The 71,266-nt window shown below is 48.9% G+C and overlaps 1 protein-coding gene and 1 long non-coding RNA gene across 4 annotated transcripts; one reads left to right on the forward strand and one right to left on the reverse strand.

Annotated features, from left to right (window-relative positions):
- Positions 1–20,238: 20,238 nt before the first annotated feature.
- Positions 20,239–39,100, reverse strand: PTGS1 (prostaglandin-endoperoxide synthase 1). Of its 2 annotated transcripts, none has more exons than XM_016155972.2 (11): positions 38,977–39,100; positions 38,795–38,884; positions 32,583–32,699; positions 32,026–32,166; positions 31,681–31,824; positions 29,434–29,615; positions 29,240–29,323; positions 28,312–28,558; positions 25,949–26,235; positions 22,563–22,710; positions 20,239–21,377 (listed from the first exon to the last, which is right to left on the reverse strand). In XM_016155972.2, the coding sequence occupies exons 1-11, from the start codon at positions 38,981–38,983 to the stop codon at positions 21,022–21,024; spliced, it is 1,803 nt and encodes a 600-aa protein (XP_016011458.2). In that variant the 5' UTR covers positions 38,984–39,100; the 3' UTR covers positions 20,239–21,021. The 2 variants fall into 2 exon arrangements, with proteins under 2 accessions (XP_016011458.2, XP_036094959.1); XM_036239066.1 differs by lacking the exon at positions 38,977–39,100 and adding an exon at positions 38,037–38,114 and having other exon boundaries at positions 38,795–38,857.
- LOC118615034 lies at positions 37,487–46,170 on the forward strand. Of its 2 annotated transcripts, XR_004956289.1 has the most exons (6): positions 37,487–39,605; positions 41,335–41,438; positions 42,216–42,270; positions 42,800–44,053; positions 44,524–44,644; positions 45,523–46,170. It is a non-coding gene; the product is annotated as an uncharacterized LOC118615034 (long non-coding RNA). The 2 variants fall into 2 exon arrangements; XR_004956288.1 differs by lacking the exon at positions 37,487–39,605 and having other exon boundaries at positions 41,228–41,438.
- The last annotated feature ends 25,096 nt before the right edge of the window (positions 46,171–71,266 follow it).

Here is a 71,266-nt window from a genome sequence, read left to right on the forward strand (position 1 = left end):
CTGGAAGACGTCTCAGGACACAGACATCCTCAGGTTGGTGACTCTGGATTACTTTGTCTTCTAAAATGAGGAGTCAGGATAGGGGACGGGACCAGAGTGGGCCATTGAGAAAGGAATTTGAAACAGTGTTGGGGACCTGTGACCCCACTGAGTATGCGCGCTGCCTTCCTCGTTCTCCTCGGTTTCCTCCGTCACCGAGAGACTGCAGTGGAGAGAAACCATCTGGAGGTAGGACGTAACTGGGACTAAATATTCCACGTTCACCGTCCACACCTCTCAGGTCTGCCTTCCTTCCTGCTCGCTGACTGAGAACAGGGAGTTCCAAAGCGTCCATGAATCAAACCTTTTCAAGAATCTCTGTGAGTGTTTTGATAAGATAGCGGTGAATCAGGAAAGTGTTGCCCACATGTGATTGTCAAAATTAACCCAGTGAAGTCGGGGGCTATTTATGTGTACAGAAAGGAATGGGTGGCCATTATGACTAAGCCTCCGGTCTTCGCATGTTTGGTTAACCTAAGTGCAGACCAGGCAGACATCCAAGATTTAACCATGACTGGCTACTTACTTCATCAAAATGTTTTTCTCTGTTTCATAGCATAAAGAGCTAACTTTGGGGGGAGGGGCCCTCCCCACCTGCCAGGTGTTGTGTTTTTACCTGCTTTAGTTCACTGAGTCTTCCCAACAAATCTGCAGGAGAGGTGCTCCCATAATACCCACTTCGTGGATGGAGAAACCGCCTCATGGAGGTTTAGTAGCTTGCCCTAGACCACTCGCCGGATAAGAACAGGACCCCTTACCTAGGAAGTGGGCCGGAAACCATTTTCTTAGGCTTCCTGCAGCATCGCCTCCCTAATAGGCAGAGTATTTTCTCTCTTTAGGGAGAAGCTGAGAGGCCTGGGTTCCAGTCCTTGTTCTCACAATAAAAAACTTCTTTCTATAAGGCCTCGATTTCCCCCCTCTTTAAAATGAGGAGGTTGGACTACATGATTTCTGAGATTTCTCCAGTTCAGAGCTCCTATGAGTCATTTTAAAGTTGAAGCACTATTATTCACAGTGGCCAGGACATGGAAGCAACCGAAGTGTCCTACGATAGATGATTGGCTAAAAAAGCTGTGGTACATATATACAATGGAATATTACTCAGCCATAAGAAGAGATAAAATACTGCCATTTGCAACATGGATGGACCTTGAGATGATCATGTTAAGCAAAATAAGCCAGACAGAAAAAGTTGAAAATCACATGATATCACTGATATGTGAGATATAAACCTAAAAGCAACAAATGAATAAGACAAACAAACAGAGACTCAGGGATATGGACAATGGACTAGTGGTTACCAAAGGATAGGGAGTGGGGCAAAAGAGAGAGGTAGACGGGGTAAATGGAGTCAAATATAGGGGGGAAGGAGGAGGGCGAAGTGGGTAAAGGGGATCAAATATATAGTTGCTGAAGGAAACAATAGAATATATAGATGTCAAATGATAATGTACACCTGAAAATTATATAATCATATTAATCAATGTTACCCCAATAAACTTGATAAAAGATTTTTTTTAAATAAAATATAAAATAAAAGTTGAAGCACTAAGAAACCAAGAGGCATCTTCCAGGAGAGAAGGCCCCTGCCATTCCCGGCGGGTCTTAAATGGAGTGTTGCTCTTTAGACAGTAACTTGAGGTTCGCTGTATTTCTTCCTTACATCTGTTCAGACTCTGAAGTGACCATCAGGCATTCTTTCATTCTACAAATATTTATCAACGGGTTGATATGTTCTAGGCATGGCTCCAGAGGGGAAGGGGTTGTGTAACAAAGAACCAGACACAGTCCTCATACTTGGGCAGCTGACAGTCTCATGGGAAAGACAGTGTTGTAAGTACTGAGATTCAGTGCCATATTGTGCGTATGAGAGGGGAGCCTGATCCAGAATTGGTGGAAGAATGGCGAGCCAGGCTTCCGGAAGGATGTGATACTTAATCTGAGCCTGAAGGGTAAGAATTTATCACCGGGGCTGACAGAAGCGAGAATGGGCATTTCAGGCAGTTGGAATTCTAGTCCCTAAGGCAAAAAGAAGCAAAAAAAAAAAAAAAAAAAAGTCTTATAGTTGGAACATGGGATGCAAGAGAGAAACAGAGAGAGACAAGAGATGAGGTCACAGAGCTCAGAGGGAGCCCTGTCACGGGAAGCTCAGTACTCCACAGATAGAGCTGACCTGCAGTCTGTGAGTAACGGAGAGCCTTATGAAGCAGGAAAGTAACTGCTGTGGGTTGAACTGTGTCCCCTCAAAAAGATGTATTGGAGCCCTAACCCCTAAGTCACCTTATTTGAAGAGAAGGTCTTTACAGAGATCATCAACTTAAAATAAGGTCATCAGGGTGCGTTTTAATCCCGCGTGGGTGGTGTCCTCATAAAAAGGGGAAATTTGGACACAGAAACATGCATGAATAATGGAAGAGGATGTGAAGAGACACAGGGAGAATGCCACCACCTCCACACCAAGGACAGAGGCACAGAGCAGACCCTCACCTCACAGTTCGCTGAAGGAATCAACCTTGACTGTGGGCTTCTAACCTTCAGAACTGTGAGATAACACATTTTCATTGTTTGTGCCTCTCAGTTTGTGGCAGTTTCTTACTGAAACCCTAGCAAACTAATATCATGACTTATTTGAATTTGCATTTTTAAAAATTAATCTGCCTACAATGTAAAAAATAACCTGGAAGGGGACAAGAATGGGTGTAAGAAGGCTATTATTGAGGCGGCAGGTGATAAAGTGTTCTGTGATGGCAGAGACAGAGAGAGTTGGGAAGGCTGAGAGATTTTGTAGAGGCAAAATCTTGAGAATTTGGCCATGGATTGGATTGTGGGAAATGAGAGAAAACCAAGGGCAGTACCTGGTCCATGTTTGTAGCTCAGGTAAACATGCGACCAGAGCAAAGTCTAGTCAACCACTCCATCGGGAACCACGGGCACAAGTTCTGTAAGACAGGGAACCCTGCAGAGTCACCACCTTCAGCTGACCACCCAGTTCTGACTTTTATTTTCAGGCGCCCCCAGCTGTATGCTATGTGTGACTTCATTTTCTCCACAAATATGTATGGACCACTTGCGTTGTGCCAGATGCTTGACTAAGCTCTAGCGATACAATGGTGGAGTAAAGAAAACAGGATTTCTGTGTGTGATGTGAAGAAGAACAGATATTAATCACGCAAATAAATGAATCATTACAGACTATTAAAGGAAGGGAAAATAGTTCTATGAGAGCCTAAACAGGGTGACTTGACCCTGAAAAGGACTGACTGAGCTGAAATCCAAAGGAAAATAGACAGAGAGGAAAAGCACACAGGACCAGGACCATCATATGCTGGCTTGCATCATGTCCCCCCAAAATCCATATTCACCTAGAACCCAAGAATGTGACCTTGCTTAGCAATAAGGCCTTTGCAGACGTGATCACGTTAAGAAGCAGTCACAGTGGATTCGAGTGGGTTCTAATACAATGACTGGTATATTTATAAGATGAGGGGAATTTGAACACATACACAGAGAGGAGAATGTCATGTGAAGACAAGAGGGAAGAGAGAGGAAAGATGGTCGGGTGAAGACAGAGGCAGAGGTTGAAATGATATGTCTACAAGCCAAGGAGCACCAAGGATTAACCACAACCACCAAAGCTATGACCGAAGCCTGGAACAGATGCTCCCTCAGTGCCTCCCGAAGGGACCAACCTTGCCAACACCTCGATTTTGGACTTACAACTTCCAGAACTGCCAAAAAAAAAATCTCTATTGTTTTATGCCACCAGGTGTGTGGTACTTTGTTACAGCCACCCTAGGAAATGAACATAGACTTTAACCTAATGAGTTTGGTCATCAAACTTTTATTGTTAAAAGATCGCTGTGGCTGCGGTAAAGAGAATGGCTGAGGGAGGAGGTGTCAAAAAAGGTGGGAACACCAAATGTGTCGTTGGGACGATACTGAAATAATCTAGGTGGGAAATGATGGCTTTCTCCAGAGTACTGCTGGGAGGGGGTGATGAAAAGAGATTATTAGGAGGGAAAGTCATCAAAATCCCTGAAGAAACAAAATCCATGCTGACAGGTGCTAGATAGAATGGGAAAAAATGAAAAAATCATTCTGACTCCAGGAACACCTGCCCTTCGTGCTTCTAGCCCTGGACCCTCTGTTTTCATAGCCAAAGTCCTTTTTCTTCTCCTCTGCACTTAGCCTGCCTCAGCCTCTCCTTCCCCTCCTGCTAGCTTTTTCTTTATCAGACATTTCCCAGTCATCCCTCTGATGTATATTATGCTCGTGGTTTACAAACTGCTTTCACATACATGTTCCTCACTTTTCTCTTGCGAACCGGTTTTATTTTGTCTTCTGTATGAGGACAGTAAAACTCACAGTGGTGAAGAGATTTTGCTAAAGACACATTGTGAGTACACAGTGGAGCCAAGATTGAACCCACATCTTCTGTTTCTAGACCCTGAAGGTTTTCCCCTACACTACCACTGGAACACAGCCTCTGGTCAACACGAGGCTTGGGAGAGGTCCTGCCTCTGAGAATGAACATGAGGGACCACATGCAACGTTGATTTTGGAGGCCGGTCAGTCACTGAAATAAAGATGTTAAGACGTGGAAAATTTCCACAGTGAGAAGTACCATCCCTGTGCCTTTGTTTTTGGCAGAAACTTTTGAGACTTTACTAAAGTGTCAGGAAGCATTGTTCTGTGTTCAACACCATCTTGGTTGGGATCCAGGCTCCGGCCCTTCCAGGCTGCAGGATCCTGAGAAAAGCACTTAACACCTTTAACCTCACTTTTCTTATCAACACACGTGCACACGCATGTGTTGGTTGTCTTCCCCATAGTGGACATCTCCAGGTTTTAATGAAAATGTTGGCTCTGAAATGGTGACCATAAACACTATGTGCCCATGTCAGCATTCATTTTATTTATCTGATCTACTTAGTTGTTTGTTTGTTATTGTTGCCAACTCAAAATAGACTCATCGATATGCAATTAACGATAAACATCAGCCATAACTGAGGCACCAACCAGGGAAAATTTAGAGCTCAATGACACTTAGTGTTTATCAAAAGTTTCAACTAAAGGAAAAATTATTTAGAGAAACTTGCCCAAAGGACATGCAGCCCATCCGTACTTCCTTAAAAATGTAAAATCCAATACATAGTCAACCTAGATCGCTGGTGACCTGAATGCCTAGACACCACTGTTTTTGCCTACAATCTAAATTGCTTATATGAATTTTTATGCACCGATGTGATTGCTAAAAGCCTATCTTGAGGCTAATTAAAAGAAAGCCCATGCAATGCACCTCTTCTTAGAACACAGATGTTGATATTTCACTTAAACAACCCTTTTGTTTTCAGCTTTGTTCCCTGAGAACTCTCTGGCTGATCAGAAAGCTTGGAGCCAAATCTGAAGCCGACTCATAACACAGGTCATTACTATCTGCATTTTCAGAGTCATTCCTGGCTCAGTTTTATGTCCTCGCCCTTGTTTATCCTCACTTTTTTTTTCCTGTTTAATGTTTTCAGTTCATTTTATCTTGTATTTTACATGTTATTTCAAGCTTCCTTAAACTCTCCAGAAATAAGACTTAATATAAATATAAATAATTTCAAGTCACCAAAATGTAGAAACAAGGATTACTTCAAATTTGCTGCTTCATGAAGAGTCCCAACTCTCTGACCATAAGCACTATTTCTTTTATAAATACGAAAGAATATTTTAAAATTATAGGTGAACTGTAAAATTCTATTTAATGCTTTTTGTTTTGAATTTTGGTAAAAGTGTATTCTATCAGTGGGGGTTGAAGGTGAAGATAGAGATATTTGTGAGGAGAGGGACCATGATAGTTTATTTTATGTGTCAACTTGTCTGGGCCACAGTGCTCAGGTGTTTAGTCAAACATTGCTCTAGATGTGTCTGAAGATATTATTATTATTATTATTATTATTATTTTAGTTGAGATTCATATCTAAATCAATGGACTTTTGAGTAAAGCAGACTACCCTCCATAATGTGATTGGGCCCTATTCAATCAGTCGAACATTTTAACAGAATAAAGACCGACCTCCCAAGAGCAAGAAGAAATTCTGTCAGCTGATTGCCTTTGAACTAGAACTGAGGACTCTTTACTCAGTATCCAACCTGCCTGCCTACCATGCAGACTTTGGACTTACCAAGCTTCTACAGTCACGTGAGCCAATTCCCTAAAATGGAGTTGTGACATCTCTTATGTATACATATACACACACACACACACATATATATAGTCCTGTTGGTTTTGTTTCTCAGGAGAACTCTAATACCATGTTAGTGGATCCGAAGACTCAGTATTGTTAAGATTTGAATTATTCTATAGTTGATCCATTGCAGGAGTCAGCAGTGTTTTGTTTGTTTGTTTGTTTGTTTGTTTGCTTTATATAAATAGTTTAGGCCTTATAGGTCATATGGTTTCTGTTACAACTACTCAATTCTGACATTGTAGTGCAAAGCAGCCATAGACAATACATAAAAAAATAACCATGACTTTATAGAAACGGAAATTTGAATTTAATTAAATGTTCATGTGTTACAAAATATTATTCTCCTTTTGATTTTTATCAACCTTTTAAAAATGTAAAACCATTCTTAGTTTGCAGACTGTACAAAAATAGATGGGTGATATTTAGTCCATAGGTCATAGTTTGCCAACCCCTAATCTATAGGTTCGATGCAATTTTAATCACAAGTCTATCACATTAGAATTTTAAAGATATACATCTTAAATGTATGTCATTTTTATTTGTCAAAAATAAATAAAAATATCAAAAGCCAAAAAATTTATTTTAAATTCTACCTGGCCTTTGTATAGAAATTGAAAACTTACTCTAAAATTTACATGGAAATGCCAAAGAATCTAGAAAAACCAAACTAAATTTTTTTAAAAGAGGACTTACACTACCCAATTTCAAGACTTACTAACTATAATAATCGAAACAGTTTGCTATTGGTTTTATAGATCAATAAAACAGAAGAGTTCGGAAATAGATTCACACATATTTGGTCAATTGAGTTTTGACAAAACTGCCAAGGCAATTGGAGATGGTGTAGTTTTTTCAACAGCTTGTGCCAGAACAAGTGGTTATTCACATGTTAAAAAAAAAAAAAGACTTCAATCTTTTACTCACATTGTCTTCAAAAATTAATTCAAAATGGATCATAGACTTAAGTTTAAAAGCTAAATCTAAAAAGTTCTAGGGAAAAAAGGCAGAGAAAAAATTACCTAACTTTGGATTAAACAAAGATTTTTTCAATGATAAACAGAAAGTACAAACCATAATAGAAAAAAAATGATAAATTTGGCTTCATCAAAGTTAAAAACTTCTGCTATTTGAAAAACACTGTTTAGAAATTGCAGACAGCCACAGACTGGGAGAAAATGTTTGTGAAAATAAATATCTGATAAGGACTTGTATCCAGAATAAAGAACTTTCAAAATTGATAAGACTAACAACCCAATTAGACATTGGGCAGAATATCCAAATAGACATTTAGCCAAAAAAAGTCATACAGATGACAAATGAGCACATAAAAATATGTTCGACATCATCAGTTATTAGAGAAATCCAAATTAAAACCACAAGATATCACTATACATCCACTAAAATGACTAAAATTTAAAAATCTGATAATACCATGCCCTGATGAAGGGAGCATCTGGAAATCTTATCTACTACAAAATGGAAAAGCCAGTTTCCATTTTAGAAGTTGCTTACAATGGAAATTTCTTAAAACATTTAACATACACCTACTATACAACCCAATTATGCCACTTCTAGGTATTTACCCAAGAGAAATGAAAACATATGTCTACACAAAGGACTATGTGTCAATGCTGATAACAGTTTTATTCATAGTAGCCAAAAATTAGAATGATCTAGCAACCGACAAATGAATTAACAAATTATTGTATTTTTATACATGAAATATTACCTAGCAATAAAAAGGAATAAACTACTGATACATGCAACAACTTAGATGAATCTCAAAAGCAAATGTAGAAGAAGCTAAACAAAACAACACAAAAGACTATATACTATATTATTATATTTATATGATATTCGGGAAAAGGAAACAGGAAATCAAATCAATGTTTGCTTGGAGCTGGGAGTGCAAGAAAGGTAGTGACTACAAAGGGACAGGAGAGAAATTTCCAGCAAAATGAAAATATCTATATCTTGACTGTGATTATTACTTAATAACATACATTTGTCAAAACTCATCAAATAGAATTTTTAACATGGATAAATTTTATTGTACATAAATTATCTTTTTATGTACAATAAAACCTGACTTAAAGAAACAAAATACTTTGTAAGAAATAAAGGTAGTTATATTTCAGACCTTAGGGCTAGGAAAATATTTCTGAAATAAGATCAAAATGCATTGACAAGAAAATATTGATAAGCTGGCACAGTATTAAAGCAAAAATCTTTGCAATGTTCTGTAAGGTTTCACATGAACTGGCCCTCTGACCTCTCTGGCCTCATCTGCTGCCTCTCTCTGTTAATTAAGTCCAGTCAATTCGCCCTCACATATACCAGGCACGCTTCTGCCTCAGAGCTTTCACCAATCCCATCTTTTACTTGTACACCTCTATCAACACAAAAGAAATTACTAGGGGTGACTATGGCCATGCAAGGCTCTCCAACTTGGTGCCTCAGTTCCAGGTGTCGTTCCAGACCAGATTCTAGTAGGCCCTGCTTGCCTGATTGGGAAGTGGGACTAATGAGCTTGAGAAAGAGTCTCTGTTCTTGCAGTACTTGGAGCTGGTGATTGCCAAAGGCTATATTCCCAAGGGACAGACTGATCCACTGAGAGACTGTGCTTCATTCACCGCTCACCTGGGAGAAGCCAAACTTTTAACCAGAGATGTCACTTCATTACACCACAAAGAACTTCCCCACTTGGCTAATTAGTGCCACAGCAGGGCAGCCAGGAGATTTTCAAATGGTGTATCCCTGGAGCCTCATAAATAAGATCATAGACTAGAACTGGCTCCACAGAGGCAGCTCCAAGAGTTCTGAAACTTTCCTGATATTTCACATTCGATGCCTCCTGGTGTCCTCAAGAGACTATAGTCACTGATGCCATCATCAAAAGCATCTTCCAAGTCTGGGTCCCGCCTAACTCCCCAGCCTCACGTCTCTTCATGACTTATTATTCTCCCATTCCCAGAATAGCAAATAGGTTTCATCTCTTATGCCACCACGACTTAATTAAGTGCCTGGAGTGGTCATTTGAGAATAATTCAAAGACTCTGCTCACTCCCAGTGAGAAATAATGTTCTGTGATAGATTAGCAATGTCTGCCATGGATGTGGAATGGGGGAGATTGTAGCATGCTGGCTGTGTATTCACCATCTATGCTGTATACAAAATCCTGAGCATGCTGCGGTCCCAAACACTTAACATGCTTCACACCTCCATGTCTTCATATGTGATTGCAATACCTTTACTTCTCTTCTTCACTTAGTTAATGCCTAATTGTCATCCTTAAAGCCCTAACTTCTCTATAGCTTTCTCTGAGCATTCTTCCTTATCCTTAGGTCCAAATGCTATTGATAACTCCACTGTGCTTTTAACATCAGCTTATCACTGCAAATATGGCACCGAACTGGGTAGTTGGGATGCTGCACAAGAATAACTTCTAGAAGGACGTTCTTGATGGGTGGGCTGAGAAGACAGGTCACAAACAAGACAAGTGCTGACCCTCTAGTGAGAAAAAGGAAACAAAAAGAGGAGAGATGTTTGTAGGAAGAAAAGGAAGACAAAACATAGAACCTATATGAATTGCCAAAACAAAAAACTGAAAAAAAAAAACCTTCCTTAAAGATACCCGTGAGGGTTTCACTACATAACCGCCCAGGATGTTGAGAGCAGAGTGAGTAATCAGTGAAGAGAAGAGCATAATCATATGTCCTGCACTAAAAAGAAACACTAAAGGAAGCAGAAAAATTATCCCAGATGAAAGTGCAAAATGCAGGAAGAAATGACCTGCAGTTATGGGTAAATCCGAATGAATACTGCCTAATTAAATTGATAGTAAGGGTGTCTTATGAGATGTAAAATATGTACTAAATTAAAATACATTAAAACTATAGCTCAAAATGCAAGAAGGAAGGAAATGGAGTTCTGATGTTCTAGGGTTCTTGCATTTATCAGAATATGGTAAAAAAAAATATGAATATATATTGGACTTTAATATGTAAATGACATATATTATAATGTCTAAGGTAAACTCTAAGAAGATACTTCAAAATCTATATAACTAACAAACGAATAGAACGGTAAAATTTTAAGACTAAAAATAATTAATCTAAAAGAAGACAGGGAAAGAGAAAAAATGAACAAAAAATGACAGAACAAATAGAAAATATATAGCAAGATGGTCAAATTCTGATTCTAGTCATGGCAAAGCAGCTTGTCTTAGACTAACCCTCTTATATTAATAATTATAAATTATTGGGAAGGAGACTCTGGAAAAAAATATTAAGGTTCTAGAGTGTAAGCAAAAGCGAGTAGAAAATCAAGAGAAATTAACCTTACAAGCAGAGATCACACTGAATGAGATTCATATTTAATTGGCTTTTCTCCTGAAAGTACTTTCTAGATTGCAGAAGGTAGGCTAGCCAAAACTCAAGCAAAAAGCCAATTCATCAATATCCAGAATGATGGGGGTGGGGGGAACCTCACTACATGTCCTACAAACATGAAGAGTCTAATAAAGGAATAATATGAACAAATTTATGCTGATAAATTCAACAACCTATGGACAAATTCCTTGAAAAATGCATATTACAAAAACAAACTAAAAAAAACTACATACTCAAGAAAAAATGGAAACATCTAAATAATTTTATATCTCTTTTAAAAATTAAATTTGTAACTTAAAACCTTCCCAAAGCAAAACCTCCAAGTCTAGATGACTTCATCGATAAATTCTACCACATATTTAAAGAAGCAATAACACCAACCTTACATAAACTCTCAGAAAATAGAGATGTGACAGGTTCCCAATCCCTTTTATGAGACCAGTATTACCTTTATTTAAAAAAAATATATATATATATATATATATATATATATATATAGTAGGTAAAGAAATCTGCAGGCCAATGTCTGCCATGAATATAAACAAAAATCTATTTAAAATATTATCAAATTGAATCTAACACTATATAAAAAAGATAAGAGACCTCATGACCACAGGTGATTAGGAATGCAGAATTGGTTCAGCATTCAAAAATCAACCAAGTAATTCACCATATCAACAGGTTAAAAAGAAAAACATAATTATCTCAATAGATACAGAAAAAGAATTTGACCCCAAAAATTCAACAACAAAATACTCTTCGTGAACTCAGAATCGAAGGGAACTTTCTCAAAATGAGGAAGGCCATTCCGTAGAATACTTATGACTAACATCACACTTAACGGGCAAAGACTAAATACAGTCACCCTAAGATGGGGACAAGGAAGGATGTGATCCTTTACCAATTGTCTTAAATATTGTATTAGAAGTCCTAGCCATACAGCATAACAAGAAAAAGAAGTAAAAGGCAAATGAAAAGGAAGAAGTAAAATTGTTTTGATTTAAAGATAAAACTATTAGCTACATAGAAAAGCTTAAGGAATCTGCAAAAAGATCTATTAAAACCAATATGTGAATTTAGCAAGATTATAGGATCCAAAAATCATTTCTATTTCTACGTACTAGCGAAAAAAAAAAAAAAAGACAAGACAAGAAAAAGAAAAAGAAAATCAAGCCATTCCGTTTTTCTCTTAATGGTGTCACTTGGTGGACAGAAATTCTTAATTTTAATGCAGCTCAATTAATCAATCTTTGTTCTGTGGTTAATGTTTTTGATATTCTAGAATAGCATTTCTTATTTACAACTGTATTGATTCATCTTTCCTGTTTAGATCTACAATCTATCTGGACTTACTATTTGTATAGGGTGTAAGGTAGGGAAAATGTTTCATTTTTTTCCCTATGAATATATAACTGTATATTTGGCCCAGTATCATTTATTAAAAATACCGTGTGGTTACAACCTCTCTGTAGTGTACCACCTTTGTCATGAATAAAGCATATATGCATGGGAAAAAATCCAACTCGAATTAAATTTTAAAAACAATTCCATTTAAAATATCATCCAAAACTTTTAAATACTTCTGGATACATTTAACAAAATTGTGCAAGACTGTACACTAAACACTACAAAATAACGTTGAGAGAAATTTAAAAAGACCTAAATAAATAAAGAGATACACCAGCTCCTGAATTGGAAGGCTCAATACTAAGACATTAGTTCTTCTCAACCTGATCTATAGATTCAACAGTGTCCCTGGCAAAATCTCAGCAGATGTTTTTATAGAAACTAACAAGGTGACCTCAGATTTAAATGGAAATGCACCTAGAAAAGCACAAATGATCTTAAAAAGAAAAACAACTTGGAGAGATTGTGCTAAACAATTTCAAGACTTATGAAAAACTACTTATAAAGCTACAAGCCAATGTGGTATTGTCATAGGGATAAATAAAGCAGTGAAACATAACAGAGTCCAGAAATAGACCCACACATATACAGTCATTTATTTCTTTACAAAGATGCCAGTGCAATTCAATGAGGAAAAGAATAGTCTATTAAACAAACGATGCTAGAGTAACTAGATAACTAAAAGCAAAAAATAAACTTTGACTCTATCTCACATGATACACAAAAATTGAGTTAAATGGGCTTTAGCCCTCAAATCTATAAAGCGTCTAGATAAAACTAGGAGAATATCTTTGTGACTTTGCAGTAAGCAAAATTTCTTGAATAAGGAAGAAAACACTAACCATAAGGGGGAAAATGGTAAGCTGGACTTTTTCAGAATGTTTTCTATTATGTTCTTTAAAATTGTATTAAGAAAATGAAAGGGCAAATCACAGACAAGGGAAAATATTTGCAATACCTAAGACTTATAATGGCAATAAGAAGACAAACAACCTAATAAGAAGTGGACAGAAGATTTCAACAGACACATCATGAAAAAAGATACGAATGATCAACAATCCTCAACATCATTCGCCATCAGAGAAATGAAAATTCAAAACTACAGTGAGATGCCACTTTAAACCCACCATGAGAATAGCTAAAATTTGAAAGATTTCTTATAATCAGTGTTGCCAAAGATTTAGAACAACCGAAACTCTCATACTTTGCTGACGGGAGTGCAACATGGTGCAACCACTTTGGAGGACTATTTAGCCATTTCTTATAAAGTTAAATATATACTAACCATATGATCCAGAAATTCTGCTCCAAATATTTATCCAGGAGAAATGAAGACATGTATCCAGAAATGCCTTGTATCAAATGTTCATAATAGTTGTATTCATAATAACCGAAATTAGAAGCAATCCAAATGTCCATCAACAAGTAAAAAAAAATAGATTCTTGTATATTTACATGGTGGAAAGCTGCCTAGGATTAAAAAAGAACAAACTATAGATAAACACAAAAACATGGATAATCTTTTAAGACACTACATTGAGCAGAGGAAGCAAGAAACAAAAAGTACATACATACCATATGATGCCATTCACTTAAAATTTAAGAACAAGATTTTCACAATATATACAAATATTGAATCATGTTGTACACCTAAAACTAATATGATGTTGCAATTATACCTCAATTTTCTTTACAAGTTTTAGATTCACTTTAATTTCATTACATTAAACAGATATTCATCAAATTGTAATAATTAGCCAGACATTAGAAAAGAAAATTCTCGATAAGAAAATTCGAACTGGGACCACAATATCATAGAAAAACCAATCAAGCAACTAAATACAATAAACTGCTGAAAGTGGTGTTTTTTTTTTTTAAGTGATTTCAGAATATACCTCCATTTTTAAAGTGGGAATAAATAAAGTGGAAAATAAATAAACCAATAAAGAGAAAAAGAATACCCTAATCTATGGTGCTAGGAGTCAGAACAGTAATTCCAGATGGTTACCTACCTGTCCCTGCTCTTTCACTAGCAAGGTTATGCTCACAGGTACTCCTACACTTTGCAAACTTGTACACTGCTTAAGTCCATTCAGCATGAGACTCCCTACTTTCTCCCTGGTTTGTCAGCGATGAGAAGTGTCCAGACCAGCTAATGTGTAAGAGACAGCTGCCATTTTAAATGGTAGCCTCCAGTTCAGCTGCATTTATAAAGCAGGATGTGTAAAAATATTTCATTGGAGACACTTAGTCAGGAAACTTATGTCCATATTTTTCCAAATCAGCAGAGAACCACCTACAATCTCTTGTCTAGCTGCACGAGAAGATTTAGACCAAGGAGAAAAGAAAGAGGCTACTCAATAATAGTGCTGCAGGGTGACCCAGAGAGGCCACGAAGCAAGGTTATTCAGTAAACCCTGGGATGCAGCATCCGATGGTCGTTGAGTTTTTCAAGGGCTTATGGAGTTATTTAAAACTTAGAAGAAATAATGTCTTGTCAAAAATACTAAAATAAAATAGTAAAATCGAAACTACAAATGGCTATACAATGCAATATGTTAACTAGTCAACTCAAACCCACCTTGGCATATATGTGAATTATACATATGTAACTTATATTAAATGAGGTATATGGATGCCTTTAATATGTTTGGCATGATGAAGGATGAGTTATTCATAAAAGATTTGCCTTAATAGCACATAGACCAGGAAAATATTACCTTGATTATATGCCATACTGTAACTTTTCTGTTAAGTCTAATAAATCCCCTTTTCTTTTTGTGGACAAGGAGATTGCAATTGCTTCTTTCATTTCTGGAACCATGAGGCAAGTCAGTGTACACGGTCCTGGGAACCAGGAGCCCAAGCTCCTGACAAGAAACCCCTAAGTGACCGATAGACAAGAACCAGATATCTGGCACTTGTTAGAGTCTTTCCCTGCATGAGTCCCTTCAGCCTGGGGGACATTTTGAGTCACTCCATTTCTTCTTATTCTGCTGCCCTGCGTGCTGTCTCAAGATTTGTGGAAGGCAACAGACAGTGTTTTGCGTCACATTATCTGGGATCTTGCCATCAAGCTACAACCCAGCATCCTAGCTCCTGGAAAATTCCAAGAGCATAAGTCACTTGAACATGTGCTAACCACATTTTTTGTGACCGATGGCCTTCAGGATGGAAAGAACGGGGGCTTAGGCATCACCCCAGCCTATGCTGTGTTTATCATCCCAGGAAAGGCCTCTTAGATCTTGGTTATCAGTTAGCATCAACTGGACACAGCCCCTGATTGTGAGTTCTGGGCCCAGGTTCTGCCGTTGACAGGTTTTATGACCTCACAGAAATTTCTGAGCTTCCATCATCTCATCTATGAAATACAAGAAAGAATCCAAATTTATGTGTATTTTACCACAATTAAAAAAAAACATACCAGATCCCCTATTCCACCCCATAGGGTGAGTAGGGAGGAGGCAGAAACTAGGATACGTCTTGGGTCTCTCCTGTGCAGGCAAGAATCGAGAACCAAGACAAGAACCGGCACTTGATTATCCTGTGGTGGGGAAGGGGAGAGCTTGGGATTGGAGCTTCAACAAGTGTGGCTAGCGGGGAGGGAGAGAAGGGAAGTTCGAAGCAGATGGGGAGATAAAAGGCAACAGCTTTTCAGACTTCAGGGAACCGGTTTTCAGTGAACATCATCGTGGTGCGTAGAGTGCAAGTCACACAGAGCAGAAAAGAGATAACAAGCCTAGAAAAGGCGAGTCACTGGAGAGGAAAGAAAATGCCACTCCTCTAAACAGCAAAAGAAGGACCAAGAGACAGCATGATTTGGTGCACAGGTCTCCATCTGAGGCTTGTTAACAGAACCATCTGGAAGTAAATTAACGTCACCAATGCCTGCCCCATCACTGCTCCTTCTACCCTCCATTCTGTGATTCGGGTTTGGGGGGTCTTGAACAGGGCACACGGTGGAAACTGGCCACACATCAGAACTTCACCGCCGCCTCCCACCACTTCGTAGCTCTGGACAAGTCACCTAATTTTTCCGAATCTCAATTTCTTCCTTTGCGAAACGGGAGAAACTCGTCATACGGCTGTTAGTCAGAGTTAATGAAATAGGCAGGAAGGGTCCATGCCATGGAACAGGCTCATGATAAATGTTTCCTTTTCCTTCTCTAATGGTGCCTGTCATGCTCGCACATCATCTTCTCTTTCCATCAGGCCGTTAAGCAAGAGAAAACACAGCAGGGGATTTGGGCAACAGAGAACAGGAACCATTTCCCATAAGAAATGTGTATAAAAGATGATGTTTCAAATAAAGCCATTTGTAAGGGTTAAAATCTGCCAAAGAGGCAGCTTTTTTATTCGTAATAGCCAAACAATGGAAACAACCCAAATGTCCATTGACAATTGACTAGATAAATCAATTGTGGTATACATTAGGTACCTACACGCAGTGAAGAATATAAAACTGCTGATACACAGCAACATGGATGTCAACAGACATGTTGAGCAAAAGAAGTCAGACTCCAAAAAGGATATACTGTATGACTCTATCCAAAGGAAATTAAAAAGCAAACAAAATTCATCAACAGTGACAGAACTCAGAAGAGTGGTTATAGTTTAGTGGTTTTAGACAGGGGAGGGGCACCAAAAAAAGCCTTCTGTGGTGCTGGAATGTTCTATATCTTGATTTCTTTGGTGGTTACTTGGGTTTATACTTACGAAAAAAATACATGCACTTAAGATTAATGCATTTTGTTGCATGTTATATTCCAAGGTGGGAGATGGGGGGCGGGGAGTTGAGGGGAATCGGCCACAGAAGTCTGCAAGAATGTCCTGCCATATTGTCCTGAAACTACCAAGGCTGAAGTTGTGCAAATGGCTCAAAAGTCCTTTTGACCAAGAGTATAGCGATTGAGAATAAAAAAAAAAAAGTATTTAGACCCAGTCTGGGAGGAAATCAAACACGAATAACAGGTAAGATAGTAAGGAAAGTGTTTCATTGTAGTTCCCTTAAAAGTGCCCTACGAAAGCTTCTTTTAATATTCCTTGCTGTCATTCACACAAAGCTATTTTAGTTTAAAGTCCATTTTTATAGGAGAGCATGATTAAGTAGAAAAGTGGGCTGTCTGCATGCCTAACATTTTTGACACTTCTTTACACAAACATTATCAGCCGAGGGGGCTGTGTGTGCCTACGGTCTTTGCACCTCTGCTATGCTGTACTTCCATAATTTGGCTTCTCGTGTTCTTTGCTTGGAATTATTTGGAGCCGTTGCCAGGTCAACAGTGGTGCCACTGTGATGTTCTTTGTAGTGTTCTAGGGCATGGGCCCGCAGAAACAAAACAGAACTGAAATAATAGATCCATTGAGGTAAACTATCCAGGTTTTCCCAGCCTCTTTGAATACTTTTCCCAGATATGGAGAATTTCCCACAATCTGGTTCTTTCCGAGGTACAAGCCAAAAAACTCACTTTCCCATCCTCTCTTGGAGCTGGAATTCAGATGTAAGAATGACTTTAGTTCCAAGTAGAGATAAGCAAGGAAACAGGTGCCATGCTGAATCCATTTTCTGGCTAGGGTGGCTGTAGAAGCAGCCAGCTTTCAGGGGAGCAGTAGTGGGGTTTGGCAGCAGAGGAAGCCTTAGAGCCTAATCCTCTGGTCCTTCCAGTGTTTCCATGAGCTACACCTTGTCCTATAATAAAATCCTTCCTGCTTAAAAGGGCTAGAGGATGTTCTGTTGTTCTTGCTGGGAGCCCTGAATGAACCACCCACTGTATCAGTCAGCCTCCTCCAGAGAAAAAGAACAAATGAGATATATGTATGTGTGTATGTGTGTATGTATTTGGGGGGTATATATATGGCTTTATTTTTAGGATTGCCTCACACAATTGTCAGAGTTGGCAAGTCAAATCCATGGGGCAGGCCAGCAGGCTGAAAACTCAGGTCGGAATTGATACTATAGTCTCGAAGCAGAATTTCTTCTCTGGGAAACCTTCGGTTTTTGTTAAGACCCTCAGCTGATTAGATAAGGCCCGTTCACGTCATCAAGTGTTCTCTCCTTTGCTCAAAGTCAACTGATTATAGATATTAACCATGTCTGCAAAATACATTCACAACCACATCTAGATGAGGGTTTGATTTAATAACTGTAGCGCAGCCAAGTTGACACATAAAATTAACCATCACATCTACCAAATCAAAATTCCAGGAATGGGCATTCATATACTGGGCATTAAGATCTTCCACTCTGAAAAGTTGTTCTTGGTGCATTTGACCTAATTTTCCATTTACAAAATTTCATACACAGTTATCCAGGCAAAACCAAGTCCAGCTGCATTCAGGAAAAGACTATCCCTAAAATCCATCCCATCCACAGTTTTTCCCCTGACCCTGGCAGCCATCATCTCTCAGCTGGACCATGGCCACTTCTTTCTCAACATTCTGCCGGCCTCTGGTTCTTGCTGCTGTACTCTATTGTCTCCTGACCCAAGGGTACTCTTTTTAAAATACTAGTCTGATTAAAATTCCAGAGCCATTGTAGTGCTTTTATTGCCTCAAAGTCATTAAGATTTGGTTGCAAAAGACGGACTCCAACTCTGACCAGTGAAAGAGGGATTCATGGAGCATCTCTCAGGATGGAAAGAAAAGCTAAAGTCTTGAGGTCAGGAATCCAGGGTTCCCTGGTGATCTTGGAGGCTGGGACTTATGGGACAGGCTTTTCAGAGCCCAGCTGTGGGGATGAGTCAGAGTCAGTTATCTCAATCCCCATGTGACTCCACTTGGGGCCAATTTATAAGGAGAGGGTGTAGGATTGGCTGGAATCGATTCACAGGCCAACCCTTCAGCCAGGACAGGGTCGGATGGAACCACCAAGACTGAAAATAATGAGGGAGGATTCTCAGGCAAAGTAGGGATGTTAGGAGGAGAGGAGAAGTAGATATGGGGAAGCAAGACAAGACATAAGTACGCCATGCCCGCTGCCAGCACTCGAAGGGTCCTTCCAGATCAGAGCAATCGGGGGAGCAAGGAAAGACTGTATTCTCTGTATTCAACAGTCCAGGAGGGAGTGGAGGCAGCTCCAGACAACACAAAGAAAAACAAGGGCTTTCTGGACTGTAAGGAAAGAAGACCAGCCTTAGGAACCCTCAGCCTGGACCCCAACTTCCCCCATTATTTCTAGGCCATCTACCTTCCCCAGGATTGCTAAAGTCCAAAGCACAGATCACAAAGGACCAGTCTCAACCTCTTACCTTACCTTTTTGACCTCTCTGAAATCTTTGCTGGCTATGGGGATCCATGTGGCTGGGGAAAGGGTCTATGTACCCAGGGATCAAGCAGTGGAGGGCAGAACAGAGTGAGTTAGAAGGGAGATCACACCTATTGTTTGCTTGTTTATCTTCTACTCTTCCCCCGCTGGAATGTGAGCTCCATCCTTGCAGAAGCCTGATCTGTCTCCATCGCTCACTGCTGGAGCCCCAGGCCCGTGACAATAACTGGCGTGTAGTAAGCAGTTAGAAAGATGAATATCTGTGACTGAATGAATAGAATGCAAGTAAGTTGGAGGCTATCCCCCAACTTCTGCCTTTGACCTTGAGCCAGACAGGCAAGATTGGGCCTGGAACCGAGCCAAACCAGGAAGCAAGAGGAAGCTGGATGGGGAAAAGAGCACGGCTCTAGACTTAGTTAGACCTGAGTCCCAACCTGGCTCTCACACCTGTGGGGCATGTCATGTGGCCACCCCAGTCTGAACTTCCTCAGTTTTGCAATGGGGATTTTTATACCACTTCATTCATACTGTTGAGATGAGAATAAGAATCAAATATATAAAACCGGTACAGTTAGTGTTCCCCTCCCCAGATGCTTTTCATCTCGGTTGTCTGCTCAGTAAGGGAGGAAGTTGTTTTAATCAGATGGTGGGAGCTGCATGCTGCATCTCCTGGGGCTGGGGAGTCGTGCGTTTTAGGAGCACAGCCTGAGAGAGGTACTATCTAATTCATGACGGGTAAATGAAGCATCCGTGGTGGAAGATCTGGACAATGACAAGCCCCAGGGACCTGGATGGAAACACTCAAGCTGCATCCTCTACCACATCTAGCTCGTGGCTGGGAGAAAGGTTACTTCAGTGTTGCCGCCGCTCCTGGGGACGAGATCAAAGGAGACACATAGCAGCAATTTGGAAAAAGAATTTTATTTGCTTCATGAGAAACAGCTGCCATGAGTCAAGATCCTGGATGGAGACAGAGCTCTGGTGGCTTCCAGACAAAGGTCTGGAAAAAACCCACCTGTTCTCTCTCTATCCGCCAACCAGGGTCTAAGTTAGGGATCCCAAGAAGAACACCTCACCTCCTTGCCCCCTCAGTGTAGACATAGATCCAGGCAGTGCATTCTTCTTAGACATCAGATTCTCCTGTTCCGCAGATGTCTCGTGGAACAGGAAAATGAACCAAATCAACATTCTAGACATGCAGACCAGAACTGATCTGGCATGCCAGCCACTATTCTGGATCAGCAACCAGGAAAATGACACTCGGAATCACCAGTTGGGAAGTCAACATTCTAGGAGAGGGGGGCAGAATTCTAGAATGCAAAACAAACACCCCCTAACTTTCTAGATGATTCCATCAGGAGCAACATGTTCTAGAAGGCCTATATTCCACATCGACCAGAAATCTGACATTCTAGGCTGTCAACCAGGAATCCAGGGTTCTGGCATGCCAACGAGAACCACTCCTAATGCCCTGGGTGGTTAGCCAGGCATTCAGTATTCTAGAATGACAAACAAGACCACAATATTTGAGATAATGGGTAAAAGACACAAAGTTCTAAATGTAATCCTGATATTCTTGATGCCAAACTAGAAACCGGACGCTTAAGACTAGGAAGTCTGGCCTCGGCATTCTGGAAAGGCAAACACAAAGCTGCACCCTCCAGCACGAGGCTGCCCCGCCTCTTCAGAGTTCTGTGGACGGCCGCTCCACAGCAGGCTCCCCATCCTGGTCGGGGTCGGGCACACGGAAGGCAACGTAGGGACAAGTCTTGGTGTTGAGGCAAACCAGCTTCTTCAATGTGGCCGTCTTGACAATGTTGAAGCCCATCTCGCCACCAAATGTGCTTGACTTCCAGTACTCCGGAGAACAGATGGGGTTCCCTAAGAGGCCCTTGAGGGAAAAGGGGGCCCCAATTTCTATCATACTCTCCCCAAAGATGGAGTTTGGATGGCACTTCTCAAGAAGGAGTCCTGGGTAGAACTCCAAGGCATCGATGTCTCCATACAGTTCCTCCAACTCAGCTGCCATCTCCTTTTCTCCTACAAGGGGGAGAAGCTAGAGTCAGAACCACGATGCCATCCATTAAGGTTAATCTAGGGAGGAAGCCTTCTAGATCCACTTTTTCCTGGGGAGAATAAGGAACTTCAGGAAAACGATTTGAGCATTTGAGCACAGGCCCTCGAATCTGGCCTGGCTGACTGACCCTTCTGCAAGGCTGCATCCAGGGGAAGGAATTCGCTACTGAGGAAGGACTAAAGGGCCTGGATCTGCCATCTTGGGCAACTCATCTCACTACCTGATCATTACAAGGAGAAGCGACTCACCTTGTCTCTTTCACAGCCAGGTTTTAAGGCCTTATCTCCATCTAAGACCCTGAGTTCTACTGGAGTTCAGAGATGTAGTGTAACTTGTCCAGGCTCTCACACAGAGATTGAGTAACAGTGTTATTTCAGCCCCTCTGAATGATCACAGGATGCTGACCTTGAGCTTCCCTGTTTTTTCAAATCCACCCTCCATAGGGCACTAATACACAGGCATGGGTCATGTCACACCCTTGTCAAGACCCTTCAGTGGCTCTCCATTGTCTGTGACAAGGACTTCCAAACTTGGCTGCCCAATAGCTGGGGATCATAAACAACAGCAACAACAATAACAATACACACACGCACACACACGCACACACACGCTCATGCACACACAGTCTTGGGTACCACTCAGGCCTACTGAATCAGACTCTCTAGGAGAGAAATCCAGGATTTGGTATTTTTAACCAGTTTTCTAAGTGATTCTCAGGTCACTGGTCCATAAATGAGTATTTAGGGATCACTAGACAGAATAAAACCCAAAATCTTTAGCACAGAATCCAATATTCTATACAGTTGAGCCCCAACCTCCCATCACTAACCCCCATCCCACCCCCACATAAGCCCCTTGCTCCAGCCATACCTATAACTGTTCTCTCTAGCAGATTCATTCTTTGCGAGCTCAGTGATCTGGTACTTTCTGTTCCTCAACCTAGAATACTCTTCCTTCTACTCTTTATCTGGAAAAATCCCTACTTACCCTTCAAAACCAGACGAAAAGCCACCTTCTCCCCATAAGTGGAATTATTTGCCTTCCCACGTCCCCCGTAATTGCAGTCACAGTGCCGGCTCTATGTATTGGCCCATTCTTTAGTGCAAGTCCTGTGAGGGCAGGGCCATGTCCAGGAAACAGCTGCTCACCTGTGAACTCCTGGAAGGAGGTATAGGGCTTTAAGCCGAACCTCTTACGGTACTCATTGAAGGGCTGCAGCCGCAGCTCTCGGGATTCCTTGATGACTTCTACTGCCACATGCAGGACGTGGTGGTCTATGTTCCTACCCCCACCGATCTGCCAAGACAGAAACACAGCCATGCTCTGAGAGCTGGGCCACACTGTCTTGGAAAAGAACTGTAGGTCAGGAGCCCTTCCCGAGCCAGGACAGAGAACATGGCTCGGCCTGGCCCTCGCCCTGCCGGGGACCTCCCATGAGGTCTGCCACTGCCGTGCCTTCTTAGGGATCCCCTGTAAGTCTCAGCTTCCTCATCGTTAAAGTGTGAAATGGGCCAGGAGGCCACTATGCTGGCTCATCAGCCACACTAGTCTCCAACTCTTTGTGAGAAGGCCCCAAAGCCCTGTTAAAGAAGGTTCTGAAACTCTTCAGTCAAGCAGCTAGGACTCTTCTGAGGAGAAGGCCAGTACGGCCACAGCCAAGAGCTCAAGCAGAGGGGACAGACGTTCCAGCTTTGGAAATGAAACTTGGAGGGACAGAAGGCTCTCTGAGCCGGCAAGGGTTGGAAATAGGGGAGATGGACGAATATCAGCTCGTGAGGTCAAAATTTAGGGCTTTTCCAAGAGGTTTTTTAAATTATACCTGGCAGAACTAACCTATATCTGTCACTCTCCAAATCAGTTCTTATTATAGAACAGAAATGTTTGATCTTTTCAGGGATTCTGCTAAGGAAACTATTGCTATTGCTTTCCTTTCCCTTATCATAGTATTGAGATTCAACGAAATTTACTGAGAATCTAAGTATTAAACAGTGGACCCCTAGCAATCAGCCACCACTAGGACAGAGAAACTCCGACCTTGAAAGTAGGAAGGCAGAGTGTCAAGTCACTCCATTCAGAACAGATAAAGCCATTTACAGGAATGTACGTGACTTTGTTTCTCCCTCCTTCTGCCAAGCTTTCTGAGAAAGGCAGAGTCATAAGCTATCAACAAGGGAGCTAAAATCTTGCCATGAAAACTGGAAAATATAAACAAATTTAGCTTAACTAAACTCGAAGTTAAATCCAAGACCAACAGGTGGTATAATATTTTGTCAAAGGAATGACAATAGGGTTCAAAGTCCAGAAAATCTGGTGAGATAAGGAAGGCTTCAAAAATTTTTCTCATTCTTAACTATTAAGGAGCGTTGGTCTACAGAAAGCTCTATTGTTCAAGACGAATTCATAATGTTAAAGCTTAAGAAAGAATTCTGTTTGGATAGAATGAGTATAACTGGATGGGAAAGAGGAAAAGCATATTTGGGTGAAATCATATACCTTAGAGCAAAGCTAGCAGAGCCTGGTGCCAATCTCAGTTCTGCCATTTAAAAGCTGTGGGGCTGTTGTAGCTGACTCGTGTGCTCCCAAAAAGATACATTAAACTCCCAACCCCCGGTACCTATGAATGTGGCCTTATTTAGAAATAGATATAATCAAGTTAAAATGAAGTCATATTCCACTAAGGCGGGCCCTAATCCAATGACTGGTGTCCTGATAAAAAAGAAAAACCAAAGATACAGGAAGAACATCATGTTGGAGAGATGCTTCCACAAACCACCAGGAGCCGAGAGAGGCACGGAACGGAGTCCCGCTGGAGCCTTCAGAGAGAGCAAGGCTCTGCTGACGTCTTGATTTTGGACTTCTAGCCTCCAGACTTTGGAAAACTACATTCCTGCTGTTTGAAGCCACCTAATTTGTGATCCCGAAACAGGGACCCAGGGCAAATTACTGAAGCCAGCTCTCAGCTTCTTCCTAGGCCAAAATGGGGCTGGTCAGAGCATCTACCTAATGGAGTTGTGGCAAAATAAGGGAAATAAAATATGCAAAGCAGTCACCACAGTGTTGGTGACATGGTAACCCAAAAAGATGGTGGCCGCGTGTGGGGATTATCAGCGGAAGCCCCATGTTACCATCTCTCACACTCTTTTTAATACGCTGAGAGTCGACAGCTTCTGTTCCTTTCCTTCTGCCTTGCACCAGAAAATAGCAGGGCTTCTCACAGGCCCCACACGAAAGCTGCTGTCTCTGCTCACGTCTGTGTCCCCACCGAGAAGAGAGACCATAAGGCAGCCAGCAGCTGCCCACTGCTGGCAGCATATGGCTAAGTTCAGATAAATTACCAGAAAGAAACCTAAATTCATACGGTGCCACAACTTCCTGACAGGGCTTAGGGACGAGGATTAGGGCAAAACGGGGGATGAGGGGAGCTGAGATGAAGGAGATGAAAGCTTCCGAATGTGTGAAAGGGAAGACTTAGGAGGGAGTCGGGTAGGAATTTCAGGGCCACCATGACAAAGTGCTACCAACTGGGTAATTTAAACGGCAGAAACTTATTTCCTCCCAGTTTTGGAAGCTAGAAGTCCAAGTTCAAGGTGTCAGCAGGGTTGCCTTCATTCTGAGGCCCCCCTCCTTGGGTTACAGATGGCCGTCTTCTCCCTATGTCTGCCCCCTGTACATGTCTATATCCTAATCTCCTCTTCTTAAAAGGACACCAGTCAGACTAAGGCCCACCCAGTGACTCCGTTTAACCTTAATTACCTCTTTAAAGACCCTGTCTCCAAATACAGTCAAATTCTGAGGTACTGGGGGTCAGGACTTCAACATATAAATTGATGGGGATGGGAGGGCGGGGGTCATTCAGCCCATAACAGAGGCCTGCTCTTTAATGAAGACCTACTATGTGTAGGCACTTCCACATATATTATCATACCCCGAAGGTACTCCTGGCTCCTCAGACTGCCATGTCCTCTGACTTGCAGGCCTTTATCAAGCTGTCCCCTCCATCTGGAACACCATCATCTCCTGCCGTTGACACTACCTCTCTCCCTGGGAGATCCCCATTCATTCTTTGGTTCTCTGCTCAAACATCACTTCCTAATCCACAATCCCCAACCCTGTCTCAGAAGACCCCTTCCGAGTCCCCAGGGCCCTGTGGGCTTTCTCTACTTTGGTTCCAAACGTGTTCTTACAATTCTGATAGCATCCGAGATGCACCTGGCACAGGGCCTAACGCATAGTAAGTACTCAAGTGATGTCAGCTGCCATATGACTGTTGTTCCTTTCAAAGGCATGAGTGCCAAAAAGGACAAGGCCCCAAGAACCACACCGACCTTATTCATCGCTATATCCCCAGCAGCTGGTGCAATACCCAGTATCGCTGAAAAAACGAAAGAATGAAAAAACGAATGAAGGAATGCTTACAACCACTCTGTAGGGATGACACTGTCCCCATTTTATAGAAAAGAGAACTAATGTCCAGATCCAGGCCTGTCGGATCGCAGAGCCCACCTGTCCCCACCGAGGTCCCTCTGAGACTCACCCGGCCGGCGCTCTGGCGAGAGAAGGCGTCCACTAGGGCCTCGACCCCATAGTCCACCAGCATGGAGGTGTTGAACAAGAACTGCTCGTAGCTGTACTCCTGGGAGCCCACCTTGAAGGTGTCGGGCATGAGCGGGTGCCAGCGGTAGAGCTGGTTGAACTCCACGGCGATACGGTTGCGATACTGGAACTGGACGCTGAACAGCAGCTCCGGGTCGAACTTGAGTTGCAGGAAGTAGCCGCTCAGCTGCTGCACGTACTCCTCGATCACGATCTTGATGGTCTCCCCTGGGAGGGAGCATTGGGGAAAGGGTCAGCAGAGCACAGCCATTCAGTCACCCGGCCTGGGAAGCAGGCCAGTTCGTGGAAACTGCTTGCTCTTTTTTTGCTTCTTCATGGCTGTGGACACTGTTTAATTATATTTGGTTCACGTTCACTCTGTCTTTTTGTGAAGAGGTGTGAAGATGGAATTTTCTGTCTTGGGTTGAAATGATGTCCCAAGATAAGAACTGTCATCTGCTCCTGCTTCCACAGAGATGTGTGGGCCCAGCTAAGCAGGACATGCAAAGGAAGTGTCTGAGAACTGGCTCCCTGACCCTGGGGGACCCCCTCCCGCAGTCCATTAGAAGAAGTCGCAGAGGCCACAAAATCTGGGGAAATGCAAATTGCTTAGTGAGGGCTCCCATCGTGACTGCGAGGAGGGCTTCAAAAAAAACCCCCCGAGAGTGGCAGCTGCAGCATAACAGGAACGCTGAAGACAGAAGGTTAATCCAGTCCTAAGTATATTTCTCACACGTTCCTATAAGTCAGAATTCTTGTGCACTGAGTTTTCCTCTGCTCCCTCAGTAAACCAGCTATGAAGCAAAGAGCCAGGGGAGAAACAAATTGAACATTCCACAACGAAATGAAAACTGGTCACCTAGATATTAAAGGAAACGGATATTTTGGCCAATCAGCCCTTAGCTAAATTGGCTTTCAGCAAATCGGTCTGGAGTCACTGGATTTGCGATCAGCAGACCTGATCCAAATCCTGGCCACCTGAGCCAGGGCCGCGCACGTTGCCTAAGCTCTCTGAACCTCGCTTCCCTCATCTGTGAAATGTGTATTATAATGATATCAGTTCGTATTCATAGGGTCGTTGGGAAGAGTAGAACACAACTGTACCTACACTGCTTGGCCCGAGGCCCGAGGCCCGAGGCCCGGCATAATAGAATAGGAAGTGTCAATACACGTAGACAAGAAGCAGGAGCGGTAAGTGCAGGTGTGAGGGGAGAAACCCCTCCCCGTACTCACACATCAGCAAAGATCAGGCTAAGTCTTGCGATCCCTCCCCACTCAGGGACGAGCTCCCCTTGCAGTGGGGTGGAAGTAGCATGAAACTTGGTGGCAGCCAGCCCTGGTTCAAGTCTTCTTCTGCTGAGAATTCGCTTAACCTCTCTGAATCTTAATTTGCACCACAAGAGTAATCGTACCTGGTCCATAAGGTTGTGGGGGAGGGTTAAATGCAGTACTGGATGCACAGCGTTAATGCCCTTGGTCACAGCTTTATCACCAGTCAGTATGCTGGGCGGCCTCCTCCCATGGACTTGCCCTCTCTGGTCAAGGTCTCCGCAGTGCTGGGACTTCAGTTCCAGCCCCTTTTTCTTTAGGCTGTTTCTATCCCCAATGCCTGGGTCTTACAAACTCCGGCAAATCAGGAGCTATAATTGGGACCAGCAGGGAGCAGCCATGCCCAGGATGCCCAGAGGCGGGGGCGGGGGGTTACTGGTGACTCAGAGCGAACACGGCCTGGACACGAGTGTCAGGGGCCAAGCTTCCAGGCAGGAAACCATCTGACATTTTAGGCTGCAGACTCGCCCCCGTAAGGGACACAAAAATATCCTGTCCCTGAGTCACTCAGATGCTACCAAACTCCAGGAAAGCAGACACATGAAGGGCAGGAAGCATGAGCATCCCTGAAGGCCAGGCAAGCTGGACTTCGAGCTACACATGCTGGGGATGTCACTGGGTGCGTCTGGGTGCAGAAACGTGGGGCAGCTGAGACTTGGGATGGCTGATGAAATTGGCTGTGAGTTACCCAGTTCGCAGTCAACCACCATAGCCATCCGTTTTCCAAGGGCCTACTGTGTGCTGAGTGTTTTCCCATTCATCATTTCAACAAATCCTTACAACTATCATCATCCCCAACATCCAGATTTGGAAACCGAGGCTCACATAGGGGAAGAGGCCTGCTCCAGGTCTCGTAGCCAGTAAGTGGAAGGACTAGTCTTCCAGTTCCAGCTCTCTGTCCCCGAGCCCTCCACCCCCTGCTTCTCAGGACAGAGGGGATGACCTTCCAGGTCAGGGCCCGTTTGGAGTCCTCACCGATAAGGATGAGGCGGGCCGTCTGGAAGAGCTGCTCGTCGCCCCAGGTGGGGTGCTCAGCCTTCAACAGGTCACACACGCGGTTGTGCTCACGCAGCCAGAGCGTGGCATAGAGCATGAGCCCAGGAAGCAGGCCGAACACCTCCTGGCCCACTGCCATCTGGTTCTTGAGCGGAATACCCCGTGGGTAGAGCATCAACACGGGCACCTCTTCCACCGATGGCGGGTACACCTCTCCGTCCAGCACCTGGGGGATGGGGCCACCTGGCAACCTGCGAACGAGGCAGGGCACCTGCACCTGCCACAGTGGACTTCCTCCCGCTCCTACTTACAGCTGCTCCTCCTCCCTAACCAAGGCCTGTTGATTCTACCTCCTAATCAGGGGCCATCCTCGGCACTGTGGCCAGAGCAGTCCTCTAAAACACCCACATCTAAGATCATGCCCTGGCTTATTACATATGTGGTTCACATCATATTTCTATGGGAGTGCTAATTTAGACAAAAAGTCTGCATGGAACTAGCATCTTCATGTCTGTGGTCCCTGATCGACTGTGAGTTCCTTGAGGGCAGGGCCCGTAATTATCGCTGTCACTGCTTAATCGCCTGTGCCAGGCACATCATAGCGTCCAATTAATATAGTGGAATAATTAAATGAACAAAGGGCAACTGGAAACGCCCGTCGTATCGAGCTCTAAAAGCCACCTCCCAGGAGGACACGAGAGGTCATTTCTGCTCCTCATCTGCTTCTCTTGCCTGGCGCCTTCTCTGCAAGATTTATTGTCTCTCCTCCTTGCACACACCTCCGGCTCCTGCAGCTGGCCCGCTCAGGACACCACCCAGCCACCACCCCTCATCCCCCTGCCACAGTCTCTGCCTGGAAGATGGTGGAAGCCCCTTCCCAGTATCTCATCCCTGTGGCTGACGCTACCTGGTACTTGAGTTTCCCATCCTTAAAGAGCCGCAGCTGATATTGGCGTTCCAGATTGTCTCCATAAATGTGGCCGAGGTCTACCTGACAGCAGAGAGAGAGTCCACTCAGGTCACTCGGCCTGCCCCACCGGTGACAACCTGCATGTGCCAAGTTAGGTCCAGAGAAGCCCAGAGGCCCTCCTAGGGACTTACCCCATGGCCCAAGGCCTTGGTGAAGCCAGGGCCCATCTTGCCAGAAGTTTTGAAGAACTGGTGGGTGAAGTGTTGTGCAAAGAAGGCAAACATGAGGTTGGCGCCTTGGGGGTCGGGTATGAACTCCCTCCTGAGCAGGAAGTGACGGCTCAGGAGCTGGGCATCTGGCAGCTGCTTCTTCCCTGTTTGGGGAGGTGAGAAAGAGCAGTAGCTGCCTCCTGTCTGCATCTTCCCGCCACAGGACCTCCTGGGCTCACCAGACCAAACTGGTCCATGCGGGAAGCCCTGCAAGGCCTCCACAGAACCACCAACCTCCTGCCAGCTGGCTCCTTGCAACTTCTCTGCCAACAGACCCTAGAAGTACGTATGCGTGAAATGGCATGCTGTTTGGACTTAGCTTTAAAATACTCCATTTAAAAATAAAGTGAGAGGAGATGGATGAAATAAGATTGGCAAATTGTAGACAAGTCTTGAAACCAGGGGATGGGATGGATACATAGGAGATTATTAGACTTTCCTCTCAACTTTTGTGTAGGTTTGCAACTTTAAAAAAGCTAAACAAAAAGAAAGAAGGAAAGAAAAAAAAAAAAAAAAACAGAAACAAAAGAACTTGGACTCTCCTGCCGTAGAGTAAAGGGGCCTGTGTTTGAAACTGGCGGTGCCATTCACTAACCATGTGAACATAAATAAGTCATTTCATCTCTCAAATTCCTCATCTAGAAAACAGGGCAAAGGAAACCTATTTTATGCAGTGGATTTGGAGATGCACGAAATAATGTAAGTGTGACAGAGAACTGGTGACGTGGAATCTTTTACATCAAGAGTCAGGGAACTTTTTCTGTAAAAGTCCATCTAGTCAATATTTAAGGCTTTGCCAACGTACGACCTCCAGCACATCGACTCAGCTTGGCTGCTGCAGCAGGAAAACAGCCACAGACAGTCCTTAACGTGTCCCAATAAAGCTTTATTTACAAAACAGGGAATGGGCAGCATTTGGCCCGCAGGCGGAAGTTTGCCAACCTATTTTAAGTGACGTCAGTCTTTTTATGTCTAGGGTAAAGACAAAAAGTCATCTTGAAGCCGGTGTCTGTCATGATGAGAACAAGTGTTAAAGGACCTTCCTTAAATTATGGCATTGTCAGAGGAGTCCGTTCCCAATGCCCTGGCAGTGAGGAATAATTCAATGTTTCTGTTCTTATCAAGGTTCTTTTCACGAGACCTCACGCGAGGCCCAGTGTTGAAGGTCCAATCAAGATCAATAGATTAGCTCTTTGGATTGAAATGGCCGACTGGTTTCCTCTAGCAGGAAAGGATAGCAAGCACCCCAAAGGGAACTCACCAAAAGGGAAGTCGGAGGGAATGGTCTATACCCCATAACTTGGAATCATCACTCAGAATGATGCTGAGCAAGGACCGGTCCAGTAAAGTGTTGGCAGAGCCCAAAAGGGCCGCGAGACGCGACTATCCTGGCAGAGTGGCCATGCTTTGGGAATAGTAGCTGCGCACGTGAGTGCGAATCATCAGAGCAGTGCCCCTGAGGCCCAAGTCAAGACATCTATACCCATGGTTCTGAGCGCTCCAAAGCACGCAACTCTGGGGCTGCACAGGGCCAGCGCTCCACAGCGACACCGTGTGGTGGGAACTGAAGTGGCGGCAAGGGCGGGCCGATGCCTCTCGTCCTCTCTGCCCGCGAAGCTGGACTGATGACTCTGAACTGGGAAAATTCTCAGGTCTGGGGGCAATCAGGAGTGGGGTGGGGGAAAGGCCTTAGGAGAAAGATTCCTGCCAAGGAGACCAAGTGGGGTTTGGACAACTAAAGAAAAAAAAAATCTGACTTTATCTGTAAACTGCGCCAATGAAGCATGTAAAACTATTTATATTAGTGAAGAGCACTAGTAAAAAGCACATTATTACTTCCCTCCTGCGTTTCCACTTTTAAGTCACTGCCATCCCAGTGGGATCCCATCCCTTCGGTAGACAAGTCTCAGGCAAAGAGGCGCCCTAAAAATACGGAAATGCTAGCCTGACTGTGCTACTGGCTTTCTAGGTGACCTCAAGCAAAACCCTCCACCACCCTTTCCTGTCTTTATACTCCAGCCCCGTCCTCATCCCTGGTTCTGGATAAGTCATACGATGTCTTTCCTTAGTCCACTCGTCCGCAAAATGGGTCGAGAATTGCTCTTCTGCCTGCTTTTTCCCAAAGAGGACAACTGAGCAACCCCAGCCTCCCCCTCCCACCTCCATTACCTTTGGTCCCCATGGGCGTGGGGCAGTCTTGGGGCACAGAGGGCAGAATTCGAGTGTAATAGCTCATATTGGAGAAGGACTCCCAGTTGAGGTAGTCATGCGCCGAGTCGTAGGTGGGGGGGCTGGGGATAAGGTTGGAACGCACTGCAGAGGGCAAAAATGATGGTGACAAGAAGTTTCCTTCCCCCAGTGACATCCCCTCCCCTGCCTTCTCTTGGCTTGGACTTGTTTCATCTGGCATCACGGAGTCTCCCCACCCACCGCCCTTATCAGATGCCAAGAATTTCAAGAGCTGGCAGCATTGATTGCTTCTCCAGATTAAGGGGAGGCCTGTCCCCCACCCACCTGTGAGGACCAGGCGCATGAGCATTTCACGGATGAAAGTGGCATTGACAAAGTCCCAGAGCCAGCGTCCGTGTGTCAGCAGGAAGTGGGTGGCAGAGGGGCTGGGCCGCAACAAATTCCGGAGCCAGGTCCACAGTTCAGCTGCGGGAGCAGTGGAGGCTACTCAGGTGGGCTCTCCTGGCAGGACCAGAAGTAGCCAGGGTGGGAGGTGGAACTGGGAATGGGGACCAGGATGGAATAGGGCAGGACATATGGGGCAGAGGTAAGGACGGAACCTTGGGAGTGATGACACATGACAGAGCCAGAACCCTATGTGAGGACAGGGGACAGGACCAGGGAATGTGATCAGGCCGGGCAGTGAAGCCTCACCTCAGAGCCCGGAACCAGGGAGTGAGGGCCGAGGGCAGAGAGAGTGTCCGAGATCAAAAGCCAGGCCAGGAAGAGAATGGGACCATGGCCAGAAACAAGGGCAGGAAGTGGGGAGTCTCGGAGGAGGAGCCCAGGGGAGCAGGAGGAGCCCCTGACAGAAGGAGTCGGGGGCTGGAGGCCCAGCTCACGGATAGTGCAGTTGGGGCCGGAATAGCCCGTGCGGGTGCAGTCACACTGGTAGCGGTCAAGGCCGAAGCGGACACACACTCCCTGGTGCTGGCAGGGATAGTAACAACAGGGGTTCACTGCGGATAAGAAACAGAGATCAGAGACCACTCCGGGGGTGACCTCTCGTGGGGGCCAGAGACATGGACCCAAGTGGCAGCTCTGTCTGAACTCACTGGACTTCAGGGTTCCCCTCTCTAGACCCACAGCTATGAGCAGAAGGGTCCCAGCCCTGCCGTTTCTGGGCCCTGCTCCAGCATGGCCCACATCAGGGCCCCTAAAGGAAGTCTCCCCTTCCTCCCTGCTGCCACCAAACGGGGGCCAGGGAAGAGTCCAGGCCCCAGGCTGTGACACTGAAGGTTAAGAAATAGCTGATAAGATGCTGCAGCCAAGGGCTTCTAGAGTGTTCGCTTTCTGCCAAGTCAGAGCCCAGCACCAGGGGCAGGGTCTACGGTATTCAGAAAAGGGACAAGGACGGGAGCTCTCGCAGACCAGTCCCCAGCCTCTGGACACCTGGATCCTAGGAAGATGAGATTGCCCACCACGGTCCTCTATTTTTGCAGAGGGAAAGGAAAAGCAGTTATTATAATGCCCACTTGCTGATGGGGAAACTGAGGCCAGAGAAAGGGAAACCCAGATGGGTTGCCCGACAAGTCACACCAGACCAACCGCCCATCCCTTCATTTCCACGCCACCTCACAGACCCAGCAGTCAAGTCCAAGGAAAGAAGTTTCCCAAAACCCTGCAGACAGAGTGTGGGGGTTAAGGGAAGTCTCGCCTGCCTCAGCTCCCATTCCTGACGGGCCCAGCTTTGGCCCGCGTCATGAGGGGATCTGGGCTCTAGAATTTTGAGGTAAGCCAGGGACCAAGGGAACAAGAGACATATGGCTGGAAAAAAAAAAATCTCCCAAGAGGGTACGTGAAGCTGTGGAGTCAGGCCCCTGTCTCGTGAAGTACGCCCCACCAGGAAGTCCCTCCTCGTGTCTAACCCAGATCTCGCAGACCACAGCCCCCTGGCTCAAACTTGCCCTGCTCTAGCAGATTCTTCAAGAGCAAAGTCGGGGACTCCTCGGTGTTAATTCACTGCTGAGCAAGGGGAACCATGGCTCAGAGAGAGGCAGGGGCTTGGCCAAGGACACAGGGCAGGGTAGGGTCCCCCACAGACTCAGGACCCTTGGCTCCTGGCAACAGCTCCTTGCGCAGCCTTAGACAGAACACACCAGGCTCCCCTCGGCTCCCCCTTACCTGGGCCAAGAGCCAGTGTTACAGGGAACTTCTCTGTTCTTTGTCCAACTGCTTATAGGAGGTCAAGAGGGACTAGCGAAAGGCAGGAGAAGCCTGGAAAGCCACCTCAGGGTGCTGCGATCACTTGTCATGACCCTGGGCAAAGCCTGACCCCTCCTCACTTCACAGCAGGGTCCCCTAGGCCCTACCTCAAAGAGGGACCCCAGCACCACCACCAACCCCTCCTCCCCCCCCCCCCCCACACACACGCAAGCAAGAAGTAAATCACAAGAATCATGCAAATAGTTTTGTTTAAGCCCTGGCGACTCCCCAAGCCCCTACAATGGCATCTTTGTGGTGCAGGAAGGAGGGGCCAACGGAAAGAAGTCTGGACAAAAGGCCTTATCGGGCTGACACAGGCGGCCCGCCCGCCAGGCAGGTCCCAGGCATGGAGAGACGTGACATGACCCAGCCTCCTGTCCCACAGCCACAGCCGCAGAAGTGCCAAGCAGCCCAGGACCAGCCTGCAGCCGGCTCAGGGATCTGGGCCTCTCCTCGTTGATCCCTCCCACTCAGGACACTCTGCTCACCTGCCTATCTCTCCCGCTGCAGAGCTCACTGCCCAACTCCCAACCCTGGCTCGCAAGGCACTCTCATCCCCAAGCCGCCCACAGCAGGGATCCCAGAAGGATCTGAGAGGTCGTCCAGCTTGTTCCGCCCCCTCCCTTGATCCCAAAGTTGAAAGCTCTTCTTCCTTCACGCAGACTGCTGCTCCTCCCTAATAAACTCCCTCCAAATCTACCTGACCCTCCCGACTGAGCCTGCACTTTGCCTCCCCACTGGAGAGCCTCCCCTGAATATCCACACTCCACTCCTCCTGCCATAATCCTCCAAGAGAAGAGGCCATACACTGTCCCCAACTCTCTCCTCTAAGCACACAGCAGGAGGTCCTGGAGAGATCCAGCCACCCAGGAGATTCAGATAGGATGGCCAGAGCTCCACAGGTGTTTGTGGAATTAATAAAACAAAGTGAGGAGACTGGCCACCTCAAGCTTGGCCAGAGAGACCACTCATCTTCCCAGCCCTGGGCTGCTGGCCTGGAAGTCTAGCTCGAAGTCTCCCTGCTGGACAGAGTGCTGCCCCAGCAGGCACGGAGCTCCCTCTCCTGCCAAGAGAGGCTGCCTGCGGAGGCCCCTCCCTCTGACCTGCCGTCCAACTTTCCCTCCCTCCTTCCCCACGATCTTCCCATAAATACCAGCTGGCCCAGGGGAGGAAAAGTTCTCCCCAGCAAGGACACTGGGGCCCTGGGGTGTCAGAGTGAACAGAGATGAGACCAGGAGCCACTTCCCCAGGGGTGAGCCTGACCGTGGACCTCTCCCCAGCCTCACACTCCTGCCACGGGGGTTTATCTGCTCAGCACTCCCTAGGAAGGGTGGGGGAGACCCCCAATGGCATGGGTGGGGAAGGCGTAGCTCAGGAAGCAGGAGACTCGCCCAAACTCCACTGCTTCAAAGTCACAGAGCCAAGACTTGCTCTTCCCCTCCCCTCCTCCTTATAGAGGTTTCCAGGGGTGAGGAGGGAGAGTCACTTTGATCCATAGGCTGGGAATGATCCCGGGTAAGGTAGGTTTGTCACCCTTCCATCTTAGGTGGACCCCCCAAAAAATCCTAAATGAATGAAACCAGAACTCCAGAGGGATCACCTCTCCCTGCCACAACCAGAGCTCTGGGAAGTCCTTACAAAGGAAGGCCTGCTTTCAGTCTAACTTAAATCCTGCATGCTTTCATGCCTGCCCAGCCCTGGGCTCAGTGGAGGGCACCTTGTATAATAAACCATCAAGAAAGAGAACTGGGGAGATGCAGGCACTAAGTCCAGGGCATCTCGAGTTCCCACACCTAGCACAGGGCCAGGTACCAAGTAGGAGCTGGGAAAAGGCGAGCTCTTTGCTGGCTGTGTGTCCTTGCGCCGGTCCCTTCTCCCCCCTGGGCCTTGATTTCCTGTGTATCCCAGCAAGGGGAGGGAGCAGATGGGCTCTAAATAGATTTCCCTTTATGCCCCCCTTCTCCTCTCTTCTCTATTATTTGCATCAATGTGACCCCCCCTGCCCCATCTGCAGACAACCTTGCGACTTGCCCTTACTGAGCCACCCAGAGGTGGGCTGGCTCAGCATGCCACACAGCACACATCCCCACAGACAAGGACTGTTCAGGAGGGCCTGGCTCTGGAACCTGCTGGAGATTCGAGCAAGGAAGTGTCTCCCAGCCCAGGAGTCCGGCTCCTCGGGACACAGTGGGGGAACACCAAGTCCTCCAGGATACAGAGGCGCCAGGCAGCAAGAGGCTGGACCGAAATCACCTAAGAATAATATTTAGAGAAGCTCTAGTGGGGTCTTGGCAGCCATAGAGAATACAAGGACCCTGACAAGCCAGACCTGGGGCCTGGGCCCTGCACCCGGGCCCACAGCTGGAAGAGCACAGCTGGAGAGGAAGCCTCATCCCAACCCACAGACCCAGCTGGTGCTACAGATAGGAGGTGGCCTGCAGCTATAGTGGGGAGGTCTTGGCATAGGTTTGGTTCCTACCCCATACGTCACAGTTAGCTGGCCTTAGGCCCCTCTGCCTGGCATGGAGGTCATGCCCAATTCCTAGCCTAAGAGAGAACACTAAGTCAAGTCCAGGAGCTGGAGGAGATGAACTTGAGCGTGAAGGATCCCCTGGCACGGTCTTGCCTTCCAAGCTAGACTCCATCTCTTCCATCACACAAGAAGCAGAAGCAACATTCTCCATTGCCACCTGCCCTCAGGAGCATCCGCAGCCATCTTCTCTTCAGAGACTGGCCTTTGCTGCCCCGCTGGGGGAAAAAAACACAGACTTCGACTTCCCACAGATGCCCAGGCACCTAGAACCTCAGTTCACCCATAGACTTGGAAGTACAGCTCAAACTTTCTGCTCCCACACTCAACTTGTCTCCCACTCTGTCCTTGACCTTTACGGCAGCCTCCTTAATGCCTTCAGCTCCTGCCATTGCTTCTACCAGAAAGACCCTTGCAGACTTTCAAGGGAAAGCCTCACAGTGTTTCCCCCCACTGACCACCTCCTCAGGGTCCGGGTCCCACACCACTGCCTCTGAGAAGCCTCAGTTCCTCACACTTCAGAGGTAACTCCCCTGAGCCCTGCGCACCCCTGCGTATCTCTCAGTCACGGCCCTGACCCCCCTGGTTCACAGTCTGTGGGCCTTTCTGTCTCCCCCACCAGACCCGGCCAGCTCTGTGTCTCCAGTTCCAGCCAAAGACTAGCATAAAGCAAACCTCCAGGAATGTTTGTGGAACGAAAAAGACAACACAACAACAAAATAAACATCCTATTTAAACACATAGCAGCATAAAGATAAGTAGAAAAGGCAAAAACCAGAAGGGCACAGACTATGACTCACTGGCTAGTAAATGGACACAGGAAGAAAGGCAGGGTGAGCCCCCTGCATGGGGCAAGAAAGGGCCAAAGACGAAGGCGGGGCTGATCCAGGACCTGATAAGACCTGTAGCCGGGGCAGCCTGGTCAGCCCCGACTCTGCCACGACCCTGCCACGGGGTCTCAGACAAACGGGCTCGCCCCTTTGGGCCTCAGAGTCCTCTTCTGCAGAATGGGTCTATCGCACCTCCCTGGCAGGGCTGTCGTGAGCACCAAAGAAGAGAACACCCGCAGCCAGGTGTTGTAAACAAACTGTAAAGAGCTGTCCGCAGGAGACTTCCTCTTCTTCTTCCCACAAACCAGGCCTTCGCTCATACCCAAAGTCTTGCCTGGAGCACCCTCCATCCTCTCCCTGGCTTCCTCAAATGCCACCAAAAAAAAAAACCTGGTCGGCTTCACAGCCCACCTAAATGTCTTTCTTCTCTCCTTGGAACACCACGAAACAGAGCTCAGACCCTTCTCCCTCCTCCCATCCTCTCTCGACCACATTTCACAGAAGGGAAGAGGAGATCCAGAAAGGGATGGATCATACAGCAAGGGGGTGGCGGAAGCTATGGCCAGGCCTTGCACGCACATGCACATACACACACACACACACACACACACGTGCGCACTCGCACAGAAGCGGTGAGCTTGGGGAGGGAGGTTGTCTGAGGGAGGAGCCGAATTCCTTCACTCGGAACCTGGTACATGCATGGCGGTAGGCAGGGGTGCTGGAATTCTTACAAGATCTCACTGCGCCATCATCTATGGGTTGATGAAACCAGGGTCACTTGGAGAGACGGAGGGAGAGAAGGGAGTTCTCTGTGGAAAGTGCCTCGAGTCAGACCGATCCAAGTTCAAACCCTGAGCTCACCCCATGCTGTGCGAGCTTGAGGGAGCTATGGCACCTATCTGAGCCTCAGTTTCCTCATCTGCCCGGTGGGAAGCTCACAGGTGCGGATTTAAACCCCCCTGAAAGCAAGCGGCTCCATCAGCACATGTCCACCTCCGGTCTCCCCAGAGTGGCTGGCGTCCTGGAGTCTTCACCGGGGTCTGAGATCTTCACTGGGGATGGGAATCCGGATGGGTCTCCAGAAAGTCAGAGATTGGAGAAAGGGAACTCGACAGCCCAGACGCTTACCCCTTGGTGGGAGCCCGCTGCTTCCTCCCACAGAGGCCCCCACAGGAAGCGTTACCGGGGAGCTGGGAGCCCAGAACAGGTGAGGGGGCCGGAGAGGGGTTGTCCCTTCTCCCAAAGCCAGCACGAGATCCCGGTCTGCCCTTTCCCCGCAAAGAACCCTGTTGACCTCTGTCCCCGAGCCAAGGCCACATTTCTCGGGGTCTTCAGAAAGCCCCCATCCCACTGAGAGACTAAGCCTCCTCCCCCCTCCCAGCCATCGCGAAGTGAAAGGGGAAGCTGGGCCAGCCGGAGAGGAGGGAGAGGGGCCAGGCCGGGGGCACGGAAGCAGCGAGCCCCGGGGCCGAGGTGTGGCGCCGCCTACCCGGCACGGGCTCCCTGACATCTGCAGGCAGGACCGGGGGCGGCGGCAGCAGCAACAGTAGCAGCGGGAACCGGAGCGAGAGACTCTGCCCTGCGGGGAGAGACAGAAGAAAGGCTGAGCCTGGCGTTCAAGGCTCCCCCAGGAGGCAGAGAGGATTCCTGGGTGACGCGAGCGGGACTCACGGCTCATGGTGCGACCCGGCGGCTGATAGGTGCGCGACACGGACTGCCAGAATTTTGCAGCGCGTCTCTGTCTCTGCCCCGGAGCTGGCCGGCCTGCCTGGCCCAACCCCTCCCCACCCACGCCCTGGCTCCACCTCTCCAGCCAGCTGTCACCTCGGCCACCGCCCACTTACTTCCTCCGCTCCCGTCCCAGCCAATGCGTTTTATTAATTATTCTATGATTGCCACCGAAGTGGTTTTTTCAACCGAGGTCCTTCAGGCACTTGAGCTTTTAAAGCCCAGTGGTGCCAGAATTGTGTCCATTTCGTAGGTGGGAAACTGAGGCCCAGAGACCATGTGAGATGCCGTGGTCCCCCAGGGCTTCCTGGCAGCACCGAGGTGTGTCTGAAGCGAAGCCGCTGGTGTGAACCACACACCCTGCAGCCCAGAGAAGGGGAATGGGAGAGGAGCCGTCCAGCCTGCACATGATTTCCCGTGACCCTCAGACAGATCCAGCAAGAAAGACTGACTTCCCTCAGAGGCAGGCCTGAGCCTCCGCCACCAGAAACGAAGAGCACAGGATTCGAGTCCAGGACAGCTGAGTTCAAATCCAGACGCTACAGTTTACTGGCTGTGTTACCCTGGACCAGGTCGTTGCCCTCTCTGGTCCTCAGCATGCTTGTCTGGAGATAATAAGAACCATTCCAGTGGGTTGTGGTGAGATACAATGAGATAAGCACACAAATCTGATCTGATGCAGTGCCAAGCACATAGTAGGTGTTCAGTTATCAGGAGGCATAGTTTTCAAAGATCTGACTAAGTTCTAGGGCAGGCCAAGGTCGACACTCTAGTTGGACTTATATCTACCTGTTGACTTTACAGAAAGAAGCCCAGCATCTAGCTCCTTTTTTTTTTTTTTTTTTTTTCATAGCTGGGGAAACTGACCTTAGCAGGGAGAAAGGGCCACCCTAGGTCACCCAGAGTCTCCTAGCCACACACTCACAAGTTTTTCTCCCTTAGCTTTCCCAGGACACCCAGCCATCCCGTGGGCCCCACGGCGGGAAAGGCCTAGCAGGAGGACTGAGAGGTCCTGTGCCAGTTCCCAGGCATCCTTGGGTGCAGGGCAGGACCCATGCCAGGTGGGGAGAGATGAGACCTGTTGGGAAGCCCTGCCTATGTCCCTGCCCAAGTTGTTCCCATGAGACAAAAGCCAACTAACCCAGGGAGTCAGAGCCAGCCAAGGCAGACGGGGGGAGGGATTGGGGCAGGTGAAGGGCCCAGGGCCCTGGGGTGCTGGGACAGGCTACAGCCTTCCCTCCAACCCCAGATCTAACCAGACAGGGCAAGGAGATGTAAGGTACAGATTATCAGCCGAAGGGGTGAGGTCAGAATAGAGATAGGGGGGCCCAGTTATCCAAAGAGAAGAGGACTTTATGGTGGTGAAGAAAGGAGAGAAGAGCTTGAATGAGACCCCATCTTCCACCCTCAGGTCCTCCTCCCTTTGGGCCCTGGACCTAGCAAATTACCACACTGTACCTCCTGCCAACTCCTTGATCCCAAGTCACCCACAAACGCCTGTGTGGCCTTGACGTTGGGAGAAAGAGCCTTAGCCTGGGAGTCAGGATAACCGAGTTCAAGTGTGAGTTCTTCCATGGTTCGGCCTTAGACAGATCTCTGCCCCTCTCCAGGCCTCTGGCTCCCAATTTGAACAATAGAAAGGCCAAATCGGACGGTCTCTGAAAACGGGTCCGGCCTGGAGTGATCAAGCCTTCGCTATGGCCGGGTTCTATGTATGACCAGAGCTGGAGGTCTGGGGATGGAGGCGGCGAAGGGGAGGCCAGAGAGAGGTGGCACAGTCCTGCAGGGACAGCACTGCTCCGGAAGTGGTAGAGTTGGGGAGAGGAAGAGGAACAGTGTCAGAGAAGTGCCTGGGCTGGGCATCTGATCGGCCCTGGGGGTTCAGGACAAGCAAGGTCTTGAGGAGGACACCTAGGTGTCTGGCCTGGTGCTGGCGACAAGACCAGGGAGGGGGAGCAGGCTGGGACAGGTGGAGGTCGCATTCGGACTCACGTTTGGTCCAGCTTTGCGGCAGGGTCGGGTACGCGGCTGCACGCACAGGGCAGAGGCCTGGGCCGGCCCTTGTGGAAAAAGCCACCGCACAGGGTCGGCTCTCCTTGCCCCTCTGCTCCCAAGCCTGTAGCCTCACTACCCAGGGAGTTGGTAAACTTCCACTGGTTGGACAAAGCCCAGCCCCAGGGTCCCATGAGAAGCCTTCTCCGACACGGCTCTTCCTCTTTCAGCCCTCTGAGGAAACTCTTGCAACATCCCTGGTCATAACAGGTAGCACAATGGATTACATTGTCCCTTTCTTTCCATTAGGAAGCTCCGAGCGTCTTGGTCACTCTCGTATCCCCAGGGTCAAGCACAAGATCTGGCATCCAGAAGACACCCAGCAAATGTCGAGTGGTGGAATAAAGAAATGAGTGAGTGTCTATATGACAGATTGCAAAAATGAAAAAATATAGTGAGTCAGGGTCCAGGGTGAGTCTCATCAAGGTGACTGCCACCCTATCCATCTGCTGTGACCACCACCAGGAGTGGTGATGCCCTGCCTTCTCCAGCTGGGCTCATTGGCCAGTACCCCCAACACTAGACCCCGAGATCACCCCCTAGCAAAGGCAGCAAGGACCCCCCTCCTTCTTTCTTCCCAGTATTCCCCCTCAGTGACATGGGACCAGGTTTCTCTCTGTGCGAACGTCCACCCCCAGCTCCACCCAATCACATGCCCTCCTGGAAACCTCTCAGAGGCCCTAACGAGGACCTGAATTTTAATCCCCCTGCAGAGGTCTCACCCTTGCTCGGTCCCACCCACTATTTGGAAATCCCAAGCTGACTCCTACCTGAATCACTCAGGGACCCAGCCCCACCCAGCCCCACCTCTGGAGGGAGCTGCACAGCCAGGCAGGAAATCTCTGAAATCAACCCAACATCCCTTCAGATCTCAGCCCTCCGATTCAAATCAGCTCTCAGTGTGACCTTAGGCGGCCAACTGCCCCTCCTTGCCTCAGTCCCCTCATCTGTAAAAGGCAGTTAATTCCGCTCTTGCAAGAGTTATTGTGAGGACTAATCAAGATGGTCTGTGTGAGCTCGCGCAGCCTCCGGCAGAAGCTCAGTGTGACTTCGTTACCTGCTCTCCCTTCAGGAGGGTTTCATGCAGAGTTCTCTACCTCCTATAGAGTAGTTTCAACTTCATTTTGCAGACTAAAAAACTGAGGTCCAGAGAGCTGAAGTGACTTGCCCAACGTGCCACAACCGGTAAGATTTAGGACTTGAGGCCAAATCCCTTTGTTCTGGAATACCAGGTACCACGTACCTGAGCCCCAGCAGCAGGAATGCACCCTTAGAGTGGTGGTCAGCTGGGGGCGGGGATGGGGCAGTCAACATCTGAGAGTCACAAAATATTACCTCTCTTTCTCACTGAAATCCTCACAGCAGCTCCAGGAGGAAGGCATCATTATCTCCTTTATGCAACAGAGAAAACTAAGTCTCAGAGATTTCCCTAGATCTTGCAGTGAGGAGGAAGGGGAGGGGGCTTGGACCCACTGCTGCGACACTTGCAATGTGGCAGGCATTGTGTGCTAAGCAGTTCAGGTGTATCATGTCCTCTGTAACTCATAACAGCTCCAAGAGACAGTTCTTCTTGTCCCCATTTTTGTAAACAGGAAAGCTGACTTGCTAAAGCCCGCAGGCTAGGAGGTGGTGGACTGGGATTGGAGCCCTGGTCTGCTTGATGTTGACATCTACAAGCTTAACCTTCATTTTACTTCATCCCTGACTCTCTTAGATCCCAAACCCTGAATGTTCAAAACAAACACCCAAGTCCTGGTGGAAGCTGGCCAAGAAGGCAGATAAACAAGCAGGAGATCGGCGAATGGAGAGTCCCCAAGCTCATCTGGGGAGTTTCCACTGCAGGGTCCCCTGGCCTACAGGCCTCACTACTAGGCAGCCGGCTCCATCTGATCAACACAGGATGGCTGAGTGCTCACGCCACTGGCACCCTCCCAGCCTGGCCCCACCAGTAGCGTAATCGGCAAAGCATCAGCCATCAGCTCCTGAGATCTGGCCCAGCCGCCTGTGACAAGGAGTCAGATGAGCCTGAGCAGGAGCCATTGCCTTGCTAAGGGATTGCAGTAGCTCTGGAGGTTTCTGGGACTGTAAAATGTCAGCCCCCCCCCCATCCCCTTCTTCTGCCACCACAGTTGAAGAGAGGAGCTGTTGCCCGCCTAACTCTGCTTAGAACCCCCAGTAGCTCCCATTGCCCTCAGACCTTAACCTGGTCTTCAAGTCTCATCATTCTCTGGGCAGCAGATTGCCATAGAAAGAGCCCTGGCGTGGAGACCCAGAAGGTCTGGTTTCTAGTCACGTGACCCCCTGACCTCCCTGTGTGACCTTGGGCAAGTCGCTCACCCTCTTGAACCTCAGTTTCCCTACTTGATAAGTAAGCCCATTTCCCTAGATGTGCTGATGACGGGGGCAGAGGCTTCGGAGTCAGGCGGAGCTGGATCTGGAGCCAGCTTCAACATTCTAGCCATGTGGCGTGACGCCAGTCATATGTCCTCTTCAAGCCTCAGTTTCCTCACCTGAAAATAAGGATAATAAGGATATTTACTTCCCACAACCACTATGAGGAGAAGACCACTTAGCTCTAATTCCTGGCATTCTCAAATGACAGGAGGTAAGCAGTCCAGTAATGCCATCAGGAGTCCAGGCTCTCTCCAGCTCTCTGCCCCATCGCCCTCAGAGGTGACTCCAGCAGAGTTCCACTCACATCTTTCGCCAGAACGTGACCTCACTTGGCTGCAGAGGGGATTGGGAAATTGAGGTTTTCTGTCAGGCAGGAAGGGGCAGGGAATTGGACATGGAGATTGGGCCAGCCTACCTCCAGCGTCTGCCAGCTGGAGTCTCTCTCTGGTGCGGGCTGTGGTTTCTGATGTGCGGCTTCTCCGGAGAATCCAGGAGTGAGTGTATGCTGCAGACTCCAGAAGCGAACAGACTTTCTGTTACCAAGACAGGCTCTGAGAAGGCAAGACCACGGCAGGTAAGAGCCAGGAGCGCACTAAGAGAAGGTGCAACCCACCCCTCTCAGGTGAGGGACTCAGACTCGGAGCAAGGCAGGAACTTGCCCCAACAGCCCAGGTATCTTTCTTCTGTGTCCTATGGCCTCTCGTAAAATGACCAACCTTGGAACAAGTCACATTAGAAACAGTTTTGCCCCAATGCCAGGACATCTCATCCTTTGAAAACTTATACTCAATGAACTGAAAATTTAGTTAGCAAGAATTCACACTTCCAAACAACTCTTCAGTTCTCGGGCAAGAGCCTTAGAAGTCCATTTTCTGGAGCCTCTCAAATAGAACTGGGCTGACTCATCATTTGCCTGGAATGTGTGTTCTTGCTTTAACACCTCATTAATAATGCCCCGTCATTCCGTGCCGTCATGCAGCTTATAAAAACATTTTCACTTACACTATTGTCTCTTTATGTCCACCGGTAATCCTCCTGACGTAGGTGTTTTCGGCTCCTGAATAAGTCAGGATTATTTCCATTACAAGTGACAGACACTCAATTCCAACCAATTTTGGCAAAAGAAGGGAAAGTGTTGGCTGTCGAGTTAAAAATCTGGGAACAGGTATGGCTCCATCCAGATATCAGATCTGTTCTCTCTCTCATTTCTTCCTCTCTCTCTCTCTCTCTCTCTCTCTCTCCCTCCCTCCCTCCCTCCCTCCCTCCCTCCCTCCCTCCCTCTCTCTCTCTCTCTCTCTCTCTCTCTCTCTCTCTCTCTCTCTCTCTTTCTCTCTCTGTCTCATCTTTTTTTCCCTCCTGTTGGCCTCACTGTCAGGTAGGTGCTTCCTAAAGGCTCAGGCAGCTCCAGGCTTACTTGTGCCTTGTGCCCCAGTCCCATATGAAAGGAGAATGCCTCTTTCCTGGACACTTCCAATCGCCCTAGCTTAGCTCATGCACCCATCCCTGAACTAAATGCCGCGACCAAGAAAATGGAATGTCTCGATTCTGACTGTCCAGTCCTAGACGTGTATCCACGTTAACTGAGAATGAGGGATGTTCCCCCAAAAGAAAACTGGCCAACGTTATCAAAAGAAGGAGGGGATGCAGGACGGGCAGAAACCACTGATGTCTGCTCGTGCTCCGTTTCTCCATCCGATGCACAAGAAAGTCAGGGCTAAGAGGTGAAGTGGCTTTTGCCTGAAGCCTCAGGGGCTGGTAGCAAGGGAGGCTCTCTTGCCTTTGGCCATGAGCCTGGATGGAGAGAACAGGGAAGGGTAATGTAGCTAGACCACGCCTGCCTGTCCAGAGCCTAGCGGGCAACAGGGCCTCCCCAAGAAGAAGGGAGAAGGGTTTGGAAGGGTGCTGGAGTCCAAGCCGCTTCTCCCCTGCGCTTCTCGGTATTTCCTTGGGGAGGAAAAGATGTTCATGTTTGTTGAACCACCAAGGCCTGCCAGATGCTACTGTGTACTTCACAGACGTGATTTCTCTCACCTTGTTTTTCAGAGGTGGAAGCTGAGGCTCAGAGAGCTGAAACAACTTGTCCGAGGCACGCAATCTTGGAATGGAATGGCAGGGCTGGGACTCGATCCAGGTCCAACGCCTGTGCTGTTTTCTGGAATTTCTCAGTGGGGTGCTATTGACATTTTGTGTAGGATTGCCCCACACGGGGCAAGAAGTTTAGCCGGCTAAGAGTGAACTCAGTCATGGCAACGACCAAAAACTGCCCATGCGTTTCCGAACCCCGCCCTCCTACCTCTGCCCCTGCAAGAGAACCACCCTGCCAGGCTGACCAGCTCTGGTTTTTTCCAGTGGACCCAGGACCCGACATGGAGAATGCACTTAATGAATGAGAGAGAGAGAGAGAGAGAGAGAGAGAGAGAGAGAGAGAGAGAGAGAAGCTCTGAAGTCAAACTGGACTAAGTGGGAACCCCAGCTCTACCACTGACTAGTTATGTGGTATTGAGCAAATTACTTAATCATTCTGTGCCTCAGTTTCCTTGTCTTTAAAACCAGGACAAAGCTAGTAGCATCCTCATAGGGTTGTTACGAGGATTAAATGAGCTAATTCTTGTAAAATGCTTAGGACACTGCCTGATGTTTAAAGAGCACTGTAGCAGTCATTCTCAAATAAACGAGCCCATGAATGAATGAGTGAAGGAATGACTTGTTTACACACTCACATGCCCACACACACACAATCAGTTTTCCATTTACAAAGACTTCTGTATTTGTGATCTCCTTTGACTATCCCCTTTACCCCGTAGGAGAGCATTACGCATACTTTACACCTGAAGAAACTCACTCGAGAGGTGAGGTGACTTGGCTAAGGTCTTCTGGTTGTTTAACTCTAGCTCTGGCATCTCTGCATTTTCTATTTCCTGCAAATGCAGATTTTTAAGCCAAGAACGAAGCAGTGAATGAAGGAGCTCCAGCAATTCCAACTCTCAGAGCCCCAGTGCTGTGTGCACGTGCATGCGTGCGTGCGTGCGTGCGTGCCTGTGTGTGTGTGACTCACCAGTGGGGAGACCCAGCCACGTAGCCAGGACCACAAGAAAGAACTGGGTGGTAAGTGAGGACTGGTCAGCCACCTGCGCACAGCCTCCCACGCCCTGAGGAGAGGAGTGCTGGCTCTGTGGGCATCTCAGAGCACCCACACCTGGACCCCTCTTCCAAGCCACACTCAGGACGGGAACCTAGTGCCCAGCACACAGAAGTGACCTCACTGCTCTGTGATTCCTTTCAATTCCACTCCACCCATCCTGCCAAAACTCACGAGATGGCACGTTGGCCGACCTCCAGATGGGGTGCTAGAGACTTCTGCTGCCACGGAGCCCTCAGGCGAGCGAGAGAGCCTTAGAGGAACAGAGACAAAGGGTGGGGAAGGAGCACTGGGAACACACACACACACATGTGCACGCATACATACATGTAACGAGATTCCGATACGCTCCTCCCACGCCGAGATGCGAATCACGGATGCAGTGGGTCTCCGCACCAGTGGAAGTGGATGGTGGTAAAAAGATGGAGATACACTGAGCTAGACCGTTTGTATGCCAAAGCATCTCAGACCTGCCTAACTGTCAGCCTTGGACATCGGCCCTCGCTGGATCTCTCCTTATTGGCATTTCACTCCACCTTTCTTGGCAGCGTATTTTGGATTGTACTGGATCTGGACCCCCTCTTACTCCTGTCTACTTGGAACTTTTTACCTTTCTTATCTAGACCAACCCAACCTAATTCAACTCAACTCAACCCACTTCAGTTCTAAATTCAACTCGAGTCAACCCAGCTCTATTTCCACTCGACCCATTCGAATCCAACCTAACCCAATTCAGTTGAACTCCACTTCACTCAACCCAATCCAGCCCATCTCAACACAAGCCAAGCTGGCTCAACTCTGCTAAATTCAAGGCAAATCAGTTAAACACGGCTCCACCTAACCAAAGAGTCATTGAGAGGGAGATAGGAACTCAGATACAGATCCAGCTCCATTCTATCCAACCAAACTAAGTTGTATTCAACCCAACCCTCCACAACATGACATAACACAACTCTACTCCACTCCACCCAGATCAAACCAACTACACTCAGCCTAACTCAGCGTAATTCAACGCAACTAAACCCATCCTTGTCCATCTCAGCTCTTCACCTTTCATATCTCCTCCTTCCTTCCAACACTAAATACCCACCTCTCAACCATCTCCCCACTAAATCATTCCCTAAAATAGTGAGACACAGAGTTAATGCCTGATTTGAAGATTCCATCTCCTTGCTCCTCCCCCAACCTTAATCACATCCCTCTACAGGTAATAACTTTCATTCATCTCTGACCCTCCACCACTATTTACCCCTACCCTTTCGTGAAACTCCAAGACCATGAAGCCTCAGAGACCCCAAGCCTATACGGGCTCTCATCTCGGTACACACTACCCCAGGGAAGGGAGGTCTGGAGGACATTTAGATTGGGGTCACGGAGGGTTCCAGTCCTAGAGGAAATTTGACGGGCACCTTGCAGACAAAAGCAAGATCTGGCTCGACTCCCAGGGAGAAGAACGCTCTGTCCCTGGCTCTCTTTCCGCTCCTCTCTGGCCTTGCGTTCCTTTGCCTGCCCTTACCGATGTCTTAGGCTCCGTATCTCTGTTTCTCTGTCTCTGTCTCTGTTACCTCTGTCTCAGTCTGTAGGTGGCCTTGTCTCTGCATTTCCGTCTTGGATACTCTCTTCTTCTTTCACTGTATCTGAGCTGACTCTATCTTGCTGACTCTCTCTCTCTCCATCTCTGCCATTTCTAGCACAATCATTTCCAAGTTGTGGCTGGGGAGTTGTTGCTCATAAACAGAGATGTCTCCATCCCTTCACCCCCTCTACTTCTTCCCTGCCAAGAGAACACTAGTCACCTGGGCTGCCTGAGAACCGCTCTGAGGTTACTGTACCAGACCCGAGGCCTCCCGAGCCCAGGACCTAACACAACATCCCCAGTGGGGAAATCAGAATTATGCACCCTAGACCAGTTCCCTCATGTTCTAGATGAGGAAACCAGCCCCAGATAGTGCAGGGGACTTGCCCAAGGTCATTCAGAGTTAGTGAAGTGAGAACGAGGCCCTCTGGAGCCCGAGACCCCAGACTCTGACATAGAGTAGGGAGGTTTGGGTACGAGACTGGCTGGGAGGTGAGCAGAAGAACAGTAGCGCCTCTTCCCAACCACCTCGAGGCCGTCTCCACGACCAGGGGAATTACCTGCCCTTCCACTCCATCTCAGAGCGGTGCCTCCCCACCCCTAAGAAAATGTGTTCATTGAGGGGTGGGGAAAAAAGGAGAAAAGGAGTATTCCGGGTGCCCTTTTGGTGACCCCTCCCACCTCTTAGAGAGCCCAAGGGAAAGCCTTCATAGGTCCAGTGGAGAGGAAGAAGCCTGGGTTTGGCCTCCTGCAATATATCTTGCTGCCTGTGAGGGGCAGAGCTGGTGTTTTAATCTGACTGAATCCAGAATTCAGAATCCACTCACGGAGCCCCTGGCCTCAGGCTCCCTACTTAGCCAGGCACAGCCCCCAAGATGCTCCTGGTCTTGGTCTGGCTGAGCCTCCAGGGCCAAGAGCCAGGACTGCATTCCTCCCCAGCCGCACCCGCCACCAATTTCTGGTCAGTCTGGGCTCCAGCAAGAACCAGTGCCCCCAGGGGGCTGGGCCAGAGCAAGGCCCTGGAAAAGGCCCTTTGCCAGCCAGAGGTGTGGACCCAGCTCTCAGCTCCTGGCCCCATGGCTCGCTGCAGGCCTGACTGCCCTGGAGACGCCTCTCTCAGCAGCTCCAGTTCCCCGGGCAGGCGACAGCCGGGGCCTTCCTCGGAACTCTAGGATGTCTGAAAATAGAAAAGGAGAAGAAAAGGCTGTGGTCAGTGTGGGGGGCAGCGGAGACGCTTAGAGGGGGTAGGGTGAGGGAGGAACTAGTTTCTAGGCCCATGGACCGACGCCACCATGACCAGTCCTGACTTGATCTCCAGTACCCTCATGCCACTTCTCTAAGCCTCCCGCTTCCTGTCTCTCTGTAGAAGGGGCATCAAATCATTGGGCCCAAACCTCCATGGAACAGCTCAAGAGACTGCAGCCCAGAGCAAGAAGGAGTTTGCCCAAAGACACGAAGCAGAGAAAGAGCCGGATCTGGGACTCTTGGACCTCAACTAGGTCCTTCCCCAGGAGGCTACTGGGGTGAAATGCTTTTGGGGCCCTGTATCTGCCCCATGTGCCCAAGATGACAAATTCTCACCTTGCATGAATTGTCCCAACCCCAGGAGTGAGTGCCCTGTTCCTCAGAATGCACAGCTCAGCCTCCTTCCAGAGGCCGCGGGCAGGCCTCTTGCCGCTCCCCCACTGGCCTCTGCCTTGGCCGGCTCTGCTTTCTCCTGTCCCCACCCTGGATCCAGCCACGCTGGGCACGGACAGGGGGACTCTGAAACCCACTCTCAGCTCCTGCCCAGACCTCAGGATAGGCCAGGCCCCATCCCCGTGGCAGACCTTGGAGGGCTGAACTCACTCGCACCCACCCCACCAGGAAATGTTCATTCTTGGAAGATCCTGACGCACGAAACTGAAACCTGCTTGCCTGGCTTCCTCGCTGCTGCTCCAGGGCCTCACAGCACAGGTCACTTCCTCTGCCCACTGGCTTCTCAGAGGTGGGCCGGCTGGGATCACAGTCCCTGGCAGCATGACTGCTTCAAGAGACCACGAGCGTGAGTTCCTGTCACAGACCTTCTAGCTGTGGGGGCCCATGTGACTCTGCCCTGCATAGCTCTTCCTGTGGCTGATCTGAATCTCTATCCTTGCCCTGTGACGAGCCGAAACTATCAGGACAAGAGCTTTCCGTGAGTTTTCTGAGTCTTTCTGGTGACTTATCGAACCTGAGGGCCGTTTGGACACCTCCCGAACTTGCAGTTGGTGTCGGGCGTGAGGTCAGTCTCATGTGCGGACTGTGTCCTCTAACCGACAGCTGGCCGCAACTTGATGCAGCTTCTCTTGTGATTATTCATTTAATTCTCACAATAACCCTCTGAGGTAGGTAACTTGACTGAGGTCACATAGCTGGCAAATGACAAAGGCGCAGTCTGAAAGCAGGCATCCAGACCCTGGAGTCTACCCCCGTAACCACTCCGCTGTACTGCCCACACAGGGGAAGCAGACGGGGGCCCTAAGAGGTGGAGCTGGGGCTTTGCAAGTGACCGTTCCCAAAAGCGTTCCTCAGTAAAGAGGCCGAGTTTTGTCCTGGGGTCAATGGAGAGCTGTCGGTGGTTTTAAGTAGGGAGTGATGTGCATAGCTGTGGGTTTTAGCAAGGACCCTCTGGGTGCAGGCTGGATGGCAGACAGGCCCGAGTGGGGAGGGGACCAAATGTTGCTACTGCAGCAGACCAGGTGAGGACGATGGCGCTGGACCTGAGCCGTGGTCTTGGGGATGGAGAGCAATGGACATGCTCCAGGTCTGCCTAAAAAGCAGACTTGATAGGACTTGGAGTCTTGGGGACAAACTGGGTTTAGAGTATAAGGGAGTGGGAGGCGCCAAGGGTAACCACACCCAGGCTTCCAGATTAGACACTTAGAGTGCTGAGAGAGGAAAGACAGATTCGGGGTGGGATGTACCATCACTAATGGTTCCAGGATCCTAAAGGGGTCAGTGCTCCAGAACAAGGTCACTCCCACCCACCTCCGACACCCGGTCCCTTGTCTGGACCAGAAAGAACAGTGCCGCTAGCTCTGGAGCCCAGGAGGCACCCTTGCCTACCTCCAAGTTGCCACCAGGTGGCAGCATAGGCTGCCTTTTTCTAGGAAGGCCGGTAGGAGGAGGAAGGGAGCTGTCAGCTGGGGATGCACACCCACTGGGAAGGCCTGTGGGTGTGAGCTCCTGCAGCTGAGGCATCCAAAAAGCTCCATCTAGGAGTCCTGGATTCTAGATATTGCCCGTGACCCAGAGTCAGCACCTGCCTCTCTCCGAGGTTCATGTTTCACCCAGTAAAGAGTGTGAGCCTTGCAAGGGAGCCAGAAGCAGGCACAGGGACTTTTAAACCCTTCTTTGGCTTGTCACCCCTAATAGCTGTGGGTTTCAAACATATCTGTAGAGGCAACATCTTTTTTTTACAAACCAAATCCTAATTACTCCCACTTCCACCTCATATATAAAACAGACCAAATTTATATGAATCTGCTCTAATCACAGTGAGAGTGGGGACCCTCCCAACCCCATCCAGAGGATAAAAGCCAGAGCCCTCACCCTGGCATTTGAGGCCCTTCACCCCCTTCCTCTGCAGGGCCATCTCCCACTACTGCCCCCGCTCCCGCTCCCCACCCAGACCACACTCTTTCCCGCTGCTCTGTCTGCCTGTGCTAGGCTTTCTTTGAGAAGACCCAACAGCTCTCCCCTCCTGACTCAAACCCTCTTCATCCTTTAATGTTAGATCCTTTGTCACTGCCTCCAAAAAGCCTTCTCTAAAGCCCTGGTAGAAAGAGTCACTCCTCCCCCACACTGCCCCGCACCTCAGTCACCTGGCACCTGACGTGGCCGGGCACTTCCTCTGCCTCTGCATGCCTCATGTTCTAAATATGCTCTCCTATGGCCCTCCCACCTGCTCCAGGGTGCCTCCAGGTGGGAACCAGGCCTGATTCCCCTATAGCCTAGTTTGTCCAGACTCACCCAGCTGGAAGCTGGCAGACCAGCCCCTGCCCCGCTGGGCTGCACGGAGCCTCACCAGCAGATAGTTCACCCTGCCTGGGCCTCCACTTCCCCCTCTGTGTAATGGGGGCTGCTGTCATGTAACTAGGACTACGTGGAGAGTCAGGACTGGCTACATAATTTGCGGGACCCCACGTGAAATGAAAATGTGCAGTGGCTTGCTCAATAATATTGTTTAATCTCAAGACAATGATAGCAGAGCATTAAAACAAGCACATACAGGTTGCTCACCCACAGAGCCACCTATGAAGTTTGTGCACACAGAAGGGGTCTGAAATCCGGCCAGCCTGAGCCCAAACGTGAGGCTTTGTCCTCCAAGAAGATAGGCACCTCTTTCTTCCATCAGAGGCACTTTCTGATGGCCAGCTGTGGTCCAGCAAGGCTGCAACTGCCCAGCAGGGGGCGCCTTTTCCTAAGTCACGCAAAGGTGTGGGATCAGCCGCTGCCGCCCTGCTGAGGTTCTGCGAGATTTCATGGCCCTGGAACCTGCACTGTGCTCCCAGACTACCTGTTGAATGAGGAAAGGGAACCAGAAACTGGACACATGAGATTGGAGAGCGGGGGCTAGAGCAAAGACTGGCACACGATTGTGGCCCATTAATGTTTGATAACCCACTAAATGAATGCTTAAGACCAAACATCTGAGAAATGGCACTGGGAGAATTAATTACAGAGCTAACAGAGACTGAGTAACCATCAGATCCAAGGTTTTCAATGGTGTTCTTGGAAGCTGTAGGGATCTGCGAAGTTGTGTTGAGGACAACGCAGGGGGACATAGGAAAAGCCAGGTGCTCAAGAATCAGCCACCTCACACCTTTCATTCCCTTTGTCTGTCTCATATACTGTTATTCCCATGTAAACTTTTGTTTGCAGAAGAATTCTGCTGGCTCAGGCAGGGCAAGAGGCTCTCCCAGGGTCACACGGCAGAGGCTGGGGAGACCAAGGCAAAGAAGAGAGATCAGAGATGTGAGGCTGGAGGTCAGCCTGCAGCTCCCAGATGAGAACCTGTGACAGTAAAATGCAGGGAGAAGAATGAGCATCAGAAACTGAAGTTTTATACCAGAAATGTGAAATCAAGGCAGAGGATGTGAGACAAACCAGAGGATGGTAACCTCAGAAAAAAGATTCAAAGTCAAGTTTCAAGTTCAGAGGCCAAAGATGGGGGCTCATTCATTGTTTCGTTCATTCAGTTGGTGTTTACTGAGCACCTACTATGCACAAGGCACGGTTCTAGGCTCTGAGATACAGCAGTGAACAAGACAAGGTCCTTGTCCTCACATTCTTGTGTGTGTGTGTGAGGGGTGGTTATCAGGAAAGAAACATTATTATAAGAAAAAACAGGAACCAACCAGTCACATGAAGAAAATTAAATGGAGTGAGAGAAATAGACTGCCGGTAGGTGGGCTAGTTCATATGGGGTGGTCAGGGAGGGCCTCCCTGAGGAGGTGACATTTGAGCTGAGCTCTGAATGAGATGGGGCTGCTGTGGCCCCAGCTGGGGGGGGGGGGGGGGGTAGCGCCTACAGAGCTGCCCTCTCGGGGAGCCTGCAGATTCACATTGCGAAGTTGGGCAGGCTGGGCAGGAAGTCTGGACCCCTGTAACCGTATCTCCAGGAAGGAGGAAGCCAGGAAGGTGCTTTCAGCAGTTGTATTCATCAAGGCCGCTGCACTAACCCCCAGGCAGCACCAGAGGCTCCTCAGGGCCCCCGTCCACCTTCAGCCTCCTAGGGAGGAGACAGCAAGGGAGGGAGGGAGGCCTAGCGTGGGCCCTGGATTCCCTTCCAGACAATAAATGCTTCCAGGTTGCTGGGGAGCATTCCGTGGGTCACAGCCGCATCTGATCTCAATTACCCCCGGTGTAGGGTTCCCGGCTGGGTGGGGGCAGGGGTGGAGGGAAGGCCATTTCTCCACAGTTAGCATATCCTGGCCCACTGGGCAAAGGCACCCCAGGACAGGTCCCCCGAATGTCAGGACTCGGGGAGGGGATTCTCTCCAGAAGAAGAGGGCTGGCTCTGGTGGGGCAGACAGCCTCTGCCTCACAGCCATGTCTCTGTGTGACCTGATGTGAGTCACTTAACCTCTCCAGGCCCCTGTGGAAATGGTGAAGATTCTGTCTTTTCCTTCCAGGAAGGCAAAGCTCAGTGCTGTGGGCTGGGGGCTGGGCTGAGGTCGGTTGGGATGGGCTGGAATGGGGTGGGGTTACTAATCCCTTACTTTTTCCAGCCTTGGTTACATCTTAACCCTCATGCAAATTACACCCACCTACCCACCCACCCCACTCAAGACTGTGTGCAGGAGTTGTCAGGTTAGCACCTAAAACAGACCAAGGAGAAGACTCCCTGCCCCTAACCAACTTGGGCAAGACACTTTACCTTTGTGGGCTTCAGTTTACCCATGGCCACCTCCAGAGGGGATGAGCCTCAAATGAGTAATAAGTGTAAAGCTGGTTTGAAAAAATACACATTAGTAACAGCATTGTTTGACCAATTTTACAGTCAACAACCACCACCAAATTGGTGGTATGTCTAAGCCCAGGGAGAAAAAGACCCTGGATTTGTAAAAAGTCTGCATGACCCAGTTTCTGAGATTGATGTCTTTGAGCAAGTCTCCCCCCACTCCAGGCCTCAGTTTCTGCATCCATAAAGATGCCTGCAGACAAAGTTCCACGCCGAAGAAGAGGGTGTTTTGGGCCCCTGTCATGCCAGCTCCGTTTGCACAAAGGGGTGTCGCTCAAGCTACACTGGGTTTCCTTTAGAAGATAGAACATGCTCCCCTGCGTTTTACTGTGTACCTTTTGCCCTCGAGGGACTGCGTTCAGGTTTTTAGTGGGACAAGGGAACGTGAGTGGGGGCACAGGATGGAGGGAGCGGGTGGGGGAGTTACCCGGGAGGTCCAATCCCGTTTTTGAATTAAAAAGCGTCTTGTTTTTAATTTTACACGTGAGGCGACGCCGGCTCTGGTCGGGACTCGAACCGGGTCCGGAGGACCGCAGGGGCGGGGCGCGGCCGACCTTCTCGGGCTGCCGGCCCGGAGCGGATGCCGGGGTCAGCGGAGCGCGGGCCGCGCTTCCTCCGGCCGCCCAGGCCGCGGGTCGGCCGGCCGCTGCGCGGGCGCTGCTTTCTCCTTTTATGTCCGCGCGGGGCCGGGAACTCCCTGCCCCGGCCGCGGCCCGTGAACAATGCGCCGCTTCCTGCCGCCCGGCCGGGCCGCGGCCCCGCTCCCGCTCCCCGCCCTGGGCCGCCGGGAAATGGCCGGAGCCCGGCCGGCCGCGCCGGTACACCGGGTCGCGCCCCGGGAGACGGCAGCGGCCGGGAGGGGCCTAGTGCAGACCCAGGGCCACGGGCAGGGGCGGAGGTGACCCGGCGCTGGCCCGGCGGCAGCTGGTGCACGTCTGTCATCTGCACGTACGCAGGGCACACCGCTTGAGCGCGCGTGTGCGTGCGTGCGCCACCTGAAGTCGGTAGCACTGCCCTCGGGCGCGGCCGCCTGGCTGTGCTCAGCACCGAGTCCCCGCTCCATCGTGCACAGGCCGCACGGAGCTGCATTGCAGGCGCGTAGACATCTGCTGGCCGCCTCCACAAATTGTGGTGGGCATCTCCATCCAACGTGCCAGGCGGGCCTCGTATGGGCACCCGGCTTCAGGGGTGAACGAATCCGAGAAAGGCCTGTGGCCCCCTGAAGCTTACGTTCTAGTGAGGGAGGGAGAAAGTAATGACTTACATAGTATATTTAAAAGGGATCCTTTTTTAGAGAAAATAGAGAAGAGACTGGCATGGGAAATTAGGTCTGTTTTAAATAGGGTAGTTATGGGTATTTTAACCGAGACGGTGGCATTTAGGCAAAGATGCACATATATACATCTCAAAAGGATACACAATAAACCCCCAAGTATGTGCATTACACAAACACGCACTGTTTACATCCATGTCCATATATATATATGTGCATATATATACAAAACATATGTATCCATATATATACATATGCACACACTATGCGCAAGCACTTTACATACGTGTGCATATACATGACTGCGTGCGATGCATTGCATACGTACAGTATGTCTATCCACCCCATGCAGATCTATATATTGGTGTGTGTCACCTCTATGCACACACAAATGTGCACATTCATGACCATGACCTCAGATATCTATTGCCACCTCATTTACCTATATTCTTCAATTCACAAGTACAGGGCCAGTGTAGGCTTATACATTTACCTTACCTCAAGTATGCAATTTTTCTAAATTCATAATCTGCTTAATAATATCATAAAACATTTGTTTGCATGTCTTGTATTCATTATGTAAAATACACCACATATGCATAAACACCTTGTGTAAATGTATGCCTATACTGCACACACCCACAAACACACCTACACGTATGTCTCTTTCTTACACAAATGTACAGTATGCACGTTTCCCACATATTCCCTTGCACCTGTTCTGTAGATCCCATATACACGTGACATGTGCAAATAGTAGTAACATCTACGGAGCGCTTACTATGCGCCAGATACAGTGCTAGGTGCTTTACTTGGATTATCTCATTCAATCCTTAGGACAACCCTATGCAATAGGCACTATCTGTTTTGCCTGGCAGTTAAAAGCTCGCCCCGAAGTCAAATTCTCTGGGTTTAAATCCTGGCTTCGCCAATATCCAACCTCTGAGAGCTTCAGTCTCCCTACCTGCAAAGTGAGGGAATGGTAGTCCTTACTATTAGGGTTATTGTGAAAAGTCAGCAAGATAGTAGTAATGCATGAGAAGCAGCTAGGACAGTACCGGTACATAGTAAGTGCTCAGTAAATGCTAGGTGTGATGCTTATTATTATGGTCCACTTTATAGATGAAAAAAGTCAGGCTCAGTGAGGTTAAATGACTTATCTGCGATCACACAGTCTTTAAGTGGAGGAGGCAGGCCTCACGCGCAGGTCTGTACGACCCTACAGTTCAGCCCCTTGAAGCCTTCCACCACTCATGCCCCTACATCACACAGCGGGGACAAGAAACACACACGTGCACGCACACGCGCACACACGCACACATACACGGCTCATTTCATGCGGGCTCCATATGCTACCTTTAATCCATGCGTCACATAGCTCCCATGTACCTATTGCACAGATATGAATTCCTTCAACATTTACATAACTGGCACCTAGCCACCCAGTCAGGCACCCAGTTCGGTGCTGGGGGGTGGACTTGATCCGGGCTCTCATGGCACTTACAGAACACACATCACACATAGCTGTATACACACGGCCCTGCCATGTGCACTCGTCCACACGCAGGTACCCCGTACTTACAGCCCGTGCAGTCCGCCGCATGCCCCATTGCCGGATCGGCTGCACATAATCCACGTGGACACGTCTTGTGTCATTGACACACACCTAGTGTATCCATACCACATGTACCATATCCACCTCCTGCGCACATGTCATTCACGCGTAGCTAGTGTACACACTTTCCTTAACCTGCGCCCATTCATTACACGCACACTCGGCATACCTCAAGTATGTGTCGCTCATGTACCTGCTCCTCTTCCTGCCCCACATGGGCGTCTTGGGAGGCCCAGACCAGCCCCCCTGGGTGGGTCGGGGGAGTGGGGGGAGGAGGTTTGGAGGTCACAGAGGCAGGACTTGGACCTCCATCGCAGGGAAGAGAAGGTGGCCCCTGGCTTCACGGCAGGCGGCCAGGAAATTATAGTCGACACCAAACCAAAGTGGCCCCTTCTCGGGCCAGGTAATCAGGCCTCTCCCGGATTCGGCCTGACAGCTTAAATGTTCTAATTCCGCTGCCAGGGGCCCAGCTCCCCTGCTCCGGCCCAGCCCAGGCCTGAGCCCTGCATCGTAATTGGACCCACGTTTTCATTACCCTGAGATTAGACAGGTCCCCTCCAGCCAGGGGGACGCCCACAGCTGCACGGGAACCATCCCCCGTACAAATGCATTTACCTGATTATGAAGTTTATTTTATAGCAATTGTCCAGAATGCTGGAGGCTCCCTTCACCCCTCCCCCTGCTCCCCAGGCCCCAGAGGCCTCTATTAACCCTGGACAAGTGGTTTCTGCCTAATGTACTAAAGCCACCTCCTCAGGCCCTTGCGATCCCAGAGGCCTCACTGGCCCCCTGCAGAGTCTGGGCCCCTTTTTAAAAAATCACATTAGGAATCTGGAAAGGGAGAAGAACATTCCAAGAATCTCCTGGCGTGCATATGGGGTAGGATCTTCCTTCCAGAGCTGTGTTTCATTTATTCATTCAACGAACACGTATTTGGCCCCTGAGCTAACGACGCCATTTATGAGTAAGAATGTTCATTCATTCAACACCCACTGTGTGCCGGACAAGGATGTGCAGATGGCCACTGCTTTCCCAGAGATCACAGTCTGGTGGAGACCGGCACCTTTCCTGGCACGTGGTTTGTGCTTAGGTGAGGGCTGTGAGACCTGCAGGATGAAACGGTTTGCGGAGCAGGGGGCATTTCAGGCAGAAGACGCAGCAAGTGCAACAGCCTGCAGAGAGAGAGCAGGGTGTGTCTGAGAAACTGAGGAAAGATAACAAAGTGAACGTGGAGGGAGTGAAGGGAAGAGGTAAGACCTGAAGCTGGAGTTCAAGCTCCAGTCACAAAGGGCCTCGCTCAGAATCGCTTTACCCTGAGGACATGGGAGCTGCAGAAGGGCTTTGAGCAGAGGAGGCACCCTTTGTATACCGTGTATGTCTTGTGCACTCACTATGTGCCAAGCGTGGCCCTGAATGCCTTGCGTGTGCTACATCATCGTATTCACATGTCAGCTCCATCAGGCAAATACTCCAAGCTTGCAATCCCTTCTCCACGATATGGAAATCTTAAAAATCTTTGGTGACCAAAAAGTTGTATATAGGTTTAGTGTCAAATTACATGGTGCCAAAATGACCTGAAGTAAAGAGAAGCTATTTTTGTTCATTTCACTACCTTGTTCCGAACATTCATATGCTTTATTGAAAAAACATGAATAAATTGGATTGTAAGAAATGCCCCAGGCTCAACGGGATGGCTGTACACTATATAAGAGATGTTCTGTTTTAGACTTTAGAATCAGAAAAGCTCTGAAACCATTTGATTTCACAGATGAGGAAACTGTGGAACTAGGCTAAATAGCTTCTTCAAGATCACGGAGCTACAAAGTGTTGGTCAGTCTGGCTGCAGAGTCTGGCCCCTGCGGCACACCTCCTGTCTTTTGGATTTTGCTCTGAAATGGGGGTCTGGGCCTGCTCCGGGGAACAGGACGAGTCGCCAATGCCGGCACTGTGCTCACCGCTAACCTTCAGCTTGCACCCAGCTTGTGGGCACAGTTAGCCACATTCCACAGGTGGAAAAAGGATCTGAAAGGGGAGTCAGCTCGCCCACGGTCCTGCAGCAAGAGGGCAGCAGAGCTGGGAATGGGGCCCCGCCCTCCCTACTTTTCTGAGGACCAGCCAGAGGGAGGCACAAGCTGGGCCAGGTGGGGCCGAGGAAACGGACCGCAGTGAAAAGCAGATCCAGGGCAAGAGCCCCAACCCCAGGCAGTCAGGCAGCAGAGCCACTGTGCTCCAGGGTCACCCATGGTGACAGCCGGCGCCCCACCCCCACCCTCACCCGGGCTGCCTCAGCCTCACTTCTGGGCCCTGTCTCAGCCTCTGTACCCAGCTCCCTCCAGGAAGTCTTCCCTGATTCAATCGTGCCAAGCTTCGATCTTCTTGATATTTGGGCCCTCCGATTATGCCTTTATTTACTCTTTTTCATTAACCAAAAGTCTCTTTAAGCCATTTTATTCATATAGCCTAGGAATTGTGAGGGTCCTCCCTTCGGAAGGGGACCGAGGACAAGCTTCGAAGTCAGATAGACCAGAGTTCAAATCCTGGCTAGAGCAATTACAAATCGTGTGCCCCAGGAAAACCACTTTGTTTCTCAATTTCCTCATCTGAAGTGGGAGGAATAATAAAGTGGGAGGAATAATAGCATCTCCCTCAGAGGGACGTTTTGAAGACTAAATGAGGAAATGCCCACAAAGCCCTCAGCGCGGGGCCGCCCTCCTGGTGGCCACTGCTATAATTAGTCTTAGCTGCCCGTGCATCGCTGACATTCAGTAAGTTCCCCATCCTCTGGCCAGTCCTTTCCCCCTACCTGAGACTTCTCTTTGGGCTTCTGGACTCTGCATCTGTGCTAAGCGCTCATGGCTCCCCATTCCCTCTCCAAGACTTCTGGCCTCGGTGCCCTTTGCTTGCACTGTTCCTGACACCTGGCATTCCTCCTCCGTGCCCTGTTCCTGCCTGTCTAAATTCTACTATCCATTCATCGTTCACTCATTCATTTATTCATAACAAATACTTTACTGCATGTCTACTTTGTGCCCAGCTTTATACGAGGTACCTGTATGTAAATTACTCAGTCGATCCTCATGCCAACCTTGCAAGAAAAGGAGTGTTATCTGCATTTACAGATGAGGAAATTGGGCTCAGAGAGGTTAAGTTAGTTGTCTGAGATGACCCAGCTAGCAAGTGGCAGAGCTGGGATTTGGCACAGACCTGCCAGCCTCAAGAGCCCAGCCCTCTCCTCTCTGCCCTGAGCGTGCCCAGGCCCGGGATTGGAAAGCAGGAGAATCCAAGGGAAGCAGTCCTCTGTGTCCGGGTGAGAGAGAGATGAAGAGGGAAAAGAGAGGAGGTGGCGAGGTGGGTACGGACCAGACTTCCTTTGGGTTAGGGGAACAGTTTGCTCTGCCGGGAAGAGCTGGAGAGAGGGTGGGCAGGAGGGGAATTCCCATGGGGGCAGCCTGCCATAGACAGCAGCAGATTTGGACCCAGCTGGAAGACACGGACCTGGATAGAATAACCCCAGTCTGCTCTAGGAGTCAGTGGGAGCCCCCTTCACCCCCACCCGCCCCCACATCTCAGTGCCCTCTTCCAGGCCAGAGTTAGAATTTGGTCTGTGATGAAAGAGACATGGCTGCTTTCCTGCCGTCCTTGACTGGGAGAGAAAATGGATGGCCCGGTGCTGGCCACCACGGGAAAGCTCTGAAGAATTTAGAAACCAACCTGCTCCCCCAACCTCCTCCTTCCAGGCACCAGAGTTCTAGGTGCGGGGGCAAGGGGGCAGGAGCCTCAGATCGACCAATGCCATCAGAGGCCAGCTCTGGAGACGCTCTCTCTGAGAGCGTGAGCAGGTGTGGCCTGGCAAAGGGAACAGGCAGTCAGACAGGGAGAAAAGGAGGTAGATAGGCAGAGAGAAAGGAGAGGAAGGGACACAGAGGCAGAGAGAAAGACCCAAGGATGGAGAAAGGGGGAGACAGGGGAGAGAAATGCACACAGGGATGCACAGAAAAGGGAGCCCGGGGAGGCTGAGAAGCAGCAGAAGCCAGATGCACAGGCAGCGAGAGGTGGGTCCATTCATCGGGGGAAGGAAGGACCCTCGTGACTGCACACAGAAGGACAGAATGACAAGGCAGTGCCCTCGAGGACAGCCAGAGGAACAGGGAAGCAGCCCCCAGACTGCAGCAGGAGGCTCTGGCTTCAGTGCTGCATGGCGCTATGCCCAGCCTCCCCCTCTCCAGACCTGTGGTCCCACCAGCAACCTGGGAGCATTCCTGGGCGGTCCTGCTTTAGTTTAGACTCTGGATCTCTATAACCCCGATCTAGGGAGCTGAGGGCAGTGACAGGCAGGGGCCTGAGCTTGGGGCTGTGGCTGCACAGATGTGTCTCATTCACACCCATGGCTGTAGCTCTGGCTTTATCCACTTCAGGATGCTGTCGTGTCTGTCCATGATGATGACTGTAGCTCAGGTCACAGCCTTGAGGGCTGCCTGACTTCTCATGTGTGCACATGTCTCTTCCTGGGTCCCTGATCCTACTCTGTGCCATGTCTGTTTAAATGGGGAGGTTTCATAAACCTGCTGAATGTGGTGAGGTTTGAGATGCACAGACTCCTGCCCCAGCAGACCTTCAGGTCCAAAGTTCTCATCCTGGTCCTCTCCTCCTGGCCTCATGCAGCTGGTAGACAGATGGGGTGGGAGGCTGGAGACTGTCCTCCTGTGAGGAGAAGCTGCAGCCCTTTAAAGGGTGACTCCTCAGAGTATAGTCCCCACTGCTGACCTCAGGGAGCATCATGGGCTGGTGGGGCCAGACAGAGCACAGGGTCAGGCTCATGGAAGCACCTTGTCAGCAAAGAGCTGAGGAAGTAGAAGAGGCTGTTTCAGGGAGGGAACTTCTCACCTCCAGGGGATGGGGTGGGGGTGGGGGGCGAGAATGAGCCCAGGCTGCCATACCTGTTCACAGGAATGTGAAAAAGGATTCAGCCTCCAGATAAAGGAGGCATTCTGAGAAGATCCTGCTTCTCTGCCCGCTCCCCCAAAAGAGAAATTAAGACAGTGATGTAAGGGTAACTGGCCAGGCCCCACTTTCCCATTGGCCGGGACTGGCTTTGATTTTGGCTGATTGTCCTGGTGGCCACGGCTCCAGTCCTCTGGGAGCCATGATGATGGTGAAGGTGTTCATGATGATAACAACAACAGCATTCATTGGCTCAGAGCTAACAACCAGCAGGAATGTACTGTTAAACCCCAACCAGTTGTTAAAATATTGAAACATGTCCATACCAGGTGTCAAATAGCGCTGGCCCAAGCAGCCTAAGCACAGCGCTGTGGCCAGCTTCCAGGGCTGAAACTCGGTTCTCTGCCCAGAGAGTGAGCCTGCCCGGCTCTGAGCATCCCCGTGCCTCTGCTCACCTGCAGGAACACCATCCCTCACGGGAGCGCCCTCCGCCACACTGGCTGCCCTGGAGCTGCGCCCCCTCCACCCGGGGCCTCTCCCAAAGCCTGAGCAATCAAGGCTCGCTCCCACCCCGGGCTGGCGCAAGGGCCCGCCTCCTCCCGGCCCCTCTCCGAGCTGCAAACCTAGCTCATTTGCATGTGGATCGCGCCTGCCACCATGGGTGCTGGGGTCAATTGAAACTCAAGAAAAGAGAAGAAATTTATGCAAAACTGTTGATTGCATTTGTATGTAATGAAATCATCCAATATTCATCTGACTATAGAATCTAATCTGAGAAGAGAACTGAAGGACATGAGTGTCACTGCAAAACCGTAATGAGCCACTGTAGTGATTAAAAAAGCTCTTGAGCCTTCTGAAAATCCAGGCAGAAATAGCGTCTAATCAACTCTGAATATAGGAGGCGAGATTGGGCTGGCGTGTTGCGCACGGCCCGCCGTGGCGCTGGGGGTGCGCGGTAAACCCTGGCGGCCGCGGTCTGTGGGTGCCAATCGCCCCGCCACAATCAGCGAGTCCTCGCTGCACAAAGCGATCGCCGCCTCTCTCCACGCAGAAAGAGTCCAATCACAGCTGTTGTGAAGGGCAGCTTCGGGCTTTGGCACGCGCCCGCAAAGCCTCGCCAAAGGCCTCTTCTGGTTTCCTGGCTCCTGCCCTGGGGGGCAGGGAGGGTTTGGGGATTTGGGACTGACATACCTCGACACACCCGGGGCCAGACCAGTCTGAGAGGGGAGAGGGTCCTGTGCCTCTCGGGAATTCATCACTGAAATGAAATGTCACCTCCTCCAAGAGGCATTCCCTGACTACCTCATCTAAACTGGCAATCACCCTGCGCCACACACACACACACACACACACACACACACACACACACACACACACAGCCCTTCCCTTACCCCTGCATAGCACTTAGCTGTGCCTGGCATTATTTATCTGTTTAATATCTGCCTCTTCCAAATAGGCTGCAAGCTCCATGAGGGCAGGGACTCCAAGGCAGAGTGCTCACCACTCTGTGGAGTGTGGAAAACCAGACCTGATACTTAGCAGTTGCTCAATAAATATCCATTGGATGAATAAATCAATTTCGAAGAGCAGCCTAATGTATGTCTTCAATCATTCAGCAAATACTTATACAGTGCAGAGTGAGTGCCAGGCTTCATATCCGGCACCCAGCTTGCGAAGGTGAGTAAGACAACCCCTGCTCTCCTAGAGCTCACAGATTGGGCAGGAGACAGACATTGAAGATGCCACATACAATCAAAGGGGACAGTGTGGTGCTGGGGGCCGTCCAGTGGCTGTGGGAGCAGCTGACCAACAGTACAGACTGGGGAGGTTAGGGAAGGCCATCCCGAAGCAGTGACATTGGGTTGAGATCTAAAGGTTGTGCAGGAGTTAGCAAGGCAGAGTAGGTCTGGAGTGCCCCAGGCAGAGGGATGGCCTGGGAAGTTCCTGCAGTGACAGGCACTGTGGGGACCTGAGAGAAGCCTTCGTGGCTGGAGTCAGAGCAAGGGAGAGCCTGGTGTGAGCTGAGGTTGGAAAGCTGGCCCAGGTCAGGCCTCATGGTCAAGACCTTGAGTTAAGAATTCTGGACTTTTTCCTGGAGGTGACAGAGAACCTCTGAAGGAGAGTGGCATAATTTACATTTTGAAGTGGTCACCACGTGGAGAAGGGTCAGAGAGGCCAGCTTCTGGGGAATGGAGATTGTGTAGGCATCCTCTCAGTTATCCAGGCAATGGGGAGCCACTGGGGGCCTCTGTGTAGGGGCATGTCACAGCAAAGGCTGTTTTAAGTAGATTCATTTGACAGCAAGAGGTGGATCAGAGAAAGGGAAATCAGGTAAGAGGTAGAAATCCGCCTGGCAGCCCTTCCTTCCTTCCTTCCTTCCTTCCTTCCTTCCTTCCTTCCTTCCTTCCTTCCTTCATGTGCTCAGGATCCGACAGATCTGTGTGGAAGCTGCCCTTCTCCTCATTCTAACTCAGTTTCCAATCTGCTCTGATTTGACTTCCAAGTTACTTATTATTAAAATGAGATCTAACGACGGAGTCAGTAGGTTCTGAGAATTCAAGGCTGCTTTATTTGGTATGGACTTTCTGACATCAAAGGGGCCTTGTGAGCCATTTGCCTTCTTTAGGCCTTAAAATCCTCATTAACCAAGATATAGAAACAACCTAAGTGTCCATTGATGGATGAATGGCTAAAGATGTGTCTCACACACACACACACACACACACACACACATGCACACATGCAATGGAATACTACTCAGCCATAAAAATGAAATCTTGCCGTTTGTGACAACATGAATGGACCTTGAGTGTGTTATGCTAAGCGAAATAAGTCAGAGGGAGAAAGACAAATACTGTATGAGTCTCACTCATATGTGGAATATATATATAAAACAAACAAAACAAAACAAAAACAAACTCGGAGGCAGATACCAGATTGGTGGTTACCGGAGGGGAAGTGGGTCGGAAAGAGGGCAAAATGGATAAAAGGAGTCAATTGTATGGTGACGGATGGAAACTAGGCTTTTGAAGGTGAGTATGATGCAGTATATGCAGATGTCAAATTATAACGTTGTACACCTGAAACTTATATAATGTTATAAACCAATGTTGCCTCGGTAATAAAAAATAAATTCCTCATCACTATAAATAGTCAGAGGAGCAGATCTCTAAGGTCCCTCTCTCCTCCCCCAACCCGACAGTTTCATGTCCCATGAAGTCATAAGACACCACGAAGCCCAGTGGGTTAAAACGCCCGAGGCGAGGTCTGCCCTGCTGTATGATAGTGTCCACCAGGCAGCCAGGGGAGCAGGGAGCAATCTGAAAATCTGGGTTCCAGTCCCAGCTCTACTGCTCACTTGTTATGTTATCAGCAGATGAGTTCTTACCTCCCTGTGCCTCAGTATCCCCTTTTGTACAGTGAGGGTGGGGAGGGGTGTTGCCCAGAAGTAGGAAGAGCTATGCATCTCACCCCCCCAAACCAGAGACACACCTTCCGCCTAATAGGTCAGACTTGAGTCCCTGTTCCAACACTTACTGCCATCCTGTGACCTTGAGTAAGTCACTTCGCCTTTCTGAGTCTTCATCTGTAGAACAGGGGTGAGGAAATCTAAGCCCAGAGGGCTGCGGTGAGAATTAAATCAGATAATGCAGCTCCGGGCAGAGCATGGAGTGAATGCTCAATAAATGGTGGCCGTGGTTGTGGATAAGCTGATGCTGCCTGGATGGATGGGCCAGAACTTGTGTCCCTCTTCCTGCCACCTTTACAGTGGTGCCATTGTACCAGCAATGTGGTAAAATTGTGATTCGCTGGGGGGTCATGGATTTAAGTTGTTGTTGTTGTTGTTGTTTTAATAGGCAGCTTTGGGTGGAAGGAGCTAAAGGCCTCTTTGGCCCACTGGGGTGAGTGAGGGGAGCTCTGCTGGGACTCTGGCTTGAGGCTTCGTTAGCCATGTTGCCACAAACAACCAGCATTCAAGCAATGGGGTTGATACCCTGGTCGCAGCAAACAAGACCTCCTCCTTTCTGCCTGAACGTTCGCGAAGAGCAGCAGTCTCTCTCCTTAGGTCCCCATTCCGGAAGCCATGCTTTGAACATCAGGAGCCCACTCCCCTGCCCCCAAAACGATTGCGTGTGTTGGATCCGAGAGGTGATCAGAGCCTTCTGTGTTTGCTTCCTACAGTGGTGGGGTAAGAGAGGTAAGTTCAGACTCACAGACACCCCTGGGCACCACCTGTGTGCTGGAAGTCACTGTCCTCAAGGAGGTTCTGTTCAGTGGGGAAGACAGTTCATAAACATCACAAATCAAAAAACAAGGGGGAAAGCGCTTTGAGCTCTGAGAATTAGATATCAGGAAAAAGAAGGACCACATCCGATTGGTGGGTGGGTTCCTGGAAGGCTTCCTGCAGGAGGACACATTTGAACTGGGTCTAGAGGATGATAGATAGGATGTCTGTCTGTATCTCTCTTTATTTCAAAATTTTAAAGCATGGGGTGGGGGGAGGGGAGAAACCAGAAAACAGGGTAACAATCATTTCTATCATTTCTATTTTTACAACCCCAAATAAATATTTTGTTGTTTTTATATATATGTATATAGAGATACATAAAATGACTTCAGGGTACACTTCGAGTCTTCTCCCCAGTGGCAATCACCATTATAAATTTGGTAAGTATCCCTTTGCAATAAAAATCCCCTTTAAAAATAATTTTTAATGCAAAATAAGGTCAGGAATAATTTTTCTAAAGAACCGCTTTTTGTTTAAGTCATTCTAATTTACGTACGTGGTGACTCCACCTGCTTTTTCCACGGCCCCGTTAGGTTTCGGGGGCTCTATTCCTGTTGAAACACGTGGCCCTGGCTCACCACCGCAGCGCATGGATGCGCCACTTTTGTTAACCCCCAGAATGGGTAGGGTTTCCGCGGATGGAGATAATCAAGGAATGACACTCCGCGACGAGGGAGGGGATAGGAAAGCCAGGACGCATCTGGGGGCTGGCAGGAGTCCAGGGGGGAGGGAGCACAGGGCATATGTGGGGAGGCCTCATGCCCCAGGCCAGGAATCTGCAGCCGGCATAACTGGACATCTGGGATTGTGGCGACACCCGCCCCACCCCCCCCCCCTTCCCGGCCCAGAAGCACCCGCTCGCCCTCCACAATAATTCCACTTACCCACTCTCCAAGGCCTCCCTGGGGATGCCTCTGTTACTCTTTCCATTAATTGTCTCATTAATGACCCACTGAAGTCAAGTACCCATTGTTCTCTGAGGCCCGGGGCAGCCTCCCTGGCTTTCTCCCCCCCGGGATTTGTAAACGTCTTTCCTTCCCTCGGCTTCCCTTTGGCAGGCGTCCTTATCTGGTCCCTGCAGCCCTAGTCCCCGCCAGCGCTGCCTCTTCCTCCACCCACACCCTGTGCCCCTGGGGCGGTGCACGGCCACCCGCCCCGCTCACTCCCCTGCCCCCGCCCCTGTGTCTGTCTGCCTTGCTCTCTCTCTCCATCTAACTGGCCTCTTTCCATCCCCCTCCCCTCCTTTCTTCCCCTTTTTCTCTCCCTCCGTCTCTGTCTCTTTCTCTCTTACACTCTGTGTGTGTGTGTCTGTCTTCCTCTGGGTCTCTGTTTCTAGGTGTCTTTTCAGAGAGATGGGTCAACGTCTCACTGTCATCATTTGTTTCCGCCTCTGAGACTGCCGCCATCTCTTTCGGGCCCTACCTGCCTGTGTGCGCCTGCGGCTGTGTGATTTCTCCCTGGGATCCGGCCTCTCTCTCCCTCGCTCTGGCCCTGTATCTATCTCTCCTCCCCTTCTTCCTCTCTCCTCTCGTACTTACTCCCCCCTACCCATCCCTCTTCCCCTGTGGGTCTCTGAACCCTCCTGATTGACTATTGTCCTGTTTCCAAACCCTGCCACCCCTTGCTCACGCACTGGGTCCCCAACACCCACACAGGTCGAACTGCCTCCCTCCGTCACTCCTCTCCCTGGTTACGGTGCCAGCTTCCCTTGGAGGGCAGCCTGGAGGACATTAGCTTTAGAAATAGGCGTGGGGTCTTGTAGCTCCCAGACTTTGGGATTCATGCATTAGTACAGGTAAAAAAAAAAAAAAAAAAAAAAAGATGGAGGTGACCAACTTTTAATTTATTTTTCTAATATATTTTTTTTTTAGAATCGCCAACTTTTTATGAGAAAAATATTTTTAACACACACACACACACACACACAAACGAAATGAACGATCTAGGAATAGACACTATTCCCTTAAGTTAAATTAAACCATATGAAAACATTTGCTACATTGCCTATATTTTAATTCTTTTGCCCCAAATAGGTGAAAATGTTGTCAGGGACCAGCCTGGGTTGTCCCGTTCAGTGAGAAACCACCGGTTGTGTCCAAGCCCCTTCTTGGTACCCATGGGAAAATGGAGTGACCTTTACGGGTGACAGAAAGGGCAAAACTGGGACAGGCCCCATAAGCCTGGTCCTGGCCACTGCAGCACCTCGTAAGGCCCTTTCCAGACACTCCGGTCTTGGTTAAAATAACTTACTGAGGCTGCCTAGCAGGGGTCAGACATGACTCTCCGGATTCCAAGCTTCCTGTCTGGTCTTGTGTGTCCTTGAACAAGCATGTGAGCAAATCAATAACTAGCTTCTGGAGTTGTCTATTGTGGCAAAGGCCCAAGGCAGGTTGGCCACTACCATGATCAGCTAAGAGCGGCCATCTGGGCTGAGGCTGGAGCCCGGAAGGGAGAGAAGGCGTGCGTGCCCTGCCCCCCGTGCCAGCTGAGCCCACATCAGAGCAGTCGTCAGCCTGCGGAGGAGCTGCTGGGCTGGGAGACCTGAGGGACTCGGCCCAAGTGAGGCTGACGTGGACTCGGGTGGCCAAGGGTAGCATGGGATTAGGGAAGAGACCTTTTCCTGTCTTCTCAGGGACCCCGGCCAGCATGTTCCCAGGTTCAGGAACTGGCACTCTTGTCACTGACACTGACACTCCCAGTAGGAGCCCAGGCGAAGGTCCCCTCAGTGGCATTCAGGTGCAGACACCAGCAAGGGGGCGCCTGGGCGGGAGAGAAGTGTGGTGGGCGTCGTGACTGTGGACAGCATGGCAGGCAGCCTTTTGAAGATGCTCAGAAACTCCTGAGGCTGACTTGGCAGGTGAGGATGGAGGTCTGAGCATGCAGGTGAGAACAAGGTAAACAGGGTTATCGATGTAAGTTGACTTCATTTGTATCCCAGGCCTGGCAGGCTGGTCGCAATTGGACAAACACGTCTTTAGTAACTGCTTTGCGCCAAGCACGGTGCTAGTCAGGGATATAAAGATTCAAAGAGCAGGGAGCTTTCTTGCAAGGACTTACAGAGGCTTACCCAGCCCTAGTCGTGTTTGCCCCTGAGGCAGGGCGCCAGAGATCTGGCGAGACCATTTGCCACATCTGTTCCATGAAACGGACCACCCACGCATGTGCCCAGAAAGGAGAACACTTTGCAGGTAGGACTGGCAGGGCTCAGTGACTTATTAGATGAGGGGGCGAGGGAGAGGGAGCACAGGTGGCTCCAGAAGTCCTGGCTCAGCACCTGGGTGGGAACGGGGATCCCAGGTGGGGCTGACTGGGTTTGGGGTGTTTGAGGCATATCCAGGCAGAGATGCTCAACAGGCACATTCAGGTCTAGGATCAGGAAAAACGTAAAGATAAAGAAATGAATGTGTTAGTGCAGGGAGGGATGTGGGACCAAGGGCTCTGAAGGCCTGTCAGGTGGGGCAGTGGTTTAAGGGTACAAATACCAGAAAAGGAAAACAGCATGAGACAAGTCGTGGAGGTGGAAGGAAGCAGCATGAAACTTCAGAAAAGGTAATAATTCCATTTGGCTTAAGCACTGGTCACCCCGGGGTAGCTGGGGAGATGTGTCACAACTGAAGAGATCCAGCAGGCCAGACTGCAGAGGCTACTGAATGTCAGGGTGAAGAGTCTGTACCCAATTCTGCAGGCAATGGGGAGCCATCGAAGGTTTTTAAGCAGAAGAGTGACATATAAAGGCTACATTTCAGGCTGATCTAACCTAACAGAACAGGTTGGATTAAAAGAGAGACCAGAAGAAAAAATGCAAAAGACAGGGGCCACCACTTATTTGTTCATCCAACAGCGAACTTCCTCTCAGCAGAAGCAGCCCTCTTCCCTAGTCTAATCTCTAGCTCCTAATCTGCTCTGGTTTTAGACACTGAATCGTCTCGCCTTAATGCTGCACATGAAGAGCAAATGGGTTCTACTAAATGCATCGGCACAGGCACACCTTGTTTTACTGCATTTCATTCTATTGAGACGTGTCTTTTACAAATTGAAGGCAAGACCTTCCACCAGCAAAAGGATTACGACTGGCTTTACTGGGGTGGCCTGGAACAAAACCTGTGATATCTCTGGGGTAGGCTTGTATTAACAATTATAAATGAGTTTAAGTCACTTCTTAAAAAGAAGTTTCATATATACATACAATAGAACATTATTAGACATTAAAAAGGAGGGAAATTCTGACACTTTACGACATGAACCTTGAGGACATGATGCTAAGTGAAAGCAGCCAGTCACAAAAAGACAAATACCGGATGGTTCCCCACATAGGAAGTACCTAGAGGAGTCAAATTCACAGAGAGAGAAAACAGAATGGTGGTTGTCGGGGGCTGGAGAGGGAGGCGGGGGAAGTTGTTTGATGGGTACAGTTTGTTATCAAGCAACAAGAATTCTGGAGGTGGCTGCACAACAAGGTGAATGTCCT

This window comes from Rousettus aegyptiacus, unplaced genomic scaffold, assembly GCF_014176215.1.
Source record: "Rousettus aegyptiacus isolate mRouAeg1 unplaced genomic scaffold, mRouAeg1.p scaffold_m13_p_3, whole genome shotgun sequence".
NCBI lineage: Eukaryota > Metazoa > Chordata > Mammalia > Chiroptera > Pteropodidae > Rousettus > Rousettus aegyptiacus.

Bases quoted from the DNA above. Each gene is read 5' to 3' on its own strand.
- PTGS1 (XM_016155972.2), bottom strand. The intron at 31,825-32,025 runs GTGGGTGGGGGA...TGCCCTCTGCAG, and splicing joins CATGCGCCTGGTCCTCACAG to TGCGTTCCAACCTTATCCCC. The intron at 22,711-25,948 runs GTGAGTCTCAGA...CTGTCTTGGCAG, and splicing joins CTCGCCAGAGCGCCGGCCGG to ATCGGTGGGGGTAGGAACAT.